The sequence below is a fragment of the Pleurodeles waltl genome, chromosome 2_2 (genome assembly GCF_031143425.1).
Source record: "Pleurodeles waltl isolate 20211129_DDA chromosome 2_2, aPleWal1.hap1.20221129, whole genome shotgun sequence".
In the NCBI taxonomy this organism is placed as follows: domain Eukaryota; kingdom Metazoa; phylum Chordata; class Amphibia; order Caudata; family Salamandridae; genus Pleurodeles; species Pleurodeles waltl.
This window is the reverse complement of record NC_090439.1, coordinates 542,137,078-542,209,166: the sequence shown is the minus strand read 5'-3', so window position 1 is coordinate 542,209,166 and position 72,089 is coordinate 542,137,078.

Genomic DNA, 72,089 nt, shown 5'->3' with positions numbered 1-72,089 from the left:
CTGAACCAGACAGGTGGAGCCCTCCTCTACTCATCAGGAAAAGTTTCAGATCACTGAGGCATGCTGTGTGCTCCACAACATCGTCCTGCAGAGGAATATCTCTTACATCCCAGAGGAGGAGGAGCCTGCAGTGCCACCAGGTGAGACTCATGAAATGCCAAGTGAGGATGAGAGTAGTGAAGAGGAGGGGGATGACTTGTAGGAAGATCTCATCAATAGCTACTTTTCATGAGTGTAAGTATGTTGTGAAGTGATGACTGTGACTGTACGAAGAACTGTAGTGGGAAGAATGTGTGGAGTTGAGTGTTTTGGCAACATCTTTGAAGCAGATACTCTGCAATATTCAGCCAAAGTGTGCTTGAAGAGTTAGCCTTTGACATATCTCCACCTTGCTGTAGCTACTTTGTGTCAGTTTCATTGCAATGTAATTTCCTTTCCAGAAGCTTGCTGTGTGATTTGTGTAATAAGTATGTTTTCAAGCCTATACTCATTGTTTTGTCTTTGTACAGCTACCTTCACCGTGACATCCTCATGTGGCCATTTCAGAGTTGTGACAATGGCAGGTATCTGATACAGTTCTGAAATACGAAGTGGAAATGAATTGCTCCAGGTAATGTAGGTCATAGATTAGGGGTAGATGTGAACTGTGCCAAGGAAGCTTGAACAGTGTTTGGATGGAAGGTCAGAATTGCACATTGTACTTGTTTATTGTGCTGTGTTAGGCCAATTGTATCATGTGTGTTATCATGTGGGCATGAAATGAGTTGTCATCAATTGCAAGCAAGACATTCAACCTTCACATAGGTTATTCAGTATTCCTGTATGACCTGTTTGTTACTGTTGATGTGTTTCATCCACAGGCCACAGTTCCTGTGCCACAACACTGACATATATTTGTGTTGTACCACCAGATGCATGGTCATTGGATTATGATGGGCCTTTGATCAGGATCCTTTGTACTGCCCTCTATCTGTACCTTGGTTTATGTTATGCTGCATTTCTTTGGTGTGTATGTGATAAGGCTGAAGCTGGTGACACTATCCACTTTTCTGTTTGCCTATCCTACAGGACAATGTCTGACAAGGCCCTGCCTTCTGTGGTATGTGGGTCTGTACCGTGGTACGTGCACTTTGACTCAATATGGGTCAGCCATTCTTGGCTATGATAGTTTAGGCATTTCAACAGCCTATGCGCTGTACACTAGAATAAAATGTTTGCTGTGACCAGACACTTGTAGCAATGTGTTTGTGTATGTTGGTAGCAATTCTTAGCAGGACACGGTAACTGTAACACATCCCTCCTTGCGTTAGTATCTTGTGTCTTCCTCATTTGCCTCTCATGGTTTCACATCTCTACATAACAACTTGTGGAGCAGAAGCAAGCAGACCATGACTTTGTGATAGGTGTATTTACCGAAAATCTATGCATAAAACAAAATTGTGCATTGTGGAAAAGAAAAGTGAAGGGTTCAGTCATGGAGGATGAAATCGTTGGAGAAGATGCAATACCACTGGAAGTCCAAAGTCCAGTGTACTCCTCCCATTGGAAAAGGAAGGTGGTTGAAGAACAGTCAACAGAGTGAATGTGTGGCACACAAAAGAGGTCATTTTGGAAGAGGTCACTTGCTGGCAGTGGTGGTTGTCTTGCAATCCGCACCTCCTGGTGTCTTTGCTGGACTTCAATGCCTGTGGAATGGGGGAATCTGTTGGTACAGAGGCAGGGTTATCTGGTGTGGGTTCTCCCCTGACAGGGCAGATGAAGCACCTGCGCCAAAGGGAGGGATAGTGTGTTGTTGATCCCTGCTCAGGGTGGTGTTAATGTCCCTCAGCACCCCTGGTAGGGAAGCCATGTTATTATTGTGAGCCTCCCACTGTTCACGCATATCCCTATGGATGTCCCTCTGCAGCTGCTTAATTTCCCAGAGTTCTGCAAGGACCTGGTCCATCATGCCTTAGAACTTCTTAAAGACCTCCCCAAGATGTGGATGATGGTGTCCCGGCCAGAAGCATCCCCAGTGGCCTCACACCACTGGCCAATATCATCCCTCCATGTACCCTACCCCCATGGCCCTGTGCCCTTGCCACAGCATGCCCCCTCCCACTGGTTCCAGGGACATCATTGTCAGAGGTTTTGTGCTGTGATTCAGGATCATGAACTGGGGAGCACAAGGTGGTTGCCATTGTCCTAGGGACACAGGTTGGGGGCGAAGGGCTGCTGTGATGTGGAGGCAACTGGGTTGGTAGGTGATGTAGACACCACAGTCAGACTCACTGTTGGGACCTGACCAGGATGTCCAGATGGGCCAGAACCATCATCCATGTCCAGATGTCCAGGAGTATCATTGTCACTGAGGGCTTCATCCATGGGGTAGTGGCAGTCTCTTCTGTGGGCTCTGTGTGGCCAGTGGCAGCTCGACCTGTTGATGTGAAATGTACAATGTTACTGACTGGTTGCATTGTGACATCTGCCTCCAAAGATTTACAGTGACAGTTACCAAGCCCTTGTGCATAGTTGATTTGCAGGTTATCCACATTTATGAAGCATGTCAATTCCATTTAACTCAAACAACTGCTGAGATGTGCAGATCATTAGTCCTTGGTAGGATGGCCTGAGAATGCCATCTTGCCACCAGTGCAGGCCAAACTGTGTCTAGGCAGTATATGTTATTGTTCATTTTGAGGCCTAGTTGATTGTTATGCAGGCAGACCCAGGACTTTGTTGTACATGTAATTGGAGTCATCACGTAGTCAGGGGATTGAGAATGTGTCTGATGCTAAGACCATTCTGGTGATGCATCTTGAGGCCTTTGGAATCATTGTTTTGCACACTTGGTACGGTGTCCTTCCTGTCCCCAATAGTTTCATCTTGGATTAGCAGGTCAAGATGGAGCTAGGTACCCAGGCACATCTCAGAGTGTCACTCGTGATCTGTATCTTGGTCTCATCCCAGGTGAGTAAAATTCAATTGGGAGTTAGCAGGCAAGGGTATTTGGCCAAGCTAACATTGGGCTGGTGTTTGGAGTTACTGAAACAGTGCCTCCTGGGAGTTGAAATCATGTCACTCTCCATACTACACACACTTGACAGAGGGTATCCACACAGGTGAGTGAACTTCAATTGTGATTTCATAAGTCGATGGAATTGGGCAAGTGAACATTGTCTTTGTGTTTGGAGTTAGAGACACAGGGCCAATTGGGTTTTCCATTCCGATCACTCCCTCTACTTCCCCCCACTATACTTATGTTATGCTCCCAGATGAGTAAACCTCACTAGAAAGTTAAAACACAGGGGTATTTTGGCATGGGCACACCAAGCTTGTGTTTGGAGTGGGAGAGGCAGAGCCTCCTGACCTCAGCAGTCATGTCACTCCCTCTACTTCATATACTTGATAACTGTAATCCCCACAGATGAGTACACTTCATTTGTGAGTTCATAAACAAGGGTATTTAGGGAACTGACAGTGGTCTGGTTTTTCAAGTTATTACACACATAGGTTGCAGTGTAAATGCAAAGGATTGTGTTGTGTGAAGGGGTGTGTTTTATTGTGTCCTTTGCAGGTGTGTCCAGTGTGGCAATGTGTGTCAGCTGTGGTGTTTTCGAATGCATCCAATGTGCCATTATGTATTACTTTGGTGACCACAGACTCCTGTGCTTCAGACCATCATTGGCTTACTGCCATGGGTGCCCACCACTTCGACTTTGGCCTTGTCATACCTTCAGTGGTTTGTCTCTGTGCTGTTGGGGCATGAGGTCGGACTTCCCATTTCTGGGCCTCTGCGCTGCTGCTGGTCTGCCTTTTTTGGTTGGCGATCAGCAGTCCTGCCTGTTTAATTCGTAATATGGTGGTCTGAGATACCGCCAACACGGCAAGATTTTTAGGACTGCCAACATGGTGGCCTAGCAGTCCAACCAAACTCGTAATGAGTCCTTTCATGCAATTTTCAGAGTTTTTTCAAAGTGATGCTATGGAAGAAAAACATTGTTCAGCACACACAGGGTTAACAACGACTTATGAAACCAACCTCAAGGAGTTAAGGTAAGTACTGGGCACTGAACAGAACCACTCCAACAGTTCACCCCAGGGAGCACTGGGGCAGGGAGGTACAGAGGTGCAGTAAGGTGTCGGGTACCCAGTGGTTTCCTATGGGAGTTTGACCCCATGACAAATAGAATGCAGGCTCTGGCTGGTGAGCCAGATGGAATAACAAACAGGTAGGTAGTAGATGTCGGGGTTCTTGGGGATGTAGGTGCACCTTTGCTACTCTTCTCCTGTACCCTGCGGTGATCCAGGAGCACTCACAGTCAGGGGGTCCTGTGTGTTGAGACTGCGGGTGTCATCAGAGAGAACGGCAGGGGTGGACGCAGGGTGCACTCGAGCTCTTGAGAGCCGGGCGATGTCGTTGGCACCAATGACACACCTCAGCTGGGGTCAGGGGCCACGGGTGCAGTGGTTGCTGGAAATGTCAGATTTTCTCTCCCTATAAGCCTGTGGGAGGGGGGAGCCTCTGTGCAGAGGTTGCAGGCATCTCAGGGTAATCCAAGATGGGTAAGACCATTCTGGACTTGATCTGTGGACAGATGGGGACCCAAGTTGGCACCGTTGGTTGGCTTCACATCATGACGTCGACATCAGGAGCAGTGGTCACTTCTGGTGTCAGGTTTCTGGGTTCCAACCGCTGCAGAGTCTTTCTTTGGGAAAGTCCAGTGTCCATGGGAGACTTGAGTCTTTACTGAAGGCTGAACAAGTTGGCTTCTTGTGCAGGGTCGTTCGAGGTCAGCAGCCAGGCGGAGTATCTATCACGTTTTGACAAAGTTGACCATTTGCCATACTCTAAATGAGGCCTTTTATCAAAAACAAGAACAGTTTCCAGACAGTTGGGAGTTCTGCCGAGGAAGATAAGGCCTTCTAACTGCAGTAAGCAGAGGTGATTTACACAGGGCTGCTCTTAGCTTTTAGCCGGACTGGGTAAAAACTGTAAATACTGAAGGGCCCATCCTTTAGAGTGTGTGACCCACAATGGGAGGGGGTTGCACTGCATAATTACTCAGTGGCAGCCTGGTACCAGGTCAGCTGCTTCTTCTTTTCCTCTTCTGCGGAAGCAACTCTTCTTTGTGCCAGTGTTCTTAGACTGCCGAAATCTGACTTCTAGGATTCAGGGGTGCACAAAGGTGGCAAGGCCTTTTAAGCTCCCCACTCTAGAATGTCTATCCTGCCTGGGAGAGGAGGTCACATCTCTGCCAAGAGCAGGCTTTTGTCTCAGGCACTCAAGAGCACTGGCTCTCACCTTAGGGGGGCAGAAATGCATCTGGGGTGGCTGAACTGGTCAGGACCAGTCAGTGAACACACTAGTAGTTGGCAGGTTTTCAGGAGGCACTTCTAAGGTGCCCTCTGTGTGCATTTTCTAAACTATCGATCACTGGGGCCATTGAGGGTTTATTAACCTTAGATGTTTGATACCAAACATCCCAGGATTCAGAGAAGCCATCATGTAGCTGGGAAACCCGTAATGACCAGCGCCCAGCACATGCATTTAAAATAGCTTCCCTGTGTACTTTCTTTGTCACAGAATTGACTGAAACATAGTAGGGGCATATCTGCTCCTGGAGATATGCCCTCACATGTGCCTGGAGGACCCTGCCTTGGGGGTGACTTACACCAGCAACATGCAGTGTTAGGGGACGTGGCACACAGGGGTGTGTGACAGGTCATGTTTTCAATTTAGCGCACACCAAAGCATGTAGCCTGCAATGGTAACACTTGTGTGAGTTTGGTGAGGGATCTCTGGGGTGGCACAACTGGTGCTGCATCCATCAGAGATCTTCTTTAGTACCAAAGGCCCTAGGTACCAGGGGTACCATTTACTGGGAACTTGCAGTGGTTGCTAAAGAGTTTGCCAATTGTGTAAAACTACTGTGCAGTTTTTGGGAAAGAGATCTGGCACTAAGGACCTAGTTAGCAGGGACCCAGTGCACTAACAGTCAAAGCCACATCAGGAACCAGGCAAAAAATGGGGACTAACCATGTCAAAAAGGATGCTTTCCTACAACTATCAACCTCAAGTAAGATGCTCCGTTAATAGAACAGTTAATCCATTAAATAATTATTCAATACAAAATGTATTCATTACTGCCCATCAGAACCACCTCTGTGTGACACATCCCCATGCAAGGACATTGTATCGCACTACGCAGCTCCCCAGAACTGCTTTTGCTTGATGCATCTCTTCACCCTGACCTCACATCACCTCTGTTGCACAACATATCGTAGACAGGATTTTGCATTTCTTTGGAACCAAAATTTAAGGTAATCTGGTTTAGGATTCCTAACTGGGTTCCTCTGGCCAGTCCGCACTACACCATGGTCGGCCTGAACTTGTGACTTTGTCCACACAAGCCAGAGCCAAAAATTCAACACAGCAGCACAGATACAAGGCACCACTTTTATTCTCACCATCTCTTTTCACACCCAGCACACACTTTTGTCCAGTCACACCCTTTTGCACTTCCCCTCTTTAGTAAGTCCCTGTCACTTTTTGGGTTCTTTTCAAATTCCAACATGTCACGTTCTAAGAATCCATGAGGATGAGTTAAGAGTCATGGTGGATGAAATCATAAGAGTAGAGCCACAATTGTTTGGAGCACAAGTCCAGCACACTCCTCTCAGTAGGAAAATGGAAATGTGGGACAGGATAGTCGACAGAGTCAATACTGTAGGTACCACCCTGAGCACACAGGTGGAGATAAGGAGGAGGTGGAACGACCTCCGGGACAAGGTCCGTTCCTTGGTATCCAGATACCAGCTGCAGGCCAAGAAGACTGGTGGTGGTCCTCCCAGTGCCTCATTACATCTACTTCCCTGAGAGGAGAAGGTATTGGCCATCCTGCATCCTGAGGGCGTGACAGGAATACCTGAGGAAGTGGAGTCTGGTAGTCACAATACTAAAAATGTCACCTAAATGCAATGGCATGCATGTCCAAAGCTCACCTTTTGCCACTTTCACTGTCACTACTAGACAACCACAGTTGGGGTTGTGCGCTTTTTAGCTTGATTTTCACTGAAATCTTTACAAATGCATATCTCTGGGTATATTGGTTGGATTTCTGTAATTTTAGTCTTGTTTTATGTATTAAAATGTACTCTATTTCTATAAATTGGTGTGCAAGTTTTCTTGTGTATGTTTTCACTTTAGCACTGTTTGAAGCCCGCATAAATAGTTTCCATATTACTTCTAAGTTAAGCCTGACTGTTCTGTGCTAAGCTACTAAAGGGTTGAGCACAATTTAAGTTGGTGCTTGTGATTTCACCCTTAGAAGGATTGTGGTTGCTGCTTGAGAAGCCTAGCAACCACCCCCCCCCAACCAGTAACCTAATTATTTCTTACCCCATTGAACAAGATGCAAGCAAATGAGAGTGGCAATAAAGCCAATCAGTGGTAATTAATGGCGGTATGGGTGCCTATTGAGGGTTCTTGGTAATTCCAAAATAGGTCTTTCTCAACAGTCTGGTATATTAATGAACATACAAATGTTGTTAAGAAAACTTTGTCATTAATAACATTTTGAAGCAGCAATAAGGATGTCTATCTGTTCAAGTTCATTTGAAAGTCAAATGATTTCCATCCAGGTTTCTCCCTTCCAGAATTAATGACTATGGTTTTTTTGCAGTGTGAGAATTGGTGTTTCTGTGTGGATTTTCACACTTTTGCCTAACTTCCTATAGGCAAAGTGCTCGGGTGCAATGCTACCAGCCTATGGAGATCATCTGAATATTATATCCACTCCAATTTCTATATTAAACGAGGATTGTCAAAGTACTCATAATGAGGCCTTTCATGCTTAGAAACCCATTTACTTGACTCTTTCTGAAACAGGAAGAAATACTCACAATAAAGCACTACAATTGCACATTAAGTTGGGAACTCTTGGTCTTATTTAGAGTTTGACAGACAGGATACTCTACCACAAATGTGGTGGGTATAGAACACCCATATATAACAAGGGCATTATAACCTATGGCCCTTGTAAAATACCAGGCAGAGTATCTCTCACGTTTTGACAAAGTTGACCATTTGCCATACTCTAAATGAGACCTTTTATTTAAAAACAAGTACAGTTTCCAGACAGTTGGGAGTTCTACAGAGGAAGATAAGGCCTTCTAACTGCAGTAGGCGGAGGTGATTTACACAGGGCTGCTCTTAGCTTTTAGCCACACTGGGGAAAAACTGTAAATACTAAAGGGCCCATCCTTTAGAGGGTGTGACTTACAATGGGAAGGGGTTGCACTGCATAATTACTAAGTGTATGCAGTACACTTTAGCCCCTTACGGTATCACAAACATTTTTCCACTACTGCACAGTGCTCATTTCAATCTTTCTTTGTGATTTGTTACTTTCTTAATGTGTGAAGCTGGCACAGTTCAAGAAACAATATGGGCAGCTTACTGGAGTAGTCAGTATGTCACAGGCCCTAGTGCAAGGAAGTCAATGGGCCATGGCTGCTGTTTAAATTGTGAAATACGTCAATAATCAGGTTTGAGAGGGACCCTCAGATCTTTTGGCTCCGCTGTTACCACACCCGCTGCACCAGTGAAGCTACAGCTCTGGGGAAGCCATGAAGCACTTGAAGTCACAACATCTCACTCCTCTCAAATTAATTTGGAGTTTTGTAAGCTATATTTGGCAAACCTTCTTAATTCAGTTCTGTATTCATGTTTCATTTATTTGATCAGCTGGAGACCAGTACATAACTAGCTCACTTGTTGGGATGGGAAACTGTAATGTCCTGTGTTTCTCGCATATGTTGTTTATCAACAGTGTCTGCTGAAATCAAGGGCTTTGTCCTGGTCCAGTATGACCTGATACCAAAGGTTGGCATTTTGCATCTTTTGGCACTATTTTTACTAAAATCCTTAAAATCTAACATCTACGGTTCAACTGATTGGATTTTTGAATTATTGTTCTGTGTCATTTTATTTACTAAACATTATTCTATTTTGTTAAATAGTTTTGGGATGTTTCTTGCTTTTTAATTCACTTCATCACTGTCCGTGTGCCTCATAAATAATTTTTACATTGCCTCTATGTTAAACCTAACTGCTTTGTGCCAAACTACTAAAGGGTTAAGCACATGTTATTTTATTGACTTTTGTGGTTCACCTTGACAAGGATTATGGTTGGTCCCTGAGTTGGGCATCCATCCACCTTAATCAATAACCCAGTTTCTTACATTTGTGTTCAAAAGTGGGATCCTGTACTTTTTTTCGTGCAGTGCCACTCAGTGATTTGTGCAAAACCAAAATTCCCATATAAATGATCAGACATCAGATTCAACTTTTTGGGGGGGATTCTCCTCGTTTCCCTATTTACATTTTCTCTGCAAATTTAATTCCAACCTCACTAGTGCACCTCTCAAATGTGTTTGCAAGCATTGAGATGGATATCAGCAACCTTGAGAGATACTGTGGGGCAGAGCTGAAAAGAGTTTGCATGGACAGGGGGCTACTACTATTAAGGAGCTCAAAGAGACAGGAGCTCCAGAAGCCCTCAGGACATAGGAAGAGGCCCACTAGCTGCTATCTATGGCACAGGAACAAGAAGAGGATGATAATGTCGCAAAGGAGGAGGAAGTATTATAGACGGAGGAAGAAACCTCCTGACCATAGCCTCAGAGGAGGGCCCAAAGAGTGGAGTCCCCCACTGAATCTATAGCAGGTAAGAGCAGGTCTGTCTGCAATCTGCTCCCTGGAGAACTGGAGGACAGAAGGGCAAAGAGGGAATTCAGACTGCAAGTGGCAATACTGAAGCTGGCTGCAGATTCAAAGAAAACACTTGCAAAGGAAACAAAGGCTGAACCTTGAAGGTAAAACAGCTTTTCTTGGTTCATGAAGTGAGCCTGAAGAAGCTGAGGCTGAAAGCCAAACAAATCTCTGGGTCCAGAGGAAACAATGCAGTGTCCAGTGAATTCAGAGTCATGGGGTTACTTTACACTCTGCTCGAGCACACATATTTTAGCTTAGCTGAGGCCTGCAGCCTGTGTCCTTTTACCTACATATGTGTGGCGATTTTATTTATTCCACTTTATTTCATATTTAGGTAGCCTGCTTTCACCTGGGATGTTTTTATTTTCTAATCAGCTGTAACATTGTACTTCTGTGAAAGCTTTGTTTTTATTATTCTGTGTACGACATTTCACCATGTGTCCCGGCCCAAGGTTGACAAGTCTGAGTACATGGTGATCCAGATAGCAATTTTCGCCACAAGAGTTCTAAACAGTCCGACACTTAGGCACTTGCCCACGTCAGGCCTTTTCAGGGAACGAAAATATGTTGTAGGCCTGTGTAGGCCAATAGAGGGAGGTCATTCCAGTCAGGATTTTGTTCACGCTGCATGCCATTTCATTGCTGACCTCATCCCTGTCTCTACAACAAAACCCCGGAGATGGTGGGCAGACATCTATCCTCCAGGTAATGGGGGGTGGGTGCTCCTCTCATGGACTAACTACGGACTGATTTGACTATCACTGCTTTGCTCTCACCTAGGAGTAAGGGTTAGGTGTAATTCATCTATGTATGTTATTCCTTTATGTTGAGAACGTTTATTTATTTTTTCGTTGGTCACCACCATTCAAATACTGTTATGCCTCATTACCCTAATAATTGCAGCTCATATATTTTATCGTAGATTGCAGTCTTTTCAATAAATGTATTGAAAACCATCCTGCATCTCTTTCTTTGCCTATGTGTGTGTATGAGACCTTTTGCTAAAAAGAGAAAGGGGTGAGACTTGTCAACCACAATTACCCCTGAGAAGTCATCGAGTGTCATGTTTCAGGCTTCCACAAATTACCTTCTCTTTCACGTTTGGGTGAGGTGCTGCTAGCTAGATGAAAGTGTTGGGCCAACAGCTACCAAGACTGCGTAGGATTAACGCAGTCACCCACAAACTGTGGTGGTGCTGCCCCTATTCCAGCAGTCTCGTTCTAACAATGGGTGTCTTATGACAACAGCAGGTACACATCCCCAAGGATCTGATGCTTACCTTTGTTGTGGGGATGAAATAGACAAGTGGTTTGTGGTATATTAAGTAGTTTTAGTAATACCCAGGGTCACTGTGGAGGATTGGGAAGCCAGTCTCTGGAGGAATATACCCAATGGGAGGAGGGATTCACTGCTGGCCCTAGGGAAGAGTGACAGCCCTTGTCATAACATGTAGTTTCACCCTGAGAAGTATAAGTTGAAGTTCAGGGAAAAAACAGAAGTTACTCTACCTGTTTTGGATGGATTTTGTGAATTATGTTTGTGAGACACTGGATGGTTGGGAAAAGAGCAGTGATGTTCGTCATTACAATAAGTTGTAAAATCTGATTGCAAGAGAGCATATGTACAGTAGCTGTTTTTGGGAAGCTGTGCTTATACCTGGTCGATTCCAAGCTTATTGACCCCAGGAAACTTGCAAAGGAGGTCGACTATTTGTTCAACACTGGAGCCCACAACAAGGTATCTGGGTGGAATCACCTAAAGGGTGGACAAGGTCTCCATCAGAAGAAAAAAAGGGAGACTGCACCGCCACTAGCACCACAACAGTCAGCAGCAGCAGCCCCAGTGGGCAGCCGCCTGAGGCTGCAGGAGAAGGGCTGGAGCCTCCATCCACCACTGGCAGCACCAGCACCTGCATCAAGGCCAGCCCCGCAGCCAGCACCGCCGCAGGCCCCGCCGCAAGCACCCCCACCTGCACCGCTGACAGTAGGACCACTACCAGCAGTAGCAGCCCCAGTGGGCAGCTGTAGGAAGTTGGCTCTGTATATACTATTTCAAAGTAAGAAATAGTGTGTACAGAGTCAAGGGTTCCCCTTAGAGGTAAGATAGTGGCAAAAAGAGATAATTCTAATGCTCTATTTTGTGGTAGTGTGGTCGAGCAGTAGGCTTATCAGAGGGTAGTGTTAAGCATTTGTTGTACACACACAGGCAATAAATGAGGAACACACACTCAAAGACAATTCCAGGCCAATAGGTTTTTGTATAGAAAAATATATTTTCTTAGTTTATTTTAAGAACCACAGGGTCAAGGTTTACAAACAATCCTTTAAATGGAAGGTATTTCACTCAGGTATCTTAGGAACTTTAAATTATCACAATAGCATGTACAGTTTTGGCAAAAATGGCAATAAACTATTTTAAAAGTGGACACTGCAAAAATCAACAGTTCCTGGGGGAGGTAAGTAAATGTTAAGTTCACAGGTAAGTAAAACACTTACAGGGTTCAAAGTTGGGTCCAAAGTAGCCCACCGTTGGGGGTTCAATGCAACCCCAAAGTTACCATACCAGCAGCTCAGGGCCGGTCAGGTGCAGAAGTCAAAGTGGTGTCCAAAACACATAGGCTTCAATGGAAATAGGGGTGCCCCGGTTCCAGTCTGCCAGCAGGTAAGTACCCGCGACTTCGGAGGGCAGACCAGGGGGGTTTTGTAGGGCACCGGGGGGGACACAAGCAGGCACAGAAAGTACACCCTCAGCGGCACAGGGACGGCCGGGTGCAGAGTGCAAACAGGCATCGGGTTTTCAATAGAAATCAATGGGGAGACCCGGGGGTCTCTTCAACGTGGCAGGTGGGCACAGGGGTAGCCACCAGCTGGGGCTAGGCAGAGGGTTGCCTGGGGGTCGCTCCTGCACTGGAGTTCGGTTCCTTCAGGGCCTGGGGGCTGTGGGTGCAGTGTGGTTTCCAGGCATCGGGTTCCTTGAAGCAGGCAGTCGCAGTCAGGGGGAGCCTCTGGATTTCCTCTGCAGGCATCGCTGTCGGGGCTCAGGGGGGTCAAGTCTGGCTACTCACGGGCTTGCAGTCGCCGGGGAGTCCTCCCAGTAGTGTTGGTTTTCCGCAGGTCGAGCCGAGGGCGTCCGGTGCAGACTGGAAAGTCTCACGCTTCCGGCGGGAAACGTGTGGTCTTTAAAAGTTGCTTCTTTGTTGCAAAGTTGCAGTTTTGTTGAACAGGGCCGCTGTTCTCGGGAGCTTCTTGGTCCTTTTAGATGCAGGGGAGTCCTCTGAGGCTTCAGAGGTCGCTGGTCCCTGTTGGATGCGTCGCTGTTGCAGTTTTTCTTGAAGTGGGGAGACAAGCCGGTAGGGCTGGGGCCAAAGCAGTCGTCGTGTCCGTCTTCTCTGCAGGGCTTCAGGTCAGCAGTCCTTCTTCATCTTCAGGTTGCAGGAATCTATCTTCCTCGATTCTGGGAGCCTCTATATACTCAATTTAGGGGTGTGTTTAGATCTGGAGGGAAGTAGCCAATGGCTACTGGACCTGAGGGTGGCTACACCGTCTTTGTGCCTCCTCCCTGTGGGGAGGGGGGCACATCCCTAATCCTGTTGGGGGAATCCTCCATCTGCAAGATGGAGGATTTCTAAAAGTAAGAATCACCTCAGCTCAGGACACCTTAGGGGCTGTCCTGACTGGGGAGTGACTCTTCCTTCTTTTTCTCATTATCTCCTCCAGCCTTGCCGCCAAAAGTGGGGGCAGTGGCCGGAGGGGCGGGCATCTCCACTAGCTGGGATGCCCTGTGGCACTGTAACAAAGGGGGTGAGCCTTTGAGGCTCACCGCCAGGTGTTACAGTTCCTGCAGGGGTAGGTTAGAGGCACCTCCCCACAGTACAGGCTTTGTTCCTGGCCACAGAGTGACAAAGGTACTCTCCCCATGTGGCCAGCAACATGTCTGGTGTGTGGCAGGCTGGCAAAAACTAGTCAGCCCACACTGGAAGTCGGGTATGTTTTCAGGGGGCATCTCTAAGATGCCCTCTGGGTGTATTTTTACAATAAAGTGCACACTGGCATCAGTGTGTATTTATTGTGCTGAGAAGTTTGATACCAAACTTCCCAGGTTTCAGTGTAGCCATTATGGTGCTGTGGAGTTCGTGTATGACAGACTCCCAGACCATATACTCTTATGGCTACCCTGCACTTACAGGGGCATATTTATACTCCGTTTGCGCCGAATTTGCGTCGTTTTTTTCGACGCAAATTCGACGCAAAACTAACTCCATATTTATACTTTGGCGTTAGACGCGTCTAGCGCCAAAGTTCATGGAGTTAGCGTCATTTTATTGCGTGAACACCTTCCTTGCGTTAATGATATGCAAGGTAGGCGTTCCCGTCTTAAAAAATGACTCCGATGCATATGCGTCGTATTTATACTCCCGGGCAAAAATGACGCCCAGGAGTGGGCGGGTCTAAAAAAACCTGCATTAGCGCCGTATTTTAGCGCCTGGGTCAGGGCAGGCGTTAAGGGACCTGTGGGCTCAGAATGAGCCCAGAGGTGCCCTCCCCTGCCCCCAGGGACACTCCCTGCCACCCTTGCCCACCCCAGGAGGACACCCAAGGATGGAGGGACCCACCCCAGGGACATTAAGGTAAGTCTAGGTAAGTATTTTTTTTATATTTTTTTTGTGGCATGAGGGGCCTGATTTGTGCCCCCCTACATGCCACTATGCCCAATGACCATGCCCAGGGGACAGAAGTCCCCTGGGCATGGCCATTGGGCAAGGGGGCATGACTCCTGTCTTTGCTAAGACAGGAGTCATTTCAATGGGGGTTGGGCGTCGTAAAAAAATGGCGCAAATCGGGTTGAGGCGATTTTTTTGCCTCAGCCTGACTTGCACCATTTGTGGACGCCTATACGCCATTTTCCCCCTACGCCGGTGCTGCCTGGTGTACGTCGTTTTTTTTAACGCACACCAGACAGCGCCGGCGGCTAACGCCGGCTAACGTCATTGAATAAATACGGCGCCCGCATGGTGCTTCAGAATGGCGTTAGCCGGCGCTAATTTTTTGGGCGCAAAACTGCGTTAGCGCAGTTTTGCGTCAAAAAGTATAAATATGGCCCACAATGTCTAAGGTTTTGCTTAGACACTGTAGGGGCATAGTGCACATGCACCTATGCCCTCACCTGTGGTATAGTGCACCCTGCCTTAGGGCTGTAAGGCCTGCTAGAGGGGTGACTTATCTATGCCATAGGCAGTGTGAGGTTGGCATGGCACTCTGAGGGAAGTGCCATGTCGACTTCGTTATTTTCTCCCCACCAGCACACACAAGCTGGCAAGCAGTGTGCTTGTGATGAGTGAGGGGTCCCCAGAGTGGCACAAGACATGCTGCAGCCCTTAGAGACCTTCCCTGGCATCAGGGCCCTTGGTTCCAGGGGTAGCAGTTACAAGGGACTTACCTGGGTGCCAGGGTTGTGCCAATTGTGGAGACAAAAGTACAGTTTAGGGAAAGAACACTGGTGCTGGGGCCTGGTTAGCAGGGTTCCAGCACACTTTCAAATCGTAACCATGCCAAGGAGGCATTTCCTTACAGCAGCCATCTGACGCTGCAGGAGAAGGGCTGGAGCCTCCCACCACGACTGGCAGCACCCCCACCAGCACCGGCACTACCACCAGTTTGCAGCCTTAGCCGCCGCAGGATGGATTCTAGCCCTGCCTCCAAGGACCATCATGCCCCCTGTTCCATGCATATCTCGTGCCTCAGACACCCAGGTGAAGGAATGTGAACTGCCACACCCCAAGTGTTTCTTCACTGGGCACAATGCCCCCTCCAGAACCAGTGGAGAAAGGCATCCACTCACCCAATCCTTGGCAGGATGAAGCACACTGGGCACAAAGCCCACTCCAGAACCAGTGGAGAAAGGCATCCACTCACCCAATCCCTGCCAGAATGAAGCACATGGGCGCAAGGCCCCCTCCAGACCACTGGAGAAGGCATCCACTAGAGAGACTGTGGCTTTGCACTCCCCAGGACCAAGCAGTGGGCAAACCACCCACTTGAGAGACTTGAAAGACTGTGGCTTTGCACTCCCCAGGACCAAGCAGTGGGCAAACTACCCACTTGAGAGACTTGAGAGACTGTGGCTTTGCACTCCCCAGGTCCAAGCAGTGGGCAAACCACCCACTTGAGACACTTGAGAGACTGTGGCTTTGCACTCCCCAGGACCAAGCAGTGGGTAAACCACCCACTTGAGAGACTTGAGAGACTGTGGTTTTGCACGCCCCAGGTCCAAGCAGTGGGAAAATCACCCACTTGAGAGACTTGAGAAACTGTGGCTTTGCACTCCCAAGGACCAAGCAGTGGGCAAACCACCCACTAGAGAGACTGTGGCTTTGCACTCCCCAGGACCAAGCAGTGGGCAAACCACCCACTAGAGTGACTTGAGAGACTGTGGCTTTGCACTCCCAGGACATCGCTGTGGGCATGGAGCCCCCTCGAGGAGCAGTGGCGTTATTCAATCTTCCGGCTAAGGTGCCCCCCTTCCATGTCCCCCTGAGGTGCCTGTGTGTTTACGTCCTGATGCCCTTGCAGTGTTCTCTCCGTATTGAGGCAGGAGTCAAGTGTGGGCTTGGCCCATGATTTTTGGCCCAGTGGCCCACGGACATTTTGCATGGACAATGTACAGCCTTTTGTGCATATTGTATACTTTTGTAAATACTTTTTCTCAAATTGTTACGTATGTCTGCCTATTTCTAAAATATCACTGATTTAACTCAATTCCTTTCATCCTTGCGTACTTCCAGGGGGTTACAGGGTGTAAATGTAATGTTGATGCATGTGTTTGTGTGTATAGTGTTGGGGGTGACGGTGGGGATGTTGCGTGTTGCGTGTGTGTGTCACTCTCTTTTTCCTCCCCCCCATGTGCTAGGTGCAGCACTCACTGTGGTCATCGCCGCCGCCTTTCATATTCCTGGTAGATGAGGAGGTAGACCAGCATGGGCAGGACCTGTAGCTCGGGCTCCATGGCATCCTGGTTCTTCGTTGAGTGTCGAGAGGTGAGTGGTTTCCCTTCCAAGTCCTGTTTCCGCCGTGCTTTTGATGGCGTTGGTACCGCCCCAGAAAAGCTGGCAGATAGGTGGGTTGTGATATGGTGGGCGGTACATTATCTTCCGCCTGGCTGTTGGCGGTGACCGCTGCGGTGTTTGTTGCTACCGCTGTGGGGGTCGGAGTGTTAAAGTGACTGTCTGTGTTGGCGGTTTCTGCCGTGGCGGTGATCCCATTTTTCTTACCACCGGCCTGTTGGCGGTATTACTGCCGCTTTAACACCGACCGCCAGGGTTGTAATGAGGGCCTTAGTGACTGAAATGAGCCATTTGTAGTCCACACAGGATCAGAGTTATGGTGTGGTGCCTGGTGGGGCAGCCTCAGATACCAGAACCACTGAACTGGACCAAGGGCTGTTAAAGTACTCACTCAACCCTAGCCTCAGCATTGTGGATACTTCATCTTTAATACTGGATCTCAGTTTGTCAGACAGCCTGTGTGGGGTTAGTATCATGGGTGAACAAAGTGGTGACCCCTGGGGTCAGTAGGACAAATTAGGTGAACTTCTTCCATGGATGGTGCGGTCCCTCTGTATTTCAGGGGTCAGAGTAGGGGGGAGTACAACTTGTTGCACTCACAGATCCTGCTCCTTGTAAAATAGGAAACCGGGGAGAAGTTCTCTCCTCTTCTCCCTATCATCCATCACCAAGGATATTGGTTACTTCAGACCACCTCTCAAAGTGGGGTTTGTGGTGGTTTACACGCAGGACCCTTAAAGGCTTCTTTGATATCTTAAAGCCAACCCAGAAGGTGACCTCACCCTTCTGCTCCAAGACCTCATAGAGCACTGATCAATGGTCCTTTAAGGACAAGCACATGCTTGTTGAACCTTTCAACTAACCTATTTGTCTGGGGGTGGTATGATATGGAGAATGTCCAGGATACCACACACCCATCCCGCATGGACTTAATGTAGGCAGACATTAAGCTTTCACCTTGGTCTGACAAAACTCCTTAGGGAAGTCTACTACAGTAAATATTCACATCAGTGGCCTGGCTTCTGTGGGTACAGTCAACATCCCCAGAGGAATGGAGTCCTGTTACCATGTGGCATGATCATCCAAGACTAGGATGAACCTGTTGCTCTGGGCAGTCTTAGGGTCAAAGGCCCAACAATATCAATATATACCCTACCAAGGGGTGTTCCAACAACAAGGAGTGGAGGCAGGAGGGGCTTCCCTCTTGCCCCTAACTTTCCTCTGGCCGGTAGAGGAGGACCTGCAGAATGCATCTGAGGTCATTCTCATCCAGTGCTAATAAAAGTGGTTAGCCAAACCCTGCAAAAGTTATGGCTTCCCCCAGATGTTCTGACAGGGGTAATTCATGAGCCAGACCCAGTAGAAATGCCCTGCAGCACAGGAGAACCACCAACGCATTGATTGCTCCAAGATCAGGCACCTCAGCTCAATATAGAGGAAATCATCCCCCCAGTAGATAGGTGATCATCAGAGGTGTCACCAGTTGCCTGGATGTCGACCTGTCACCACAAGCCTCATGAGTATGCCACTCTCTGTGTGCTTTACTTTACCTGTGATTGCTCCCCTTCAGTTTGCCAGTCAACTGGTCAACTAGGGTAGGTCCCCCCAGGGCAGCAATGTCTTCCACTGTACGTTCGAGGGCTTCGCCCTGAGGCTCAGCTGCCTCTCTATCTGTTGGAATCTTAAGGGCAGGTCTCCCACACCCCTGACCATTCCCTTTTTGGCAGGTACCTGGGACATTTTTCCAGGCTTCAGGTCTTCTTAACCTCCCTCTCAGGCTGCCATGTGTCTTGCTGTCGCGCACATCCACCCAGGCAACCCTAACATATCCAAGTGGGACTGGATATCCACCTGTTTCTAGATAGTGTGCTCCAGGTCATTCAGATGTAAACAATCCAAAGGCATGGCTGAATTCACATCTCTCCTTAAGGAACCAGCAACCTCTCCACCCCCATTGAAAGGGAACCCAAACCATGGGGTAGTGACTCTCATGGTTGTCAGATATCACAACCTGGTGGAATATGTTGGGGATTACCTACTTTGAGGACATCAACCAGATGACACCTAACAGTACCTCCCATTGGCTCCTGGAACCCATAGAGCCCAATGATAACCAATGCGAAGTTGCGCGGTGGTCATCGACCGCCTACTGCGACGGCGCACAATGCCAGCAGAATTACCTCATTTCCACTTGTACCTCCTCACAGGTCAGGCAGTCACCATTTCAGGGGGGCACAGGTCATGGCATCTAACTGCGTCACAGCAGACATTGTCACAGAAACTGATTGATGGATTCACATACTGGTTCTCTAAAGGAAGAAATTCATCATTAGTGCAATAGATGTGTGAATATGACCCTCTGCTCACCGTTTTCTTCCATAGGCTTCAACCGCTGAGGCTGAATATGAGATGGCGGCATCCTCTGGTGTACAGACCCCTGGTGGATTTTGCGACAATGGAGGACAAACACATTATCATACCCTACAGACTTCATTGTGCCACAATCCAAGAACTGTGTGCCCAAATGGAGCCAGACCTGATGTCTGCTATCCGCCAGTCCACAGGTCTCCCCCCCTCTAGTGCAGGTCCTGTCAGTGCTCCATTTCCTGGCAAGTGGTTCCTTCCAAACAACAGTGGCCATGGCATCAGGGATGTCTCAGCCAATTTTCTCCAACGTGTTGACCAGAGTGTTGTCTGCCCTGCTGAAACACATGCGCAGCTACATTGTATTCCCCCAGATGGAGGATTTGGCCACAGTGAAAGCTGACTTTTATGCCCTGAGACATATCCCCAACATCATTGGTGCAATTGATGGTACACATGTGGCATTTTAACCCCCCCCCCCCCGGAGAAATGAACAAGTGTTCAGGAATAGAAAAAGCTATCACTCTATGAATGTGCAAATGGTGTGTTTGGCGGACCAGTACATCTCCCATGTGAATGCCAAATACCCTGGATCTGTGCATGACGCCTTTATCTTGAGGAATAGCAGCATTCCATATGTGATGGGCCAACTCCAGAGGCACTGGGTGTGGCTAATAGGTGAGCCAAAGGTCCCTACACAGTATAAGTTGGTGTCTGGGTATTGGGTTGTCCCTAAGGGTTAGTATGTGTCTAACAGTTGTCCCTCGATATTTGCAGGTGACTCTGGTTACCCCAACCTCTCATGGCTACTGACCCCAGTGAGGAAGGCCAGGACAAAGGCAGAGGAATGTTACAATGAGGCACATGGGCATACAAGGAGGATTATTGAAAGAACCTTCGGCCTCCTGAAAGCCAGATTCCGGTGCCTCCATCTGTCTGGTGGATCCCTGTACTACTCACCCAAGAAGGTGTGCCAGATCATCATTGCATGTTGCATATTGCACAACCTGGCCTTGAGACGCCAGGTGCCTTTTCTGCAGGAGGATGAGCCTGAAGATGGGCGTGTGACAGCAGTGGAACCTGTGGACAGTGAGGAAGAGGAGGCAGAGGAAGAAGATGTTGACAACAGAAGTAACATAATACAGCAGTACTTCCAGTGACACACAGGTAAGACACAGTAATGTAACTGAACTTATCAGTTATCTGTTGGACATTGTACATGGCAGCCTGATTTCCCTATGTCTATGGCCACTTACTGTACCCTTTGGCATCTCTATTTTCAGATCTCTGTGACCCACTCTGGCTCCAGCTATGTGTACTGCTGCCCACCAAAGGCCATTTCAAAGTATATTTGACTGTACATTTGACTTGCAATGCTTTGATTATGTTGAACTAATACATATTTGAATCATTTGACAGACTCTAGATTTGTATTTCTTCCAATGGTGTTTTTTAACGTGCTCATAAGTAGAGGGGGTGTGCAATGGGCTGGGCTGATGGTGGAGGAAACTCCAGGGTAGAGTCCAGTCTCTTGGTATCACAGATGCATTGTCCAATGGGGCATAGGAAGAGGAGCAATAAAAGATCAAGGTGGACAGGGTGACAGAGTGGGACAGAAGGGTGACAATCAGTAGAGTCTTATTTCCTGGAGGGTTCTTGGCAATGTTCTCTGGCTTCTGCCTGGATTGCTGGGACCCTTTACGGGGTGGTTCTCCTTCTGCAGGGGATGGGGTGCTGGTGGCCTGTTGTTTCTGTGGCGGGGCCTCCTGTCCACTAGCGCCGGCGGAGGTGGAAGGCTGTTAATCGGTTTGGCTAGTGTCAGGGACCCGTTGGTGTGCCACTGCCTCCCTCATGGTGTTGGCCATGTCACCCAGCACCCCTGCAATGGTGACTAGGATGGTATAGATGAGTTTGAGGTCCTCCCTGATCCCCAGGTACTGTCCCTCCTCCAGCCACTGGGTCTCCTGCAACTTGGCCAGTATCTGGCCCATCGTCTCCTGGTAATGGTGGTATGCTCCCAGGATGTTGGTGAGAGCCTCGTGGAGAGTGGGTTCCCTGGGCCTGTCCTCCCCCTGTCACACAGCAGTCCTCCCAGCTTCCCTGATGTCCTGTGCCTCTGTCCCCTGAACGGTGTGCCCACTGCCACTGCACCCAGGTCCCCGATCGTCCTGTGTTTGTGGGGTTGCCTGGGGTCCCTGTAGTGGTGGACACACTACTGATTGACGTGTCCTGGGGACAGTGGCATGGGCCTGCTGGGTGGGTGCTGTGCTGGTGTTTCCTGAGGAGGGAGGCTCTGTGGTGGATTGGGACTGTGGCAGTGGAACCGACTGTCCAGAGGCCCCTGATGGGCCAGGTTGGACATCCTGATCCAGGCATGCAGAGCTGCTGTCATCAGTGGGGGCCTCTTCTGGGGGGGGGGCTGGATGTAGCTGGCACCTCCTCTCCGGTGACGTTGAGTAGGGGTCCTGTGGGGATGCAAATGCAGTGTTAGTGTATCTGCGTGTGCCATCTTGTGCATGGGTGTGTTTCCCTGTATGGTTGTGATTTCCGTGTCAGCTTTGCCTTGTGTTTGTGGTGATTTTGTGGGCTGGGTGAGTCTCTCTACTGGGTATGCTGTGGTGATGGGTGTCCATGCAGGTCTGTGATGGGGGTCCATGCATTGGTGTTACATGCAGGGCTTGGTATTGGGATGGGTGGGTTATGATAGTGGGATATGTGTGAGGTGGTGGAGTGATGGGGTGAGCGTAGGGGTAGGAGTTTGTGATGGCATGCAGATAGGGTGCGGGATATAGTAGTAAAGGTTTGACTTACCAGAGTCCAGTCCTCCTGCTACCCCTGCCAGGCCCTCAGGATGCATGATCACCAAGACTTGCTCCTCCCAGGTTGTTAGTTGTGGGGGAGGAGGTGGTGGTCTAACACCAGTCCTCTGTATGGCTACCTGGTGTTTTGCAACCACGGAACACACCTTCCCCCGTAGGTCATTCCACCTCTTCCTGATGTCATCCCTAGTTCTTGGATGCTGTCCCATGGTGTTGACCCTGTCCACGATCCTCTGCCATAGCTCCATCTTCTTTGCAATGGACGTCTGCTGCACCTGTGATCCGAATAGCTGTGGCTCTACCTGGATGATTTCCTCCACCATGACCCTTAGCTCCTCCTCTGAAAACCTGGGGTGTCTTTGGGGTGCCATGGATGTGGTGTGAGTGGTATGTGTGAGGATGTGTGGGGTGTTGTGGGGTGCGTGGATGATGTATGGGTGATGATGTATTGTGCCTCTGATTGAGTGGGTGCTCATGGCTTGTATCTCTCTGCTTGCTATCTTTCTTTCACTGTAAGGGGTTTGCGGGTAATGTGGGTGTGTGTTTTATAGTGGTGTGGGTGTGGTGTGTGTATGTGTGTCAGGTGTGTGTAGTTTGAATTGTCCAATGTGGTGTAGTTTTGTAAGTATGTGTGTATTTTTATCATTGACCTTTGGTCTGGCGGACTTGTGTGGGTGTCTGTATAGTGGCAGATTTCATAGTGTGGGTCATAATACCCGTAGCAGAATACCACCGCAGTTACGGCATGTTGGCGGCCATCAGCACGGCGGTAGGCGGCATTTACCGCCACGGTTGTAATGAGGGCCTAAGAATGCCATTCACACCATCCCCTAAGCTGATGAGGTCATTGACAAGTTAGAAGTTGTCACGTTCCTGCACATGTTTGATTAATGTCAGGGTATTGCCTGATTGCCTTAGCTGATGAGGCTTAGGAGAGGTCTGTATTGTCCATCCCAGAGGGACACTTTTAGTTTTGAGTGATGCTCTTTGGGTTAAAGAATGCCTCTGCCATTTTCCAGAAGTTGATCAACCAGGTCTTAGCTGGATTGTAAGACTTTAGTGCCACCTATCTGGATGACATATGAGCCTTCAGTTCTAATTGTGATGACCACCTTCACTACCTCTGGGCAGTGCCATAAGCTCTGCAAATGGGAGTCCTGACTACCAAGTTCAGTAGGTGCCAATCAGGGCCGAGTTATTTGGTGTACCTGGGCCATCACATTGTTGGGGGCAAGGTACAGCCCTTCCAGGTCAAGATACAGACAATCCAGGCTTGAGAAACCCTTAAGACCCATACAAAGGTGAAAGCTTTCCTAGGCCTCAATGGTTACTACTAGAGATTTGCCAAGTGACATAGCACCTTGTTGCCCTCTTGACTAGGCTGACTTCCAAATAGTAGTCTAAGAAGGTGATGTTGATGAAGGTGTACTTTGAAGGGGTCCATCTGCATAGAACTGATGCTTAATGCAGCTGACTTCTCCAAGCAGTTAATTGTCCAAACATGCATAACAGCATGGCATTGGGGCTGTGCTCTCACAGTTGGACGATGAGGCCTTTGACCAACATTTAGCCATCATTAGTAGAAGACTGCTTCCCAGGGAACAGAGGTGGAGTGTTATCAAAAAGGAAGCCTCTGCAGTGGTGTGGGGCCTCATACTTGTTTGTGACTCATGTCTGGCATCAGGCAGACCCCTCAACCCTTCAGATGGCTAATGCAGTTTAGGAGTGAGAATCCCAAGCTCTTGAGGTGGTTCATTTCCCAAGAGGGAATGGACTTTATGGTGGAATATCACCAGGGGGCACCAATACTGATGGTCTTTCCAGGTTTTTCCTCCTTAGCAATGAGAACCCACATGAGGGTTCATTTTTCTCCCTGCTTTCAGCAGTGGGAACACGTTAGACCTGACATCCTTGGCGTGGTATTCCCAAGACCTTTTCTTTCACTCCCTATTTTTGCACAACTCGTTTTACTTGGCATAAGGGCTCTGTGCACTTTACACCTGCTAACAAGCACTAAAGTGCTTATGCTCTTTCTTTCAAACATGGTATAATTGGACTAAATCTAACTGGCACATTTAATTCACTTGTAAGTCCCTAGTAAATCGTACTGTATCTACCCAGTGCCGGTAAATTAATGTTAGTTCTGAACAGCAACACTCACTTTTAAAACATGTCTCACTACAGCCTGTAGTGCAGTTTTAGACTGCCATTTCAAAATGGCAAAACAAACCTTTTGCCAGGTTTAACCCTTCCTTTTTAGTACTTGCAAGTGACCTCCTAAAGTAGGACGGAAAGGCTCATATGACAGGATCCATGTCATTTAAATAGTAGTACATGTGTGTTTAAGACTGACATGTCCTGGCAGTGAAGAACCCCTAAAATAGTTTTCACTGTTGCAAGGCCTATCTCTCCCATAGACTTTCACTCAGCTACCTTATTCCATACAAGTGTGAACTTCAGGGAGCAAATGTAGACATGTTGTTTATGTTGAAATGAATTATATGATTGAAAAACCTCTTAAAGGACAGTGTAGGATTTTAAGTTGCAATTATGAAAATGTCGCTTTTAGAAAGTTGGCATTTTCTTGTCCCAATCCAATAATGGATAGCTCTGCTGTTGGGAGTTTATGTGTTACTTCTAAATAGTGAGGCAAAGGTGGCTTAGGTAAGGATATGCTGGGCTATTCTGACAGGATGGCTGAGGAGGGGCTGTGCCCAGCCCCATATATACATCAAAGGACTTTGGCTAATGCACACACAAAGGAACCCAACACAATGCCTGCCCTGCCTTTTGTCACTTCAGACAGTTTGAAGCATGGACAAGAGGAAGGAGAGGAACTGTCAAATGGTTGGATCCCAGGCTACTCAGAGTCACTCTAAGGGACAGTTGACTGATCGCCTGTTTGAGCTACAGGGACACAACAAAATTCTAGAAGCCAGCCCTGCAGGCTGGTGACCAGCACCAGCTGGACCTGCTTGAGCCCTAGTGCTAGCCTTCACTGAAGTGAATCCTCCAGGTCCTGGATCTTGGCTGGCATCTGTTGTAGGAAATGTAAAAAATAAATGCACTGTAGTAAATATGAAATGTGAAAATATTGCACAGCATGGAGCCCAAGCAGAAACCACACAGCTGTTTGTAGTTAGAAACCAGTTTAGGTCTAACCCCCACACTGACACAAGCAAGGTGAAAGGTTCATTTAAAGATATGATGGAATAAGAAACATGAAAGGGTTTTCAGTTAAAGGCCAACACATGTCTGACAGACCCGCAAGCATTTACAACATCTGCACATGAGTTCCCCAGCGCACTCTGCGTGCCTTCAAACAAGACTGCGACCTGATAGGAAAAATCAGTTCATAATTGAGTTAGCCCTGAGCACACATGTGCAAGATTAAACAATGGGTGCAGGGAAGAGACCACATTCTGGACTCACGGAGGTCTGACACAGAATGCCGCCAGCACACAATTCACATAAATTACATTTACCATGAAGCCTGCACACATTCATGGGTCAAAGAATACTCTGTCATAAAGCATTGTTGAATGTATAGTAAAGAATGTGCAATGTATTAACTCAGGAATTCAGAGTTATGGATTTACATGTCTTCAAATGTTTTTTTTACATTTTAAATCTATAACTTGCAAGTTAACTATTATTTACTATGTGCAATAAAGCTCATTGTGTTCAATTGTATAAAAAGGCCTGTCTGTGAACAGGCATTTGAGAAAAACCATAGAAGAAGGTTGTGCAGGTCTGAGGTGCAGTCCACAGTGTTTTTGTCCCTGTTGTGAGAGCTAGTAAATACTGTCTTTGGATTGTCAAGAAGAGTCTGTGTGCTTTTTTCAGTCTTGGAAGATTTTCATTCCACTGCAATAATTGGCGAGCCAGCCAGGAGGTTCCTTTGTCCACCACCTGACAGCTGGCACTAGATGTCTGCCTACCCCCCACTGCAGAGAAACCAGTGCAGGAAACATTCCGGGAACAACCGTCTCATTAAGGTTAGGACAAAGCAGATTATGATCCTTGTTTGTGAATAAGCAAATTCTTTTTGACAATTAAATGCAGATGTAGAAATAAGGTAGTATACAATTGTATGTTGTATTTTTATGTAACTGAAAGATAAGAGACCGAAGAGGTACAGCATGCAAATTTTAAATTTTTGTTATTAGAGTATTGTGTACATGTGTTGCACAATCAACATGACGCCTACACAACTAGTTAACCTGTGATTCCCAACAACGGGTTGGAAGTGGCCTGTGGGGGAGCTTTGAAATCGGAAGATGCAGAGATGTCCTCCATTTGACTCCGAGCGACAGCTGAAAAGCTGGTGTAGCTAAACTTTAACTCCAGTTAAGAGCTGAGCACTCAAAGTTCCCATCCTGTGCCTAATGTCTGGCAGTCTTTCTGTGGTTTCTAAAATGCATGGTCTGAAGTGAATCTCTTCTCGGGCATGGAGGGCAGAGGCCAGGTGTTGCTAGTTGCATTTACCATGCAGTAGTTTAGAGATGTGACTATGGCCCTAGAGTAGAATTTTGATTTGTGTGGTGTGACTGAAGGTGAGCATGTGAATTTGAATGAAGTGTGGCCACAGTGTGATGTTGTTGTGCAGTACTGTAAAATGTGAAAGCTATTGTTATGAGTAAATATTGCATGTAACGAAATGCTTATATTGTGATATGCCCCATAAAATTGGTAAAACAGAATTCAAAGTTGAATGTATATTGTGAAATGATAAATAGAAGGAGTAGACAACATTATTTCCACTTTAAGATCTGTGTAAGTCTACTTTAAAATTATTTCATCTGGTAACGGAAAAGATAGAAAACAAATTAGTATGAAATAACGACTAGTCATGGAATCCCCCTTAGAGCATATGCAGACGGTGTTCCCCATTGACAAAAGAAATTATGAAAGTATAGTCTAGAGTGGTTTAAAAGCATACATATCCTTGGCCAAAAGAAGGAAAGTTCAGTATTAAGATAATTGAGAATGTTATCACATACCTCCGAAGTAAATACGCAGGAGCCAAATTAAAGAATAAAGAAAGCTACCATAGCTTTATGGAAAGTATTTTGTGAAAACTCAAAACACTCCTCACAAGGAGGCACTGCTAAGACTGTGTCTGTTCCCCCACCCCCATATGACCCCATAGCCCATATTTATACTTTTTGATGCAAAACTGCGCCGATGTAGTTTTGCGTCAAAAATATCACCGCTGTCTAACGCCATTTCTTTGTGCTGTGCGGGCGTCAAATTTATACTTTGACGCACCGCGGCGCAAACCACAGGTGTGAGTCATTTTTTTTTACTCAAACCAATGCGTCACGTCAAAAAGGAATTCGACGTTAACGCGGTGAAAATGACTGTGAGCCAGTTTACGACGTAGCAAACCAGATACGTGCTGTTTTTTGATGCAATTGCATCAAAAAGCGGCGCAAACACTGCAAAATGTGCTAAGGAGAGCCAAAATGGATCCCAGATGCTTGCACAGACCCTAGGAAGATGACAACAGACCAGGAACCAGCCAGGAGGACCCACACAAGGCGCAGGACAGGAAGAAGAAGAAAAGGAAGTGTTGCTTCAGTGCAGAGGAGCAGGAAATTCTGGTGAAAAAGTTGACGTAACACTAGCACCAACTGTTTGCCACCTCAACAGGAAGGCAGCACTGCAGACTTGAGGTGGGAGTCCAGCACTGCAGGAGGCCCTGGACCACATGGAGGAGATGGTGGCAGCCATCATCCCTGAGGAGATCGTCACAGGAATTCAAGGCCAGGACAGCGCAGACTACCAGGCGACAACACACATGCAGGGTAAGTCGCATGGGGAATTAAAATGCACAAATGTTAACTGTAAGCGGCGGGGTGGACATACCTACAACACAATGCATGTAAGTCATGATATTCAGGGAGTGGCATGGGTAAAGGGGCACGGCACGGGGGCATGGGCTGTACAGAGGAAACCTGGAGCACAATACTACACTACACCAATAACCTTTGCATGGGGGTATGCTGCCATGCCAAGGATGTTGCAAAGGTAAAGGCAGGCCAGGAGGGCAGGGTACAATGTTAAACTGGCAGCCTGTCACACGTCAGCCAGTATTCTCCCTACAGTAACTAGGGCCCAATTAACAACCTCTGGCCATATCTGCAAGTGGAACATTGACAACAGTTGCCACTACCACCTCTGCTGTGTGTGCAGGTCAAGTAGCTAATGGCAGTAACGTCCCCATGGATCAAACACACCCAAATTAGAGGGTTCATGATGACAACGTTATCAATCCCCTGAAATCAATACAAATGTCCCAATCTTGTCAAATGTGATTGTCCATAGTTGTTACAAACATCAGCCATTGTCATAAACATTAGGAGGTACACAGCACTAATGTCATACCCATGCTGCATATGTAAGGGTCCACCCTATGCCTGGGTAACAATAACTCCAATGACACCATGCAACATCCCAAATGTCATACTGCTCAGACAACAGCATTGAGGGGGAGGACACATGTAACTGGTTACAGAAATACACCCCCACAGTCAGAGGAGGAAATGGAACACTGCTAGGACAATCAGTGCAATCCAATGTACCACACATTCCCCAATGCTGACATCCATATCGTGCCTTAACAATGCTATACATAGTATATGCTAGATCTCAACAACATATAGGTGGATGTGAAAGATCAGAGACTGGGACAGTTCCAGATTGTTAAGTGTGGTGCTAGTGCCATCAGATCACCCACAGCCAGTGCAAGGCCTCACCATGAGAATGGAAGTAGACAGAGGGTTGAGTAGGACAAGAAGGTGGCAATTCACAATTTGGCCTGAACCAACACCTAGAGGACGTGATGCTGACAAGTCCACAAAATAACCACAATACATGTGTCATGCAGGTGGGGCATAGGTCTTGGAGAATGCTAATATGAAATACAGGGACAATTAACACGAACCAAGATTACAATGTGAAAATAATCGGAAGGCAGGCATGTCACATTACAAATCCCACAACACAGACACACTAATTGTACCATATCTCATTGCAGAGGATGATGGCTCTCCTGTGGATATGTCAGTCCAGGACTACCCTGATGACATGGATGACGAGCTGACAAACATTAGCCAGCAGACCCTCCAAGATGTCCTTGGAACCCTCCAGAGCCCACCTTCAGTCACAAGGAGGAGCACAGAACTAGCAGCCATCACAGAGGACCCACCCACCACCCCAATTGTACGACCTGCCAGCTCCAACACAAATGAGGACTCTGATGAAGCTGACACCAGCTTTGAGCGAACTGTAGTTGGAGTACAGCGGGAGCTGGCCAAGGAGGTGCGGGTGGGGATGCAAAATATGGCAGCTAGCCTAGAGGGGGTGTGTTCGTGCATGATGTCAACTGAAGAACAGGCAGCAGCTATGCAAGGGCGAACAACAATCTTGCAGGAACTTGAAAAAAGGTTGAAGGAAATCAGCACAGCTGTAATAGAGTTGACCCAACACCTACAACAACAACCCAGTCAACGCGTGCACGAATGCAATATTGAACCCCTCAGGGCCAACCTGGCTGCCTACCACCGTGATGTGGCTGCTATACTTAAGAAACAGCAGCTCCTCCTTGCTGCAGTACTGCCCTTAAGAGCCCCACAGTTGGCAGCTACCAGGATGTCTGACTCCACGTTTTCAAACACTGAGGTGTGTGTTGCCCCTTCACAACCACCACCACCAAGGGCAGAGGAGACTACACACACATCAGAAGATGAAGACGTGGAACAGATCACCTTCACCCGTAAGAGTACCCGGTAGCACTAGTCCCTGCCACATGGCCACCTATTACCAAGGTCCTGTGCTTTGTAACATGCCCGTCTTGCACCAACTGTACTCAAGCACTGTTCTTCAACCCACTGTTTATCTTGTCACCCTGCCCTGCGATTGTCTCTCACTACCTCATTGGCAAATCCTGTCCCTCTGCACTGTCTGACACCCAATTTTTAGCTAACACACACCATACAGCATGAATGGATGTGTATGAGTTTCCATAGAAATAAGTCACCGGGCTGAACATTGTAACAAATGATAGGTGTGAGTTATGTATATCATACTACATGAGATCATACTACCACTCACCTCATAAGGATTTGCTTGGACATCAGGCTGCAGGCAGACTTAACACAGTGTCCTCAGTACCAAAATTGTTAGCAAAGTATGTGACATTGAAAACATACATCACAAAATAATCACACTTTTGGATCTATAGTGGTGGGTGCAATGGATGGCCGAATTTTAGCTAAGTAGCTTTGGTGTAGCTGCCAATGTAACAGCTCAGTTTGGATATGGTTGCAGCATGGAACACAAAAGATAAGACAAAAGAGACACGGGTTCACTTATGCCAAGGCCCTGATCTACAAGCACTTGACACATACTGTAAAGGGTAACCTAGATATTTATAAAACAGTAAAAACAGAAGCTAAAACCAGGGGAAACACCATACCTAACCTAAACTACTCTAACTACACATTACCCACAACTGTCCCTAACTAACCTAAGCTAAACTTACTTATCACATTTAACGAAACGATCTAAACATCAACCTCCACCCCGCTTATAAGACAGGACACATGGAGGACAACATATACTAACCCAAACACTTACTATCTTATACTAAACAAATATATATGTGTATATATATATATATATATATATGTGTATATATATATATATATATATATATATGTATATATATATATATATATATATATATATATATTATTTTTTTAAACACCAAAACCCCAACATCGTCCAAACACACATAATAAAAAACAGTTGTAAAAAGTATGATACCCCACCCTCTACTACTAACTAAACTAACAGCCTATACTAACCTAACACTAAGCCCCCTAAACCCACTAAATTAAAGAACCAGGAAAGAGGAGGGAGGGGAGGGAATCATGGCTGAGTATAAGCCTACAAGTTGGCTCTCTGCAGGGTCTTTTTGATGGCACACACCCTCCGATTCACTTGTGTCACCTCCTGCTGCAGCCTGGTCATTTTACGCAACACACTGTCCAAGTTCCGTTGCATCTGGTTAAAAGCTGCAGGGTCTATGACTGCAGCAGGGGTGGTCTGTGTGCCAGTGGAGGAAGTATGGGCCCTTGTCGGTGCCATGTCTGTAGGAGGAGGTGCAGGTGGTGCTGTGACAGGTCCTGGAGCTGTGGATGATGATGGTCCAGCAAAGGTCCCTGCTAATGTTGGTGCCACCTGGGTGGTAGTGGTGGTGCTGGTGGTGGTGGCTGTGGTGGACACCGAAGGGCCCCCTTGGACAAATGCCCTCCACACTCCAGAGGCCCTTTAATGGCGATAACGCCTTGCCATGTTGCGGAACCCAGACTCCACATCCAGAATGTGGCGGTAATGCATTGCCCTGCGCTGAAACTCTTGAATCTGGATGGGAGTCATATTGGCAGCTGTTAAGACAAATAGAAAAACAAACATTAGGTACTTCATTGTGTGAAATGGCTCAAGAATTAAATCAGAAAATACATCTAATGTACCTGAAACAGCCCATATCATCATACAGATCACTGATTGTCCCTGAGGCAATACATGCCAAGCCAGCCTCCACATGTCCTATCATCAAACAGCACATCAAAACCCTAAAAAATGGGTAACAACTGGATTGACTTTGGCATCATTGTTCAGCCATTTGTCAGGTAAAAATCATGCTGCAAATCCTCCACCACTGACAGGCCAACAAATTACTATGTTCTTGATGACAATCTAGGGCCACAAGATCTGTGAGTTGTAAATGGAATTGCCAGTATAGAATGCAGTTGCTAATCATGAGTGGGTATCCTAGGTTTGGACAAGTGATTTACAGATTTATATGTCTGTGTACTAAACTTGGATCATCAGTCCTAGGTACACTATTCACAACCCTACGCCTGTGCCTGAGGGGGGTGGGGTGGACAAGCAACAAATAATTTCTAACAACAAGGACACCCAGGAAACTTTGGAAAGCTGTACATGGGTTTGGCCAGCACACCACAGGTAAGGAGGAAGTCCAACTAGGATACACCCAAACCTTGGACAATCCCATCAACACTTATCTTTGGAAATGCAGACCATTGTCAACATCATTTCCTACCAGTGACCCATGACTTACAACAAACAGATAGATGCAAGCACACCTCTAGCCATGAGCTGCATGCACACCTAGGCCTTTGTACTCAAGTTCCTCATACTCGTAGCACAACATGTGAAGCTGCATGCTGCTAGGAAGTTAAACATTCAGTCAAACATGTTCATTAGTGAATAGGGAAGCAGAAGTCTGTGGGTAAGACTTTGGCATCCCTATTCTGGGAGAATCAGGGTCTGACTTGCTGACTAAATCACTAATATGGTCCACTGCTACATTTTCTGATTTCAATTTGTATCCACATAACTCATCCCTATTCACATTGCCGTGCCTACAGGACTGACCTACAATCCCAAATTATGACAATACGCTAATGATTGGCCAATTCAAAGATGGGGAAAAAATGATATTCCACTCAAGGAACAAAACCGATCATTGACCAGCGCATCACACCTTGCTATGTGTCCAACACACAGGAGTCAATCACACATCATCATCAAACACAACAAAGAACAGAAATATCAACACTTACTGGAGATGTCTGTGTCCGCAAATCGAGCCACCTCTCCGATAGTGTAGGGTGCAGGTCCACCTGTAAGGCATGGAAGGGAGAAATGTACTCAAAGTCTGTGCACTGTACAACATTTCCAAATACAAATACCATGTGTAATATTAACTCAGAAAGTCAAGCCTCCCAAACATGATGATACTGCATCCTACATACCACTGCAAACAGGTACAGACCCGGGGACTCCAATGAGTGAGACACACATATCTGCACACATGCAGTGGCCCTGACTATCATGTGGTGGTAAACATGCTCCTTCATTAGTTAGCAGACAAATTCATGTTGTGTATTCCTCTCATCATGTGTATCCATGAGAGACATGCAAAGCCACTTTCCGTGAGGACTGCAATACCAGTCACCCACACATTGTGACTAAGACCAATTTAAGACACATAGGTACAATGTACAGAGGGCCAGGGACAGTTGTTAGCCCTCAATTTGTATCATTTTCTTCATTTGATGTGCCACAGCTACGGTGAGTTGCACCATAGAGATATGAACCCGTGTGCATACCATTTGCCATCCATCCCTAATTTAAATGTGGCACTACAAACTCATAATACCAGTCTAAGATGTTACCTGAGGTAAGCTATAACTTGTTACGTATGTGCCAGAATCCAGTTCAGACATGTATCCGAAAACAATTGAGGGACACATTATTTATTGAAAAAAACTGGATTTCAAACATATGTTTCCTGATACACTCACAGACCATACATGAAACATATGTTAGAGCCACATTGGCATCATTAATTGACATGAAGCCAGCACTAATTTACAGGCTCCTGTTGTGTTTTGAAAGTTAGTCTAGCTGTTGCGTCAACAAATGACGGTAATGTGTAGGAAATATTGTATACCTCACAGGCAACTGTGGCCCATATTTATACAAATTTTGCACCGCATTTGTGCTGCTTTTTGACACAAAGACGGCGCAAACTTACAAAGTACAATTGTATTTTGTGAGTTTGCACCGCTCTTGCTTCAAAACAGGTCGCATTTGCGGTGCTAACTAAGTAGAAGATCATTCTACATGTTCAAAAACATTGCCTGCAGCATATGAACAAATCAGCTACTGTCACTACAGAGCATTTAAACATGCACAGTACTATGATTTGTACTCACCAACAGGGCCACCAATCACAATCCCCAGGTGGTCCAGCAGGTCTTGCTCCCTGGCAACAAGGTCAGCCCAACGGTGCTTCAGCTAGTGGTCATTGCACAGTATGTTGTAGATTCTCTGGAGATGGTACAACACCTTTGCCCACCGGAGCCTCCTTGCCTCTGTGTGATAGCCTTGTATCACACAACTACCTGCCTCTATCATTAAGGGTAGGAAGTGGCACACCAGCCAAATAAACCCACCCAGCTCCTCCTCTCCCATCCTGCCCAGACGAGGCCTACCCAACATGCTTGCACAAAAAGAAAGGGAATAAAGGGGTACAGAGGAGAATAGAGGGAAAGTAGGACAGGGAAATGCAAAATAACTAAGAACACAGCCCAACTATACCCTAATTACCACTACCCACACAGACTCCCAACACAACAAAGACAAATGACCAAAGAAACACTAAGACAGGATACCACAGACAGTTATGAAACACAAAAAGACAATTTAAAGACCACACTGGAGACAAAATCACAAAATGCACAGAGAGACAAGTCAAAACACAGCCACACAGTCAGGAAATATCACAGACTGCAAAGTGAAAGTACACCCACTGTACCAATTCTGTAAACAGGATATCCTATTACATCACTTCCTGCCTCAAATGCGGTGCGTTTTTATTGTTATGCGTCAAAATATTATGGCGCTTACAGGCTGTGCGTAATTTTTTTTTGTACGCACATGCTTAGAAATAACCCTGCATCCATAATTTGAAATATGTTTTATACTTAACCAATTTCAGGAGGTACATTGTGGGAATTACCGCTCAGGGCCAATGGATGTTTCCTGGCAAAGTGTGTCATATTTTGACACATATACGTCATTTTTTGACGCATGTGCGTCTTTTTTTTACACGTATGCCTCAAAATTTCTGTCTTTAACTGGGTTTGGGTCATTTCTCATTTGTAATAGTACATGACAGTTGTGACAATACAGAGTTCGGCTAATTGCACCCACATTGGGCATTACGGTGTATGGGCACATGTGACAGATCATACAACTGCGGACCATGATCCTCTAGTTGTTGTGCTGGATTTGCACTCTTCACTGACCGAATAGATGGCCAAACGTGTGGGATACAATTAGGTATTACCCAGTTTGGGCATGTTTTGCATCCAGAGAGAATAGTAAGGCTACACAACTCAATACTGTAACTCAATGCCTATTGGTCAATGTGTGTGATTTGGCTACTACTATTGTTGTTGTCCCACTATGTGACCATCACAAGATGCATTTGAGCAAATATGCTTGTATGCATGTGGATTCAATGGGCATATTTATACTCTGTTTGCGCAGAATGTGCGTCAAAAATTTTGACGCACATTCGTCGCAAACCGTGCACCATATTTAAACTTTGCCGCCCACGGACGTCAAAGTTCCTCCGTGTGCGTCATTTTTTGGATGCGGGAAACTGCCTTGCGTTAATGATATGCATGGTAGGCGTTCCCACCCAAAAAATGACTTTAAGGCCTGTGCACCTTACTTATACTCCAGCGTCATTTTGACGCACAGGAGGGGCAGGCCTGAAAAACGTTGCACAGCCTGATGTGCGCCGCTTTTTAACGCCTGGGTCAGGGCAGGCATTAAGGGACCTGTGGGCTCACTTCCATGGTCTGACCATGGAAGGAGTCCAGAGGTGCCCTTCCTTACCCCCAGGGACACCCCCTGCCACCCTCGCCCAACCCTGGAGGACATCCATGGATGGGGGGGACCCATCCCAGATAAGTAAAGGTAAGTTGAGGTAAGTATTATTATTTTTTTTTTTTAAGTGGCATAGGGGGGCCGAATTTGGCCCCCCCTACATGCCACTGTGCCCATTGACCATGCCCAGGTGACAGAAGTCAGACGTTTGCTAAGACAGGAGTCATTTCAATGGGGGTTGTGTGTCAAAAAATGGCACAAGTCCGGTTTGAGGCATGATTTTTGCACCATTTTTGCCTCAAACCTGACTTGCACCATTTTTTGACACACAACCTCCATTTTCCCTTACACCAGCGCTGACTGATTTGAGTCATTTTGTTTTACTCAGACCAGTCCGCAGCGCCGGCTAACGTCATTCCTTAAATAAGGTGCCCGCATGGCGCATAGGAATGGCGTTAGCCGGCGGGCAAATTTTTGACACAAACCAGCGCCGCCGCTGGTTTTCGCCAAAAAGTATAAATATGGGCCAATGTGTCCAACCATCAGATGCTTGTCAGTGTGGAAATGAGAGAGGACATGTGTTAGTCATACACATAGCAACAACTGCTGGGTGCACTTCCTAGGTTTTTTGGAACATAAGCACCACCATTGACAAAGCATGCACAGGATAGATAGCAGACAGTTGTTCATGGCAATGTTCCAAAACTTAGCCATCACATGTCTTGGAATGGTGAATACTACTTCCTAGGCACTTGTTTGTTGACCCACCATGAGTCAGGCATGGGATAATGCTATGTGGTTACCGTGTTTGTGACACCGAGTCCCAAATATAATACACAATTGTAATGTTACGCCACAGTTGGAGTCATATAACTGAGCCATGTCTCTCCTGTGGCAGTGGAGGACCAGCAGACCAAGCAGCACGTGTTCACATATTTGCAGTGGTAAAATGCACAGAGGTGTCTGGTTCATGTGTGTGGGCCAATGTTTAGCCTGTATCATTATCGGTGTCTATGTTATCACAGTTACGTGCAGGTCTAGTCATGAGTCTGTGGAGCCATTTCCTTTATCTACAAAGTATCCTTTGCAGATCAATAGAAGGAAAGCCAATGAGGAATTGAGAACACACATGGGGATGGTCCAGCTCTATCACTGCAGACCTGTTATGAGACTGTCAACAGGGCAACCTTGGTGTGCTGACAATGTTAATGGATCAGGATTCTTATACCGGCAGGTGTCCTCACAACATTTGTACACAGATTGGCCTCTAAAATTCCCACTGCATCTGCGAACATCAGTGCCTCTGTGCTGATTAATCTCACAGCTATTCACCACACAAGGCCCATCAAGATGTTGGGAGCAATGTGAATCAGCGTGTGGACTGTCAGGGTCCTAACATGTGTAGACATTTCATGCACATTATCTGACGTTCTTTGTTGTGCTGGAGGCACCATACCCAATCCATGCATTCAGCCATGGTACACTGTCACTATTTGTCACTCATGCATACATGAAACCCAGACAAGGGATGGGCCATCATTCGGCTATTTGGAGACAAGTTCCCCCCCATGGTACGATAAATAAACTGATTATGCTATACAATGTATTTGAGTATGCATTGTAGACCCACCTGAAACAGTACCCCAGGAGGAATTTGAGGGTTGGGAAAGCCACTATGATACAAATGTAGCCACAAGGAACCTTTAGGGTAACGCAAAGACAGGAGCCAGTCAGGCTAACAGGATGCAGGGTCAATCAGGATCCCAACATTTGACAAGGTAAATACACAGTGGTCAGACTGAGACTGGTCAAAGGTGGAACAACACTGTGGAAACTGACAACTGTGTTTCTCCTGTGTGTTGGAACGTAACACATTGACCCAAGGGCTGTGTTACACAGCTGATTTTTACGGCAATGCATAACAGTGTTATAGATAAAATGGCAGCTTCTATGCTGTTCCAGGCAGCTGCAAGGGCAGTGCATATTCAAATGCCTGGTCTCCATGGAGGTGCTCACAGGTGTGTGCAGCCTTAGTCTCTCTCTGCCATGTGCAGGGGATGTCATGTGAGCCATGCTAGTCATACCTGAGGCACTTGTGCTATCTATTTGCTGCTTATATGGAAATCTTGTCACACATAGTCCTTGCAAAGATGGATGATGTAAGACGTACTGCTGTCAAGGGTCTGGTCATACCTTCTTGTCACCAATGCAATAGCACATCCACTGCCTCATGTATGAGGCATTTTTTTCCCTTATTGACTGATGGTGTCTTAGGTTTTTTCCTAGTGCTGCGATGAACCATGTTGCCAACATGTATGTGTGAAATAGGTGTGGTCCTTTGCTATTGCCCTTCAAATGTGAAATGTACAGGATATATGTCATTTACAGTGTGTGTGAATGTGGCTGTACATTCACACGCATCAAAATAGATTTGGAATTTTCTGGGTCCTAATCTGTATTTCAGCAATGCTCCATGAGGCTACACTCTGATTCTGATAGTTAGAGATAATGTAATGCAAAAATTATTATCCAGACCATGATATAGTGAATAGTATAGGTGTTTATTGACATATGGTAAGACAGTGGTGATGGATGAGTAGAGTTAAAATAAATTTTGGACAATAAGTTGTCTCCGACGCAATCCTGCAGCTGTGTTGGGATGGTCCCCCTCATGTTGATGGACAGCATCCTCCTCTTCAGGCATTTTTGGGTCCGGTTCATATAGGGGAATGTTCCTTCTTACACATATGTTGTGCAGGATGGCACAGGTCAAAATTATTTTGCACACTATTTCTGGTGAGTATAGGAGGCTGCCTCCGGTGATGTTGAGGCACCTGAATCTTGACTTCAGGATGCCAAAGGTCCACTCGACTATGGTGCGTGTCCTCCTATGTGTCTCATTATAGGCACGCTCTGCTGCAGTGCTTGGGTTTGCAAATGGGGTCATGATCCATGGCTGGATCCCATACCCCTGATCAGCTGAAATAAAATGAGTGAGAACACTTTGATGTACCTTGCAACATGATTATCACTTTGCATGGCAGTTGTTCTCTTGTGTTGTCTGTGACTCTTCTGTGTTTGTTTTATTGTGTGGAATCCTAGGCTTCTAGGATGTACCATCAGGTTTGGGTTGTTTCCTTATCTGAACAGGTGTTTGGTTGTTGACCGGATGTCAGCAGTATTTTTGTAGAGTTGTAGTACAGTGTGAACTCCCTTGCATTGTGTCATGTGAAATAGGTGTCCCTATGTCTTAACTGGGGGTGACATGATACTTCCATACACAGAATCAGTTCCACAGAAGGGGTAACACGGTTGCATCTACTGTATATACCCTGGACATCCCATCCAATTTCACATATGCAATAGAATTATTTAACCATCAGTGAGACCCTTTGATTTGGCTAGGTGACAATGTGCAACACATCTCCGTATGTTTTCAGCACTGACGTGTTAACAATTGACTATGCACTAATTTCACATGTGTGACAAATTCACTGCAGACCTATTTCTCTGCCCTTGCCAAGTCGACTCAGGTTGTAATGTGTACCTATACTACTGAACATGTTCTAGTTTAGATGGCTAACTTGGTTGTGAGGTTGTCATTTTGAGTTTCAGAAGGTCCGTATGCCTGTACATCTGTTGTGTGTGTGTTAATTTGTCGCAATGCGTATGTGTAGGAATGTGCACTTTCAATATTGTCCCATGAAGATGTGTTCTTCGCACAGTTCACTTGCTTATTAGTACTGGGCAATGTGAAAACAGGAGTGATGTGAGATATTGGTACATCCTCAATGATTGCATGTGACCTTCATTGTAGTCATCATCATGCTATGTGTGTCCTGGTGTTTGACCTGCAGCAAAAAACATTACACACCCCTTACACAGTACGTATGGTTTGGAAGGGTGTTTGATTGAGTGTTTTTGATGTGATATTGAAAGATTAATCTTCCAAAATGTACTGACAGTTGGGGCCATGTCTTTGTCATTGTGTTGTTTTAAGTTGTCCCCTTGTATCTGTGGAGTGGCATCTGTTGTTATTTGGAACTGTCATTTGTCCCTAGGTGTGTATCCCATTGGGTGTGGATATCAAACATGCCTAGCGGTGTCACTACCTCATTGTCTTCCTGTCCACGTGCCGATGTGGTGGTATATGTGTTGTGTGTCCTAGTGGGTTGCTGTGCAGTGTGCATATAACTGGGTTTCTGTACTTACCAACAAGTAGTCCATTACCATATCGTCCATCCTGGAAGTGTTGATTGATGGTGCAGTGAAGGAAGATGAATGAATCATGTACACTCCCAGGATACCTTGCCACGATGTTGGTGATCAAACCCCTGTGATCGACAATGGCCTGCACATTGATGGAGTGTGTGTGCTTCCTGTTGCGGTATAGATGTTCGGTTGCAGCAGGTGGCACAATGCATACATGTGTGCAGTCAATGGCACCAAGGATGTGTGGGAAGCCGTTAATTTGGTAAAACCCCTGTTTTGTCTCCTGCTGCTTCTGCTGTGTGTTGGGGAAGCTGATGTGGCAGGGTGTGAGGGAGATGATAGCATCCAGTACCTTGGGTAGGAAGGCGGAGAATGATGGCTGTGAGATCCCGGCAACCAGGGCACCAGTGGTTTGAAAGGAGCCACTTGCCAACATGTGGAGTACAGCTAGCAGCTTGGTTTCTGGTTGAATGGTGCGGGGTGTCTGCAAGCTGGGTGCCAACTGTGGCTCAATGTTGCGCAGCAGCTGCTGAATGGCTTGCCAGTTGAGCCTGGACCTCTGAATGATGTCTTGTTGGCGGAGTCCCAGAAGGGTTGTCCTGGTACGTAATAGCCTCTCCTGCCTTCTGCGTTGCCTTTGGGGTCCCTGTAGGTGTTGTGGAAGCTGCTGTTGTTGGTCCTATGCTCTGCGTCTGCGTGCATGCTGGACGAAAAGCACCTCCATGTCTTCCTTTTGGAGCTCTGCTGTTGCTTCTGTGTTTTCATTAAGTACAGGTGTGTTTGCCCCATTTTAACACCTGCCCTGACCCAGACGTTATTTTTTTACGCGAATCGGGCTGTGCCTCATTTTCCGCCTCCTGGCCGTGCGTCATTTTTGCGAGATAGCATAAATAAGGCGCACAGGAATTTAAGTTATTTTTTGGACAGGAACGCCTACCTTGCATGTCATTAACGCAAGGCGGTTTCCCGCATCCAGAAAATGACACACACAGCAGAATTTTGGAGTCAAAGTTTAAATCTGGTGCACTGTTTGTGCCGATTGTGCATCAAAAGTTTTGATGCACATTCAGTGCAACAGAGTATAAATATGCCCCTATGTGTACTGCACCCTCAGGGCCCAGCATCTACCCACTAGTGCCACTGCAAGAAGCTGCAGCAGGGATTGAGAACCTTAAGATTGGGACCTCCTCATACTCCCCAACAGCTATCCCCAAGGTAACCCCACATATACCAACGCCATGGAGTGCGAGTACTCTTAGACATCAAACTAGGACCTCCCCCCCAATTTTCAGGTCCATTAGTGGAGCAGTTTTTACTGTATCTGGATCCTGCCCCTCCCCAGCAGTTAAGAGTGAAAAATAGAGCTCAGGGGATAGTGATGACGAATCACATATTTCATCAGCAACATTGCTGATGCTTCAGACAAGGGATACTACATGGAGAGTAATTAGAGGACAAGTATTCACCCCACAGCAAAGGGACATAGAGAATGCAGAGTGGAGTAACCATGTGAATAGGACTGTAGGTATCACACAACAGCCAATATCTCAAGGAAGGGAACAGGAACATAGGCGGAATGAAGGTAGTCCGACCCCTTGGCAGAAGAAGAAGGGGGGACAGTGGTCTCACCAGAAAAAGGAGCAGGACTGGCTATAAGGCAGTGAGAGTAGGAGAGAGACAATTAAAGTAAGGGGGTAAGGGGATGATGATGACTGTACAGGACAAACTCAGATACGTTTTTGGAAGTTAGCGGACAGGATAGAATCCATACACCAGTGAGTGGAGAGCATGGGTCAATTTTTTCAAACCTGAGAAGTAAGTCACCCTACTTAAGTTATGTGAGAGAGACCACTCATTGACTTAGACTGCACAAGGGGCGTGTGGATGCTGTTTAAACCAACTGATACAAGGGAAAGAGAGTGAAACATGCTCTCTAGAAGTAGGAAGCCACAGAACTTGAGCAGTTACAACTTCAAAGCACCAATGGCCAGCCAGACCCCAGAATAGGATCCGGCGAGGTTCGGGATGGATGACACTCCACAATAGACCTGAACAGCAAATGAGTAATGTTAGTAACGGGGTCTTTGGTTGGCAGTCAGGTTAACCCCTGTCCAAGCAAGGACCCTCACTTTAGTCAGGGCAAAGGAAAAACACATCTGGTTAACCCCCACTCACCCCATTGGTGGCTTAGCATAAGCAGGCAGGCTTAACTCAGAAGCAATGTGTAAAGTATTTGTACCAACAAACACAGTAATACAGTGAAAACATTACAAAATGGACACCACACCAGTTTCGAAAAATAGGCAATATTTATCTAAATTAAACAAGACCAAAACAAGAAAAATCCAACATACACAAGTTAAAATATGAATTTTCAAAAGAATAAGGCCCATATTTATACTTTTTGACGCAAAACTGCGCCGGCGCAGTTTTGCGTCAAAAATATTACCGCCGGCTAACACCATTTTGGTGCACCGTGCGGGCATCATATTTATACTTTGACGCACGGCAGCGCAAACCACAGGTGGGAGTCATTATTTTTGACGCACACCGCAGCGTCAAGTCGTAAAGCAAAACGACGTTAACGCGGAGGAAATGACTGTGGGTCGATTTACGACCCGCAAACCGGATGTGCGCCGTTTTTTGACGCAATAGCATAAAAAAAATACGCAAACACTGCCATTTCAGCAGAGGAGAGCCAAAATGGATCCCAGATGCCACTACAGACCCCAGGAAGATGACAGCAGACCAGGAACCAGCCAGGAGGACCCACACAAGAACCAGGACAGTTTTAAGAAGAAAAGAAAGTGTCGCTTTAGTCCAGAGGAGCAGGAAATTCTGGTTAAAGAGGTGAAGGAACACCAGCACCAACTGTTTCTCACCTCAAAGTTGCCAATCAGTAGAAGAGAGGCAATATGACAACAAATTGTCGACAAGATTAACAGTGTGGCTGAAGTACGCAGAACAGTCATTGAGTGCAAGAAAAGCTGGCATGACTGCAAGCGCAGGACCAAGGAAAAGATGGCCAGGAACAGGAAGGCAGCACTGCAGACTGGAGGGGGGAGTCCAGAACACCAGGAGGCCCTGGACCACATGGAGGATATGGTCGCAGCCGTCATCCCCGAGGAGATCGTCACAGGGATTCAAGGACAGGACAGCGCAGACTACCAGGAGACAACGCACATGCAGGGTAAGTCGCATGGGGAATTATAATGCACTAATGTCATCTACAACCAGGGGGGGGATACCGACCCCAAAATGCATGGAAGTCATCTTATACATGGAGTGGCATGGGTAAAGGGGCACGGCAGGGGGGCATGGCCCGTTCTGAGAAGACCTGGGGCACACCATTACACAACACCAACAACAGTCCCATGGGGGCATGCTGTCATGCCAACGATGGAGCAAAGGGAAAGCCACGCCAGGAGGGAAGGCCACAACGTCAAACTGACATCCTGGCACACGTCAGCCACCATACCCCTCCATTAACTAGGGCCCTCTTAACAACCTCTAGCCATACCGACAACTGGAATGTAACTGCGACAACAGTTGCCACTACCACCTCCGCTCTGTGTGCAGCTCAAGTAGCCAATGGCAGTAACCTCCCCATGGATCATACACACCTAAATTAGGGGGTGAGGATGACAACTTCAACAATCCCCAGAAACAAGACAAAGGCCCCAGTACTCTCAAAGGTCAATGCCCATAGTTGTCGCAAACATCAGCCAATGTAAACAACAATAGGAGCTACACAGCACTAAGGACACACCCATGCTGCATATGTCAGGGTCCATCCTGTGCCTGGGTAATAATGCAACATCCCAAATGTCATACTGCTCACACAGCAACAGCATTGAGGGGGGGACACATGTAACTGGTCACTGAAATACACCTGCACAGTCAGAGGAGGAAATAGGACACTGATACGATTATCAGGGCAATCTAATGTACACACATTCCCCAACATCAGCAGTACACATTACCAATTTCAACATCCATTTCAGATGATAACATTGCCATGCATAGGATAAGCCACATGTCAAATACATTTAAGTGGATGTGAAAGATCAGAGATTAGGGCAGGTCCAGATTGTTAAGTGTGCGGCCAGGGCCATCAGAACACCCACAGCCAGTGAAAGGTCTCACCATGAGAATGGATGTAGACGGAGGCTTGAGTAGGAAAATAAGGTGGCAATTCTCTATTTGGCCTAAACCAACACCTAGAGGCGATGATGCTGACAAGTCTAATAATTCAATAACATACATGTGCCATGCAGGTGGGCCATAGGCCTGGAAGAATGCCCATCTGAAGGACTGGAGCAATTAATATAAACAAGATCACAAAGTGAATTTATCAAAAGGCAGGCATGTCACATCAAAATTGCCACAACACAGACACACTAATTGTACCCTGTTTCATTGCAGAGGAAGATATATCTCCTGTGGATATGCCTGTCCCAGATTTCCCTGATGAAATGGATGACGACCCGATAAACATTCCCCAGGAGACTATCCAAAAGGTCCTTGAAACCCTCCAGACCCCACCTTCAGTCACAAGGAGGAGCACAGAACAAGCAGCCATCGCAGAGGATCCACCCACCACCCCAATTGTAAGACCTGCCAGCTCCAATACAGCTGAGGAATCAAACGACACTGGCACCAGCTTTGAGAGAACTGTAGTTGGAGTACAGCGGGAGCTGGCCAAGGAGGTGCGGGTGGGGATGCAAAATATGGCAGCCAACCTTGAGGGGATGCGTTCGTGCATGATGTCATCTGCAGATCAGACAGCAGCTATGCAAGCCCTAACATCTAACTTGCAGGAACTGCAGAAAACCCAGAAAGAAATCAGCACAGCTGTAATACAGTTGACCCAACACCTACAACAGCAATCCTGTCAACGCGTGTACAAATGCAACATTGAACCCCTCAGGGCCGACCTGGCTGCCTACCATCGTGATGTGGCTGCTATTCTCAAGAACCAGCAGATACTCCTTGCTGCAGTACTGCCCTTAAGACCTTCACAGGGAGCAGCGACCAGGATGTCTGACTCCACGTCTTCTAACACTGAGGTGTGTGTTGCCCCTTCACAACCAACAACAAGGACAGAGGAGGCAACACACACATCAGAAGAAGAAGACATGGAACAGATCACATTCACAAAGAAAATGACCCGGAAGCACTAGTCCCTGCCACATGGCCAACATTTACCAAGGTCCTGCGCTTTGTAACTTGCCAGCCTTGCAACAACTGTACTCAAGCACTGTTCTGCAAACCACTGTATATCTTGTCACCCAGCCCAGTGATTGTCTCTCTCCTACTCATTGGCAAATGCTGTCCCTCTGCACTGTCTGAAACAGCAACCCCAGCATGTCAAAAGCATTTTGGTAAACCCTTGTGTTGGATCACAATGTAAGATGTCACTATAATGGACTCACAATCATGGAGAATGTACAGAGAGCACTACACCACTTTTCAATAAATAGCACTTACACAACAAATCTGTCTCTGGGTAATGTGACATATCAACTGTGCAGTAGATAACTGAAATGTGCCTACTGTCAAATTACGTAGCTTGTCAATACAACTGTCCTGATAATATATAGTCAGAGAAATCTGCACAGTGCCCATAATTGCATCATACTCTGCCCATCCTGAGGAACAAATCTGATGAAGTGAGAAACCATACGCCATCATGCTGTGTTGGACAGAAGAATGCTTCCTCAGGGGATAACTAAGTCATCAAATAGTGGCCGCAAAATGTTATCAACATGCAAAAGTAACACAAATTACATGGCACACTAATCTAAGCAAACACTACAAAAACTGCATAAATGAAGGTGTCTGAGTTTACATACAAATAGGTAATCCAGCTGAACTGTCTCACAAATGATGTATGAGAGTCATGAAGACAAGAATACAAGATTGCCAATGAGAACTCATCTTATAAGGGTGTCCATGATCATCACACTGCAGTCAGATCTAAAACTGTTTCTCCAATACCAAGTCTGGAAGCACTGTTTGTGACTTTCAAAACACACTTATCAACAGAAACACACTGTCATCCATATTAACTGTGATTGGTGGTTGCAACGAAGGGTCGACACTTTGCAAGGTAGCTCTGGGCTAGCTGCCAATCGTACAGCTCAGTTGTGATTTGTCTGTAGCTTAGGACACAAATGTAATAGTACAACATTTATGTACACTGAATCCAAACCCACGATCAAGTACCATTCAACACATACTATTAAGGGTTAACCAAATATTTATTAAATGCTAATCACAGAAGAGGAAACTGAGGGAAAAATCTTACCTACCCTAATCTACCCTGACTACTCATTACCCACAACTGTCCCTAACTAACCTAAGCTACACTTACTTATCGCATGCAATGAAACATTCTAAACATCTACCCCCCAACCCCCTTATAAAGACGGGACACATGGAGGACAACACATACTAACCTAAACACATACTATACTATCCTAAACAAATATATATTTGTTGTTTTTTTTTCATTTTTTTTATTTTTTATTTTTTTTATTTAAACACACAAGAACCCCAACAAACCCAATACACACCCACCCACACACTTAATAAGTAAAAATACAAAGAATCTGGACCCCCCACCCACTAACACTAACTAAACTAACAGCCTATACTAACCTAACACTAAGCCCCCTAAGCCCACTAACTATAAGAACAAGGAAAGAGGAGGGAGGGGAAGGAATCATGTCCATCAAAAAATGTCTAGAGGTTGGCCCTCCGGAGGGTCCTCTTAATAGACTTAACACGCCGGTTAATGTGGGGCACATCCCTGCTCAGGTGGCTCAACTTGCGCAGCACACAGTCCATCTTACGTTCCATGTTGTGGAAGGCTGCAGGGTCAACAGATGGAGCTGTGGCAGTCTGGGTACCGGTGGAGGAGGTCTGTGTGTGTGTGGTGCCAGGCCTAGTGGGCTGTCCTGCACCGGTAGCAATGCTGGAGCCTGGAAGTCCAGCAGATGTAGGACCAACAGTCCCAGCTGTGGGTGGGGCCACCTGGTTTGGATTGGTGGTTGTGCTGGTGGTGGCTGTGGTAGGCAAAGTAGGGCCACCCTGTGGGAAGGCTCTCCATGCCCCAGAGGCCCGTTCATGGCGATATCGCCGGGCCGTCCTCCTGAACCACGACTCCACCAGCAGGATGTGCTGGTATCTCATGGCCTGGCGCTGGAATTCCCAGACATGGTCTGGAGTCATGTTTGCAGTTGTGAAGACAAATGCAGATATTCTACATTAGTAACTGCATTGTGTGGAATGGCACAAGAAGTTAATCAGACAATACATCTACTGTACTTGTAACAGCTCATATCACAATACAGATCATTGAATGTCCCTGATAAAGTACATGGCAGGCCAGCCTACAAAGGTCACATCCCACATAGCACATCCATAACCTACAAGATGGGTAACAACTGGCTTTGAATTGCAATCTGAGTTCTGCCAGTTATCAGCTAAGAATCATGCTGCATATCCTCCGCTAAGACCTGGGCTACAAATGTCAGTGTACGGAAAGCAAAACTAAAGCCACATGGTCTGCAAGTTGTAACTGGACTTGCCAGTATAGTACTAAGTGCCAAACCTGAGTGTGTATACTAGGTTGCAACCAAACCATCACCTATTCACATGTATGTGTAACATACTGGTAGCATCAGTACTAGGTACCCCATTCACAAACCCATGCCCGTGTTTGAGGGTGGGGGGGGTGGATAAACAACTATAAATTTCCAACAACATGTACACCGAGGAGTGTATAGAAAACTCCACATGTGTTTGGCTCTACACACACACCACAGGTAAGGTCTATCAACAACTAGGAGTCAGCAAACCCTAGAGCAATCATAGGGCCACACATGTCAGGAAATGCAGAACTTGGTACACAACATATACTTCCAGTAAGGCCTGAATTACATCAGACACATAGTTGCAAGAACACCCATGATCATGAATTGCATGCACACCTAGGCCATTGCACTCAAGTTCCACATACTTGTAGCACTACATGTGGATGTACATGCTGCTAGGAGGTTCTACCTACTGTTTAATAATTACGTTGGTAAATAGGGAAGCAGATGTCTATTGGAAACCAATTTGCTGTACCAATCTTGGAGAATGTGGGTCTGACAGGCTGACTAAATCGGAGCTTACTTCCAGTGCAACTCTTGTTGATACAAGTGTCATCCACATGCCTAACCCCTGTACTCACAGTGGGGCCTACAGGAATGGCCTACAATCCCTACATAATACCATTGGATACGCATTGGCCAACTCAAAACATGTGAGAAACCGAATTCCCACTCATGGACAAGAGAAAAGCTTGCCCAAAGCATCACACCTTGCTCTGCGTTCAACTCACACGAGTCCATAACCAGCAAACACAACACATAACAGACATATCAACACTTACTGGAGTGGTCGGGGTCCTCAAATATCACCACCTCTCCACAGTGTAGGGTGCCAGTCCACCTGTAAGGTATGGAAGGAAGAAACGTGCTCAAAATCTGTGCACAGCGCAACAATTTCATAAACATATACAATGTGTAGGCTGAATAAGGAAATGGCAGCCATTCATGCATGATGGTACTGCATTTGATTTATCACGGCCAACTTGTACATAGCATGGGTCTCCTGTGACAGTTACACACATATCTGCACACATTGATTGGCCCTAACTATCATGTGGTTGCAAACATGCCCCGTAATTGGTGAGCAGAAAAAAATATGGAGTGTAATCGTCTCATCATGTGCATCCAAGAGAGACATCCAAAGCCTGGTTACTTGAGGACTGCATTACCAGTCAAACATGCCTTGTGGCCATGACACATTAATGACACATAGGTACAATGTACAGAGGGAGGGGCAGGGACTTTTGTAAGCCCCCCTGTTGTTACATTTGATTCAATTGATGTGGCCCAGCTATGGTGATTTGCACCAACCATGGAGATGTGAAGTCATGTGCATACACTCGGACTGCCATCCATATTTGGAATGTGGCACAACTAACTCCAACAAACATTCTAAGATGTTAGCTGAGGGCACCTTCCACCTTTTCACAATGTTTTCAAATCCAGATCTGACATGTATCCAAAAAGATCAAGGAACACAATAATCCCAAACATTCATAGTACTTCCGTGAACGCTTTCCTTCCACACTCACCAGACTCACATGAGACATATGTCTGAGCCACTTTGATATTATCAATTGACGTGAAGGCAGCACTCATTTTCAGCATCATGTAGTGATTTTAAAGTCAGTCTAGCTATTGCCTCAACAAAGTTAGCCAATATGTTGATACATCTTTACTTCTCTGTCAATAGTACCATACATAGACATGATTGGCTCCTATTTTGTTTGGTTTTCTGACAAAAAGGCCGCACCAATTTACTTCATGGAAAAGTATCCTGTAAGTTTGCTGAGCACGTGCTACCTGACAGCTAGCAATTGTGATCCTTGCCATAGTGCATCAATTATCCATTTATGTTTCCCCAGCATTACACACAGTCAGCAAGTTAGCTGGCAGACATTGTACAAATCCTCATATGTCACTACAGAGCATTTAATTGTGCATATTTACATGATTAGTACTCACCAACAGTGCCACCAATCATGATTCCCAGGTGGTCCAAGAGATCCTGCTCCCTGGTGATGAGGTCAGCCCACCGGTGCTTCAGCTGGTGGTCACTCCTCTGGCTGGCATACACACGCTGCAGGTGATACAGCATCTTTCCCCACCGAATTCTGCGTGCCTCTGTTGGATACCCCTGTATCACCCTGCCCCCTGCCTGGATCATGAGTGGCAAGAAATGGCACACAAGCCAGATGAACCCCCCCAACTCCTCTTCACCCATCCTGCCAAGACGTGGCCTACCAGACATACTTGAATAGTGAAAGGGAATAGGGGTAAAAGAAATAGAAAGGGGAAAAGGGGGAAAGTAGGGGTACAAATACAGATGAAAATTAAACCTAACCACTAAAAGAGCCCAACTATCCCCAAACTAACACTACCCACAACAGACTCCCACAAACAACAAAAACACATGATAAATGGACAAATATAGACAAATCACAGTAGTACAGTATACACCAACAATATTTATTTCACAAATGGACTTTACAGATAGCACACAGGACAAAAAAACACAAAATTTCAGGACACCGCTCTCTACACTGTCACACAGTCTAGAAAGATCATAGACTGCAAAGTGAAAGTGAAAGTACACCCACTGTACATGATCTGTAAACAGGATATCCTATTACATCACTTCCTGTATGAAAAGTCCCGCCTTTTTTGCGTTATGCATCATTTTTTGTGTACCAAAACTGTATTTGCGTCATTTTTTTTTAACCACAGGAGTGAAAATTAGCTCGCATCCACATAATTGTACATGGCCTGTACAAATATCTGGATGCGGGATAATTTTCACTCCTTTGCGTAAAACAAAATTACGCAAATACAGTTTTGGTAGACAAAAAATGACGCATAACGCTAGGAGCGTCAACATTTCAGTGCATTAACTGGTTTTGGGCAAATGTTCTTGTTTTTTTTGTTATGTTACATTTGGGACACATCAGAGATAGGCTGATTGAAGACACTATGGTGTTGATGGTGTATGTTCACATGTGTGACATAATACTGCAGCGAACCATGATCCGCTACTCCCTTCACAGTATTTTTACGGTTGGCTGACGCAATAGTTGGTCATAAGTGTGGCCTACATGTATGTGTTGCACAAATTGTGCATGTTTGGCATAAGGAGAGGATAGCAATGTGACGCACATATGTACAATACCTAAATGCCTTTGGCTCAAAGTGTGTGCTTTGGCAACTAATGTATTTGTTGACCAAGTGTGTGTGTATCACATGAAGCATATTTGTACATATGCTTGTATGAATGTGACGTCCATGTGTCCAATCCTTAGATGCAAGTCATTGTGGAAATAAGAGAGGTCATGTGTTAGTCATACATGTAGCAACATCCGTAAAGTGGACTTCCAAGATTTAGGGTCACGTAGACACCACATGTAACATAGCATGCACCAGATAGATGGCAGACGCTTGTTCATGTCAATGGTCCACATTTTCTACTTCCTATGTCCTAGAGTATTGGTAACAGCTTCCTAGGCACTAGTTGGTGAATCCCACAGTGAGTCATACACATGCATTGAGGAAGTGGGTACCATGTTGTTTCCACAGACAGACAAGGGTGAATCTCAAATGTATGATGACACCACAGTTGAGGCCATAGATGTGAGCCCCAACTATCAAGTGGCTGTGGTGGACCAGCATACAAGACAACACGTGTTCACATATTTCCAGTGATCAATTGCACATAGGTGTCTTGTTCATGTGTGTGATCCAATGATGATCCTGTATATTGTTTGGGGTGTAATTTGTCACAGTTCGGTCCAGGACTCATCATGAGTCAGAGGCAGCTATTCCTGTATCTACTGAGTATCCTTGGTTGATCAATGTGAGTAAAGTGGATGTGGACATGTGAACCTACATGGGGATGGTCTCACCCTGTCACTAAAGATGTGTAATGAGACAGTCAACAGGGCAACCTTGGTGTGCTGAGTGAGATAATGTCTCAGGTGTCATGTTCCGGCAGGTGTCATTACAACATTTATACACAGGTTAGCCTCTGCAATTCCCACTGCATCTGAGAAACGTCATAGCCTCTGTGCTGATTATTTTCGCAGCTATTCACCACACACGGCCCATCACTATGTTGAGAGCACTGTGATTCTGTGAGTGAACTGTCATGGTCCTGACATGTGTGTATTTTTCATGGACATTATCAGAGGTTGCTGGTTGTGCTGAAAGCCCCGTACCCAATCCCTGCCTACGGCCCTGGGACACTGTCACACTTTGTCATTCATGCATAAATGCGACCCAGACAAGGGATGGGCCATGAATTTTGCTTTTCCTAGAGGATTTTACTCAAATGGTACAGTTAAAAGGCAGATGATGCTATACAATGTATTTGTGTATGCATTGAAGAAGCCCATGCCCAATACCCCTGATGAATGAGAGGTTTGCTAACGCAAGTGTGGTACATATGTAGACACAGGGATACTTTAGTGTGACCCACAGACAGATGCCAGTCAGGCTGACAGAATGCAGGGTGATTCAGGATCCAACAATTTGACAAGTTACATAATCAGTGGTCTGACTCAGACTGTTTGGAGGACAAACTAGAGAGTTGACATGTCAAACTGTGTATGTCCTGTGTTTTTGAAGGTGACAAATTAACCCAAGGGCTGTGTTACACAGCTTAAATAGTATCAATGCTTAACGGTGTAATTGACTAAATGGCAACTCCTATGCTGTTCCAGGCATCAGCAGGGGCAGTGCTTTTTTAAGTGGGTGGTGTGAATGGAGGTGATCACAGGTGTGGGCTGCATCTGTTTCTCACCAGTCCTGTAGGTGAGACTTGCATTCTAAGGGCCAACAGACATTTTCACACGGGAAGCAATCTACAGGTGCTAACAGGGCTTTGAAACTAGAAGACAGTGTATACATTAACCTGACGTCCATGCAGTCAGATGTTCTATGACAATGGCATACCATAGGAAAGGGTGTAGCACACTGGATTGCTAATGTTGGTCTGTGTGTGTAGAGGAGGGAATATCAGGGTACACATCTTAGTATTCCAGGGACCTCTTCTGACAGGTGGGTTGTGACCAGGTGCATGGGTGTGTCAGGAGTTAGGAAATGGGCTGACATGTACATGGAATGCAATGTGTGCAATGCTGCTCATATGTGTGGCACTTGCGCTGTCTATGTTCTGATTCTATGGAACTCTGGTCACAGATAGTCCCTGCAAATATTGGATGCAATTGAACTTTCTGCTGTCAAGGGTCTGGTCAGACATTCCTGTTACTGATGCAAAATCACATTGACTGCCTCATGTATGAGGCTTGTTTTTCCCTTATTGAGTGATGGTGTCTTAGTTGTGTGCCATATGCTGTGTTGGACCTTGATTGCAACATGTATGTGTGAAATAGTTGTGGTCCTCTGCTATTGGCCTTCAAAGGAGAAATGTACATGATATATGTCATTAACAGTGTGTTTGTATGTGACTATTGTATGTTAGGCATCACATTAGCTCTGGGATGTTCAGTGTCCTAATCAGTATCTCAGCAATGCTCCATGAGGCAACACTCTTATTCTATTTAGTAGAGATGTAGGTGTGCAAAAATGAATAGCCAGACCATGAGATGGTGATTATTATAGGTGTTTATTTAAATTAGTTAACTAAAGTGGTGAAGGTGATTATATTCAAAAGAAATTGTTGACGATCTGTTGCCACCTGCGTATACCAGCGGCTGTGTTCTGTAGTTCCCCCTCATGTTGCAGGCCACCATCCTCCTCTTCCTCCTCTTCAGGCATGTGTGGCTCTGGTTCCAGGAGGGGAATGTTCCTTTTGATGCAAATGTTGTGCAATATTGCAGATGTTAGGATGATCCTACAGACCATCTCCGGCGAATATAGGAGGCTACCACGAGTGGTGTCGAGGCACCGGAACCTTGACTTGAGGATGCCGAAGTTCCTCTCGACAATGCTGAGTGTCCTCCTATGTGCGTCGTTGTAGTCACACTCTGCAGCAGTACTCGGGTTGCCAAATGGTGTCATAATCCATGGCTGGATGCCATACCCTGATCAGCTGCATGAGAAAATGATTGGGATCATGTTGATGTAGCTGGCCCTATTGAAATGACCTTTCGTGTCAGTAGTTGTCTTGTGTTGTCTGTGACTCTTTTGTGTTATAATGTAGCATCCTAGACTTGTAAGATGTACCATCTGCATTGTGCTGTTTCCTTGGCTGAACAAGTGTTTGTCTGCTAACCGGTTGTCAGCAGTATGTTTTGGGATTTGCAGTACAGTGTGCCTTCCCTGGCATTGTGACTTGTGATACAGGTGTCCGTGTGTCTTCACTGGGGGTGAGATGATAGTTCCATACACAGGTTAAAATTGACAGTGTTGTTCACACATTCATATCAATGTACCCTGGACATCCCATACCTTTAGACCTATGCAATGGATTAATGTAAAGGTCATTGGGACACTTACATTTTGCAAGGTGACATTTGGGCAACCCACTCCACACGTTGTGATCTTTGACGTCTTAACATTAGGCTGTACAGTAATTTCCAATGTGTGACAGGTTCAATGGTGACCTAAGAAACATGGCTAGCGATGTCACGACCTCAGTGTGTTCCTGTTCACATGTTGCTGTTGTGGTGTATGTGTTGTGTGTCCTAGAGGGTTGCTGTGCAGTGTGTATATAAGTAGGTTTTTGTACTTACCAACAAGTAGTCTATTGCCATACCGTCCATCCAGGAAGTGTTCATTGATGGTGCAGTGACGGAAGATGAATGAGTCATGTACACTCCCAGGATATTTAGCCACGATGTTGGTGATCAATTCCTGGTGATCGACTATGGCCTGCACGTTGATGGAATGTGTGTGCTTCCTGTTGCGGTAGAGGTGTTCAGTTGCAGCAGGTGGCACAAGGCGTACATGTGTGCAGTTGATTGCACCAAGGACGTGTGGGAAGCCACTGATGAGGTAGAACCCCTGTTTTGTTTCCTGCTGCTTCTGCAGTGTGTTAGGGAAGCAGATGTGGCGGGGTGTAAGTCCAATGATGGCATCCAGTACTTTGGGCAAAAAGGTGGCGAATGATGGTTGTGATATTCCGGCAACCAGGGCACCAGTTGTTTGAAAAGAGCCACTTGCCAGCATATGAAGTACAGCAAGCAGCTTGGTTTCTGTTGGGATGGTGCGGGGTGTCAGCAAAGTGGGGGCCAACTGCGGTTCAATGTTGGGCAGCCGCTGCTGAATGGCCTGCCAGTTCAACCGGTACCTCTGGATGATGTTGTGTGCCCTGAGGCCCTGAAGGGTGGTTCTGGGGTAGAATATCCTCTCCTGCCTTCTGCGCTGCCTTTGGGGTCCCTGCTGGTGTTGTTGTAGCTGCTGTTGTTGCTGCTGGGCTCTGCGTCTGAGTGCATGCTGGATTAGAATCACCTCCATGTCTCCCTGTTGCTGCTCTGCTGCTCTGCTGTTTGTTCTGTGTGTTCTGATTAAATACAGGTGTGTTTGCCCCATTTTAACGCCTGCCCTGACCCAGGCGTTAAATGTTGACGCAAATCGGGCTGTGCGTCATTTTCCGGCTCCGCCTCCCGGCCGTGCGTCATTTTTGCCTAAAAGCATAAATACGACGCACGGCCGTTTAAGTCATTTTTTGGACGGGAACGCCTACCTTGCATATCATTAACGCAAGGCGGGTTGACGCATCCAAAAAATGACGCACACAGCGGAATTTTGTCGTCCGCGGGCTCGGGCGTCAAAGTTTAAATACGGGGCAACGTTTGCGCTGAATGTGCGTCAAACTTTTTGCCGCACATTCGGTGCAGACGGAGTATAAATATGCCCCTAAGAGTCTTACTCCGTGGAAAACAATAGAAACAATGATTTTGCACAAAATACCTGATTTGCACCGGGCGAGCGTGCGTCAGAAAAGTCAACGATGCGCCTTGCAAGGGAGGCCGTGCATTGTTTCTTTTCCAGTCAGGTCAGCGGTGCGCTGTTTTTCTCCCTTTCAAGAGAGCGATGCGTCGATTTGCGGATGGAGCACCTTGAATACACAGAGAGTCAGGACGACTTTGAGGCACAGGGGCGATGCATGGAAAATCTGGTTGCACGGTGTTAGAAAACCACTCTGCGTGGGGTTTGTGTCATTATCACCAGCCACAAGTGGGTGTTGCGTGTTGTTTCTCCACCCACGATGTGCCGCTCTCCCAGTCGCGATACAGGTGATTGTTGAATCCAGAAGTGATCTACTTTTCAGGGGTTTTGGGTCCGATACTTATACCCCTTTCTGCCTTTGAAGTTGGTAAACTTCACAGGGAAGTCTCTGTTGTTTGCAAGATCCTGCCGTGCTCAAGCCAGGCCCTAGAGACACAGCAGGGGGTTGGAGACTGCATTGTTAGAGGGTAGGCACAGCCCTTTCAGGTGTAAGTTACCACTCCTCTCTCCACTCTAGCACAGATGGCCCACCAGGATATGCAGGCTACACCCCAGCTCCCTTTGTCTCACTGTCTAGAGGGGATTCACAAACAGCCCAACTGCCAATCTGACCCAGACAGGGAATCCATAAACATGCAGAGTTAAAATGGTTAGAGCAAGAAAATGCCCACTTTCTAAAAGTGGCATTTTTAAACTGACAATTAAAAAAAAAACGTTGCCAAAAGATATACCTTTTAACTTGTGAGTTCAGAGACACCAAACCCCATATTTCTACCTGCTCTCAAAGGGAACCTGCACTTAAAAGATATTTAAAGGCAGCCCCCATGTTAACCTATGGGAGGGATAGGCCTTGCAACAGCGAAAACCAAATTTAGCAGTATGTCACTATTAGGACATGTAAAACACATCTGTACATGTCCCACCTTTAACATACACTGCACCCTGCCCATGGGGCCACCTAGGGCCTACCTTAGGGGTGCCTTACATGTATAAAAAGGGAAGGTTCAGGCCTGGCAAATGGGTACACTTGCCAAGTAGAATTGGCAGGTTAAAACTGCACACACACACACACTGCAGTGGCAGGTCTGAGTCATTTTACAGGGCTACTTATGCGGGTGGCACAACCAGTGCTGCAGGCCCACTAGTAGCATTCGATTTACAGGCCCAGGGCACCGCTAGTGCACTTCACTAGGGACTTACTAGTAAATCAAATATGCCAATCATGGAAATCCAATTACACATACATTTTACACAGAAACACTTGCACTTTAGCACTGGTCAGCAGTGGTACAGTGCCCAGAGTACCAAAAACAGCAAAACAGAGTCCAGCACACAGTCAGAACATGTGAAGCAGAGGCAAAAAGACAGGGATGACTGCTCCAAGGATGCCAAGTCTAACAAGTACACAAGCAAATCTTTGCAGCGCAAGCCTCACTCCCAGAGAGACTGTGGCTGAAGTAGAGGATAACTGGCATTTCACCATACCATTTGTAGATAACTTAGTGGACAGGAGTGAGCGTTTAGCTCCACAAATGAGTCCATGGCCAAAAGAAGGGTCTTTTGACCCACACAACATGACAAACACTGAAGACTGCATCCTGTATGGTGGGGGTGGTCCAGATTGAGACTACCCTTACTTGGAGAAATGTCTATGTATTGGGCAGAAGTACACCAGCCAGCACCATCCCCAATGTGCTGCCACCCTGTTTAAACCAGATGCCCCTCATATGTAAAAGACCTGAGACATCACATGTTGTTCCTTGGCCACAAATGGACAAGGAAAACCTCAGAAAACAGTTGCCACTGCTTACAGAGGGAGCAGGAAACTGAATCAGTGCGTTTGAGAAATAAATTGCAGGTATCTTCCTGGCAGCAGGGGATGTAAAAAGCCTGCTTATTTCCCTTGTAGGGGATGAAACAGACACAATATTTTAATTTCAAAAGGCTGTAGTTAGAAATGCGACCCTGCTGATACTAGGGGGCATATCTATAAGCCCTTAATGCCACGTTGCACCACATTAGCATCTTTTTTTAAGTTAATGCGGCACAACGAGGCCAAACTCGTCGCGCCACCTTTACAAAGTGGCGCAATGCATGCATTGCACCACTTAGTAAACCCTTTGCACTCCATTACGCCTGTGCCAGGCATAATGTATGCAAAGGTGGCGTTACCCCGTTAGGGGGCAGAAGAAATGTCGCAAGGAAATCTAAGAGATTTCCTTGTGTTATTTATTATGACACTTTTAACACCTGCTCACAGCAGGTGCTTAAAAAAGGGGGCTTCCATTATTTATAATGGGCCCCTAAGTACTCTGCAGTAGTGGTGCCAATATTTTGGCACTACTCCTGCAGAGTACATCAATAGCATCAATAAAAATGACTCAGTAAAGGAAGCAGGTCTATCACAAGTACCAGATACCCTGTAGACTGAGGGTTCCCATGTTGACGGCCTCATCCTCATTGCTGCACTATTCTGGTTTACATAGAAGGAAGGTGCAATCTTACCCAGAGTAAAGCAGTATACCCTGTCCAATGAGGCAGATGAGGGCATTGACCCCACTATATAGGCACTGATAGAACAGTGAGAAATTTGCCTTGGGGTGTCTTCTTTCAACACTCCTATTTACCAGGTTAAGAAAGCTAAGGGCAAAACTTGGTACATGGTTCAAGACCTGCGCTCCTTGAAAAACATAGTGCTACCAGAATTTCCAATTTCCTGACCCATCCATCTTCTTGACGAATATCCCCAAAGATGCAAAATATTTCTCAGTCATTGATCTCAAGAATGCCTTCTTGAGCATCCCAGTCCATCTAGATAGCCACTATGGGTCAGATGTATCATTTTATTAAATTGTGAGTACCTAACTGCGATTTTATTAAAGTGTGATTACCTAACTGCGATTCCCAGCCTCCGCACTTTTTGATTGCTGCACTTTCTCAGCTGGCGGTGGGGGCCTCATGACAGCTGGTGGTGGTGGAGGTGCAGAGAGTGCTTCGTCTCCTCCAGTACATGGGCGTGGATCCCTTACCCTTCTTGGCCCTCTCTGCCTGGTGGTGCAGGCTCCTTCCCCCTCTTTCCTGGTGCTGCTGGCTCCTTCTCCTTCCCCTTCTTTCCTGGTGGTGCTGGCCCCTTCCCCTTCTTTCCTGGTGGTGCTGGCTCCTTACCGTTCCTCGATGGAGGTGTGGTATCCTTACCACCATGAGTAGTTGGTGCTACCACTGTCCCTGTGGACTGTTTGGCTGAGATGCTGGGCTGTGTCCTTGGTACTCTGCCCATACGGGCAGGACAGGGGGAATCGAGTAAGGAAGAGGTCAAATTAGGAAAGGAAAAGCTTTTTAGGGACGGTGGGGCGGGAGGAGGGAGGAGTAATGGGAGTGGAGGATGAGAGTGTGGTTGTTGGAGGTGTATGTCTACTGGACTTGGGTGCAAGTGCATGGGCAGTATGCTGATGTGAGGTGGATGGCTGTTGGGTTTGTGAGTGCTTGCGTTTGTGTCTTTTAGGAGGGGGGGACAAACAGGGTGGGAGAGGACAGAGGAGACGCTTGCATGGCTGTTGTGGAGGTGTCTGCCAGTGAGGTGTGTGTTCTGCTTTGCTTGGTGATGTTGGTAGTGGATGTTGATGTAGTGCATGCAGGTGTGATTGAGGACGTGACTGGGAGGAAGGTGGTGGAGGAGGGGGAGACAGTGGAGGCACTGGATGTTGTAGAGTCTGCAACTGTATGGTGTTTGCGTGAGTGCTTGTGTGATGAAGTGTGGTTCTTGTGTTTGCCTGTGCCACTCTTGGGTGTTGTCTTTTGTGCATGCTCATCTGTATGTGTGCCTGGGATGGGTTGGGGTTGAGGAGAATGGGACTGGGAAGTGGTAGCTGGAGGGGAGACGGTAGAAACAGGGACAATGGCTGCATTCAGAGAGGAGGCCAGAGCCTGAATCAATCTCTGTTGGGCCGCCATTCCACCATGAATACTCTCCAGGAATGCATTGCATTGCTGCATATGGGATGCCAGCCCCTGGATGGCATTCACAATGGTTGACTGCCCTACAGAGATGGATCTCAGGAGGTCAATAGCCTCCTCACTCAGGGCAGCAGGGCTGACTGGGGCAGGACCTGAGGTGCATGGGGCAAAGGTGATGCCCACCCTCCTGGGTGAGCGGGCACGGGCAACTCACTGAAGGGCTACTGGGAGGGCAGTGCTGGTACGGTGGTGGTGGCTGTACCTGTAGCTGGGGTGGTCACAGAGGTGTCTGCCACCACCAGGGAGCTCCCATCGGAGGAGGTATCAGAGTTAGTGTTGTCTCCTCCAGTCTCTGCCGTGGTGCTCCCCTCGCCCTCCGTCCCACTGGTTCCCTCAGCGTCAGTGGACTCTGCCTTCAGGGTCCTGTGGGATGCAGCTCCCTCTGTTGCCGGTGCCCCAGCTCCTCCGCTAGATTATGCTAATATACACAAGGACAGGATGACAAAACAAGAAAGGGGGGGGAGACAAAGGATACATTTGGTCAATGACTGCACCAGCACCACCATTGGCATGCACATCACAGTCACACACAGGGGAGAGGCTTAAGCACAATACATTGCACTACAGTGATATGGCTAGTCACTAAGGCAAGATGAGGACCACACACTGCCATCTGCAGCACACCTGCGACCCACGATGCCCTGCCTGAAATGGACTTCTAACAAGCTAGGATACCTGTATTTGCCATGCAACCATTCCCCTTCAGTTGACCCACACTGCAATGTCTGGCCTGGCCTTCAGGCACCCACTAACAGACATCCACCAGCCGGACACCACCCCACCAGCCAAAATATATATTAAAATGCACTTACTCACCCCCTTGTGGCTGCTGGGATTCCCTCAAGCACCCATCCAGCTCAGGGTAGGCCACTGCCAGAATACGGGCCATCAGGGGGGTCAGGGTCCGACGGGCACCCCTTCCACTTTGGGAGGCCATCCCCAGCTGGGCCTCTGCGGTCTTCCATGCCCAGCGTCTCAGGGCCTCCCACTGTTTCTGACAGTGGGTGCTCTGCCTGCCACAGGCCCCCAGGGTCCGCACGTCTTTAGCGATGGCACGCTATAATCTCTTCTTTTGATGGGCGCTGACCTGCAGAGGTAATACAGACTGGAGAACTCCATTTAACAAACAGTCCAGCCTGTCACACCCATGGCCCACCATACCCGATTCCATCACCATTGTCACACACATAGGCCAGCTCACAACATGTACACCGCCAACAGACAATCCCTCCACGCCCCACCCACCCTTACATGATGCCTTTACACACATCTCCATGTACCCATGCCACATGCATCGTGGCCAAAGTCTACTCACCTGTTGGTCTGGAGGCACATACAGCTGTCCGTACTAGGGAAGGACCCCATCCACTAGTCGCTCCAACTCCTCCGAAGTGAAGGCTGGGGCCCTTTCCCCAGTCATATGGGCCATGGTAGGTTGCAGACACAGGTCACAGCAGCACACTCAGTGTAGGTCTTCTCATGTTGATATTCAGGAAACAAGTGTGGAATCAGATATAAAATGGCGGTCACGTCTGCGGGGTGTACACTGTCACCGCCGCCGTACATCCCCATTGGCCACTGTACTCCATAGGGACCAATAGTACCCAATAAGGAATTGCACGGCCGTGCAAGACCGCCAACCACCACGACGCCCAACGTCGGCGGTATTACCTCACTTCCACCTGTCCCTCCATACAGGACAGGCGGTCACCATTTCAGGTGGGGGGACAGGCCTCTCGACAATTACTGTGTCACAGGTTAAATAGGCACATACTTCGACATTTACACTGTCTCAATACATAAGTGCACCATGTTGACTGATGTTGTGGTTTAGTTGTTCAAATTGTGACAGTCTACTCACGCTTGTGTCCTCTAGATACCTACAGCTGTGGATAATTAAGAGGTGGAGACAAACCCCTGTGAACAGACCCCTAGTGGACTAAGCTACACTGGAGGACAGGCACATTACAGTCACCTATAGACTGGACAGGGCCACAATCACAGAGCTGTGTGCCCAGTTGGAGCCTGACCTGAGCTCATCTATCCGTCATCCGACTGGGATCCCCCCTCTTGTGCAACTGCTATCAGTGCTCCATTTCCTGGCGAGAGGTTCTTTCCAAGTGAGAGTGGGCTTGGCAGCAGGAATATCGCAGCCAATGTTCTCAATTGTGCTGGCAAGAGTGTTGTCTGCCCTGGTAAAACATATGTGCAGCTATATAGCTTTCCCTGAGGTGGAAGATTTGGCCACTGTAAAGGCCAGATTCTATGCAATGGGACATATCCCCAATATTATTGGGGCAATTGACGGGACACATATTGCATTTGTCCCCCCCCCCTGCCAGAATGAACAGGTGTACAGGAATCGTAAAAGTTTCCACTCCGTGAATGTGCAGCTGTTGTGCCTGGCGGACAAGTACATCTCCCACGTCAATGCTAAGTATCCTGGGTCGGTGCATGATGCCTTTGTCCTGAGGAATAGCAGCATCCCAAATGTGATGGCCCAACTACAGAGGTACAGGGTGTGGCTAATAGGTGAGCCTTGGTCCCCATCCAGTGTATGTTAGTGAATGCCTCTGGTGTTAACCTCATGGGATAGTGTGTGGCTAACTGTTGCCCCCCCAATACCTGCAGGTGACTCTGGCTACCCAAACCTATCATGTGTGCTGACCCCTGTGAGGAATACCAGGACAAGGGCTGAAGAACGTTATAATGAGGCACATGGGTGAACCAGAAGTATCATCGAGAGAACCTTCGGCCTCCTGAAGGACAGGTTCAGGTGACTCGATCTCTGTGCTACTCACCCAAGAAGGTCTGCCAGATAGTAGTGGCATGCTGCATGTTGCACAACGTGGCCCTCAGACGCCATGTACCTTTTCTGCAGTAGGAACAGACTGGAGATGCCCCTGTGGCTGCAGTAGCCCCTGATGACAGTGAGGCTGAAGATGAGGATAAGTACAACAGAACCACAGTTATCTGTCAGCACTTCCAATGACACACAGGTAAGTCAGTGCAACTTCACATTACTATGACTATTGGTGTATTCTGTGTGGCATGAAGGCATTACCCACTTTTTACCTCTATTTACTGTCACCTATGGATTATCATTTTATAGATGTAGGTGCAATGACAACTGTGTACTGATGTGCTGACTACAGCCAGCCACAGGTAATTATTTCTATGCTCTCACACTTGACAGTTCATTTTCAACAGATGCAACTGTTTCCATTAATACACTGTTTCAACACATGACATACAAGTATTTGGGTTGTGTTTAAGGGTGTTTATTGTAGCGCTCAGAAATTGAGGGGAAAGTGCAATGAAATGGGGTGTGATGGAGGAAAGTCCATGGTATTGTTCCAGTCTGTTTGTAGCACAGGTGCAAAGTCCAATTGGCCATAGGAAGGGGAGCAAAAGCAGTTTAAGGTGGACAAGGTGACAGAGTGGGACACAAGGGGGACAATCAGGAGAGTCTTATTTCCTGGCGGTGGTCTTGGCAATTGTCTTTGGCTTCTGTCTGGGTCACAGGGAACGTTTGCGGGGTGGTTCACCTCCTGCAGGGGGAGGGGTGCAGGTGGCCGGTGGGTCCTGTGGCGGGACCTCCTGGCCTCTAGCGGCAGTGGAAGTGGAGGGCTGTTCAGTTGACTGGCTAGTGGTAGGGGCCCGCTGGTGTGCTGTTGGCCATGTCTGCCAGCACCCCTGCTATGGAGATCAGGGTGGTGTTGATGGCCTGCAAGTCCTCCCTGATCCCCTGATACTGTCCATCCTGCAGCCGTCTATTCTCCTGCACATTGTCAAGGATCTGGCCCATTGTATCCTGGGAATGTTGGTAGGCTCCCAGGATCTCGGAGAGTGCCTTCTGGAGAGTCGGTTCCCTGGTCCTGTCCTCGTCTTGGCGCAAAGCAGTCCTCTCAGTGTCCCTGTTGGCCTGTGCCTCTGTCCCCTGAACTGTGTGCCCACTGCCACTGACCCCAGGTCACCGATCGTCTTGGGTATGGGGTGTGGCCTGGGGTCCCTGTACAGGTGAGCACACTGCTGATTGACATGTCCTGGGTACAGAGGTGTGGGTAAGCTGGGTTGGTGCTGTGGTGTTGGATCCCGATGGGGGAGGCTCTGTGGTGGTCTGTGAGTGGGCATGGGTGTCCAGTGGTCCCTGATGGGCTAGGTAGGTCATCCAGATCCTGAAGTCGAGATTTACTGTCATCACTGGGGGCATCCTCTGCTGGCGAACTGGATAGTCGTGGCTCCTCCTCTTCACTGACATTGGCTGGGGCACCTGTGGGGATGTAAGTGACTTATTATGCTTCATGTGTGAGACATATTGTTCATCTCTGGCTTCCCCTCTATGGTTGGTGTTGCTCTGCCACCTTTTGCTTGTGTATGGTGATGTATTGTGGGAATGTTAGTTTCCCTATGCTGTGCATGCTTTAGTGATGGGTGTCCATGCAGGGCTGGGAGGAGTGTCCATGCATTTGTATAGCATGCAGGGCCTGGCATTGTAGTTAGTCAAATGTGTACGTGCAGTGTGTGGGATGGAGTGGAGTGAGGTTGAGGGGGTGTGATGTCATGCAGGTATGGGGGTGATAAGTGTTAAATGTTGACTTACCAGTGTCCAGTCCTCCGGCTATTCCAGCGAGTCCCTCAGGATGCATTATTGCCAGTACCTGCTCCTCCCATGCTGTGATCTGTGGGGGTCCACCGCCAGTCCTCTGTATGGCGAGCTGGTGCCTTGCTGCTATGGAACATACCTACCTCCGTAGGTCGTTCCACCTCTTCCTGATGTTGTCCCTTATTCTTGGGTGCTGTCCCACAGCGTTGACCCTGTCCACGATTCTCTGCCATAGCTCCATCTTCCTTGCAATGGATATCTACTAAACCTATGCTCCAAAGAGCTGTGGCTCTACCCCGACAATTTACTCCACCATGACCCTTAACTCCTCCTCAGTGAAATGGGGTGCCTTTGTGGTGTCAAGGGTGTTGTGTGGCATGTGGGAGTGTGTTGAGTAATGTGGTGGGGTGTGTGATGTGGAGTGCGTGAAGGATGTATGGGTGTGAGTGGTGTGTGTGTCTAGTTGTCTCTATGCTGTTCGTGTCAATCTCCTGGCAGTAATTGTTGTTGGTAAAGGGTTGTGGGTAATGTGGGTGTGTGTTTTATAGTGGTGTGGGTGTGGTGTGTGTATTACTGTCAGGTGTGTTTTTTTTGTATTGGCCAATGTAGTGTTGTTTTGTATCTGGGTGTTCATTCTGAGTGCGGCGGTATGTACAGCCAATGGTTTACCACCTTTGAATGTCCGCCGTGGTGATTCAGGGTCATAGTGTGATGGGCGTTGTTTTGTTGGCGTAATGATATGGGTTTTGGGACCGGCAGTTTAGCACTGACCTTTGGTCTGGCTGATTTGTGTGTGTGGCCGTATTCTGTCGGATTGGTGTGTGTGTGTGTGTCATAATATGGTGAATGGACATTCGCCACTGTGGTGGTATGTTTATGGCCGTCAGCGTGGCGGTAGGCGGTATTTACTGCCAATGTCATAATGAGGGCCATGGTCCTAACAAATGCAGGTTAGCTACAGAGGACAGGTAGCATTGTCTATTTTGTTGATGGTTCCTCCACAATTGACCAAGAGACAAGAACTATACACACAGGGGCAGTAGTAGTCAAAGCTCAGCAGCACGGTTCATTTGACACACTATAGGTTATAGAACAATTGACATTACCTGCACATTATTCTGCCCAGGCAGCGCAACTGACAGCATTAATAGTGGCCCTCAAGTCAGGAGCAGGAGAGGTAACTACCATATACTCAGATTTAGCATATGCAACAAGAATGGTGCACTCAAGTATCATGATATGGAGCAGGGGAGGATTTCTTAAATCGTATCGTAGTCCCTTGATCCATTGAAAACTCTTAGAAACTCTTATAGAGGCAGTTGCGCTACCACAGGCAGTGGCGGTGGTGAAATGTGCAGTGCACACAAATAGACAAGATTTTGTGCCATGGGGTTAAGCACTAGCAGATCAGGCAGCTAAGAATTCAGCTAGATAAGCAACCCTAAGGGTACCATCAGACCCACAACCTGTCCCTGTACTGCTGGCTCAGACTGCTTCACCAAGAGAGTCGGAATCTAAGACTACCACAGACAAAGACACACCTCATTCCACTTTGAAGGCAAGGTTACACCTGAGAGAATTGCAGACATCTGCTTCTTTGCATGAAAAACTGTTATGGGAAGATTGAGGATGCACCCAGTCAAGGGATGACCTAGTAAATAGACAATTATTTATGGGATAACCTGTGATGCTACAAGCCCTGCTTTCAATCGCCCTGGATCAGATTCATTGGCCAGCTCACACCTCCACGGATTGTTTGGCAACACAAATACAAGACTGATTTGTTCCCAATTTGCATGACATAATTACTATGGTGGTCATTACAACCCTGGCGGTCAGTGTTAAAGCGGCGGTAAAACCCGCCAACAGGCCGGTGGTAAAAAAAATGGAATCACGACCGTGGCAGAAACCGCCAACATAGACAGCCACTTAAACACTCCGACCGCCACTGCGGTACAAACAAACACTGCGGCGGTAACCGCCAACAGACAGGCGGAGGACAATGTACTGCCCACACTATTACACCGCGAACAAAAACACGGCGGAAACAGGACTTCGAAGGGAAAACGCTCACCTCTACACACCCCATGAGGAACCAGGACGCCATGGAACCGGAACTTCAGATACTCCCAGCCTTTATGTTCCTGCTCCTCTACCAGAAGCACGAACGCAAGCGGCGAAGACCACGGTGAGTACTGCACCTACGACACAGGGAAGGGGGGAGGGAAAAAACAGTGACACAAACACGCAACATGCAACATCCCCACCCCACCCTCACCCACTACAACACACACACTAATACATATTGATACATTACAGTTACGCCCCCCAAACCCCCCTGGAAGAATGCAAGGACAAAAGGAAATGAGTGGAATAATTGTGATATATTCAATTACATAAACCAAAAATATTTACAAATATATACATTTATACTATATATAATTATATACACCAAGAACACAAGTCCAAGGGATTCCACCATCATAGTCCGTGGATCACTTGGCACAAAAGGCATGGGCGAGGCCCACACTCAATACCCGAACAAGACGGAGAGAACACTGCAGGGGCATCAGATAGAAATAAAACAGGCACCTCAGGGGGAAGGAAAGGGGGGGGTACCTCAGCCGGTTGAGTGACCAATGCCAGATCCACGAGGGGGCTCCATGCCCACTGTTCAATCGTGGGGAGTGCAAAGCCACAGTCTCTCAAGTCTCTAGAGTGGGTGGTTTGCCCACTGATCAATCCTAGGGAGTGCAAAGCCACAGTCTCTCAAGTCTCTACAGTGGGTGGTTTGCCCACTGCTGCATCATGGGGAGTGTAAAGCCACAGTCTCTCAAGTCTCTACAGTGGGTGGTTTGCCCACTGTTCAATCCTGGGGAGTGCAAAGCCACAGTCTCTCAAGTCTCTACAGTGGCTGATTTGCCCACTGTTCAATCCTGGGGAGTGCAAAGCCACAGTCTCTCAAGTCTCTAGAGTGGCTCGTTTGACCACTGTTCAATCCTGGGGAGTGCAAAGCCACAGTCTCTCAAGTCTCTACAGTGGTGGTTTGCCCACTGATCAATCCTGGGGAGTGCAAAGCCACAGTCTCTCAAGTGGATTTAACTCTCCACTGGTTCTGGAGGGGGCTTTGTGCCCAGAGTGCTTCATCCTGCCAAGGACTGAGGTAGTGAATGTAACTCTCCACTGGTTCTTGAGGGGGCTTGGTGCCCAGAGCGCTTCATCCTGTATAGGACTGAGGTAGTGGATGCCTTTCTCCACTGGTTCTGGAGGGGGCTTTGTGCCCAGAGTGCTTCATCCTGCCAAGGACTGAGGTAGTGGATGTAACTCTCCACTGGTTCTGGAGGGGGCTTTGTGCCCAGAGTGCTTCATCCTGCCAAGAAATGAGGTAGTGGATGTAACTCTCCACTGGTTCTGGAGGGGGCTTGGTGCCCAGAGTGCTTCATCCTGCATAGGACTGAGGTAGAGGATGCCTTTCTCCACTGGTTCTGGAGGGGGCTTTGTGCCCAGAGTGCTTCATCCTGCCAAGGACTGAGGTAGTGGATGTAACTCTCCACTGGTTCTGGAAGGGGCTTGGTGCCCAGAGTGCTTCATCCTGCCCGTGGCGGCCTCAGTAGCGTCGGAATCATTGGCGCTCACTGGCCTGCGGTGCTGCTGGTGGTGGTGTCCTGGGCAGCGGTTCTGCTGGTGGCGGTGTTGTCCTGGCCTGCGGTGCTGCTGGCGGCGGTGTCCTGGGCAGCGGTTCAGCTGGTGGCGGTCTTGTCCTGGCCCGCGGTGCTGCTGGCGGCGGTGTCCTGGGTAGCGGTTCAGCTGGTGGCAGTCTTTTCCTGGCCTGCGGTGCTGCTGGCAGTCCTGTCTTGGACAGCGGTTCAGCTGGTGGCGGTCTTCTCCTGGGCAGCGGGGCTGCTGGCGGTCCTGTCTTGGACAGCGGGGCTGCTGCTGGCGGTCCTATCTTGGGCAGCGGGGCTGCTGCTGGCGGTCTTGTCTTGGGCAACGGGCTGCTGCTGGCGGTCCTGTCTTGGGCAGCGGGGCTGCTGCTGGCGGTCTTGTCTTGGACAGCAGGGCTGCTGGCGGTCCTGTCTTGGGCATCGGGGCTGCTGCTGGCGGTCCTGTCTTGGGCAGGTCGTTCCACCTCTTCCTGATGTTGTCCCTTATTCTTGGGTGCTGTCCCACAGCGTTGACCCTGTCCACGATTCTCTGCCATAGCTCCATCTTCCTTGCGATGGATATCTACTATACCTATGCTCCAAAGAGCTGTGGCTCTACCCCGACAATTTACTCCACCATGACCCTTAACTCCTCCTCAGTGAAATGGGGTGCCTTTGTGGTGTCAAGGGTGTTCTGTGGCATGTGGGAGTGTGTTGAGTAATGTGGTGGGGTGTGTGATGTAGAGTGCGTGAAGGATGTATGGGTGTGAGTGGTATGTGTGTCTAGTTGTCTCTATGCTGTTCGTGTCAATCTGCTGGCAGTAATTGTTGTTGGTAAAGGGTTGTGGGTAATGTGGGTGTGTGTTTTATAGTGGTGTGGGTGTGGTGTGTGTATTACTGTCAGGTGTGTTTTTTTTTGTATTGGCCAATGTAGTGTTGTTTTGTATATGGGTGTCCATTCTGAGGGCGGCGGTATGTACAGCCAATGGTTTACCACGTTTGAATGTCCGCCGTGGTGATTCATGGGTCATAGTGTGATGGGTGTTGTTTTGTTGGCGTAATGATATGGGTTTTGGGACCAGCAGTTTAGCACTGACCTTTGGTCTGGCGGATTTGTGTGTGTGACTGTATTCTGTCGGATTGGTGTGTGTGTGTGTGTGTCATAATATGGTGAATGGACATTCGCCACCGTGGTGGTATGTTTATGGCCGTCAGCGTGGCGGTAGGCTGTATTTACTGCCAATGTCATAATGAGGGCCATGGTCCTAACAAATGCAGGTTAGCTACAGAGGACAGGTAGCATTGTCTATTTTGTTGATGGTTCCTCCACAATTGACCAAGAGACAAGAACTATACACACAGGGGCAGTAGTAGTCAAAGCTCAGCAGCATGGTTCATTTGACACACTATAGGTTATAGAACAATTGACATTACCTGCACATTATTCTGCCCAGGCAGCGCAACTGACAGCATTAATAGTGGCCCTCAAGTCAGGAGCAGGAGAGGTAACTACCATATACTCAGATTTAGCATATGCAACAAGAATGGTGCACTCAAGTATCATGATATGGAGCAGGGGAGGGTTTCTTAAATCGTATCGTAGTCCCTTGATGCATTGAAAACTCTTAGAAACTCTTATAGAGGCAGTTGCGCTACCACAGGCAGTGGCGGTGGTGAAATGTGCAGTGCACACAAATAGACAAGATTTTGTGCCATGGGGTTAAGCACTAGCAGATCAGGCAGCTAAGAATTCAGCTAGATATGCTACCCTAAGGGTACCATCAGACCCACAACCTGTCCCTGGTCTGCTGGCTCAGACTGCTTCACCAAGAGAGTTGGAATCTAAGACTACCACAGACAAAGACACACTTCATTCCACTGAGAAGGCAAGGTTATACCTGAGAGAATTGCAGACATCTGCTTCTTTGCATGAAAAACTGTTATGGGAAGATTGAGGATGCACCCAGTCAAGGGATGACCTAGTAAATAGACAATTATTTATGGGATAACCTGTGATGCCACAAGCCCTGCTTTCAATCGCCCTGGATCAGATTCATTGGCCAGCTCACACCTCCAGGGATTGTTTGGCAACACAAATACAAGACTGATTTGTTCCCAATTTGCATGACATAATTACTATGGTGGTCATTACAACCCTGGCGGTCAGTGTTAAAGCGACGGTAAAACCCGCCAACAGGCCGTCGGTAAAAAAAATAGAATCACGACCGTGGCGGAAACCGCCAACATAGACAGCCACTTAAACACTCCGATCGCCACTGCGGTACAAACAAACACCGCGGCGGTAACCGCCAACAGACAGTCGGAGGGCAATGTACTGCCCACACTATTACAACCCACCAATCCGCCACCTTTTCAGGGGCGGATTCACCGCAAACAAAAACACAGCGGAAACAGGACTTCGAAGGGAAAACGCTCACATCTACACACCCCATGAGGAACCAGGACGCCATGGAACCGGAACTTCAGATACTCCCAGCCTTTATCTTCCTGCTCCTCTACCAGAAGCACGAACGCAAGCGGCGAAGACCACGGTGAGTACTGAACCTACGACACAGGGGAGGGGGGAGGGAAAAAACAGTGACACACACACGCAACATGCAACATCCCCACCCCCACCCTCACCCACTACAACACACACACTAATACATATTGATACATTACAGTTACGCCCCCCAAGCCCCCCTGGAAGAATGCAAGGACAAAAGGAAATGAGTGGAATAATTGTGATATATTCAATTACATAAACCAAAAATATTTACAAATATATACATTTATACTATATGCAATTATATACACCAAGAACACAAGTCCAAGGGATTCCACCATCATAGTCCGTGGATCACTGGGCCCAAAAGGCATGGGCGAGGCCCACACTCAATACCCGAACAAGACGAAGAGAACACTGCAGGGGCATCAGATAGAAATAAAACAGGCACCTCAGGGGGAAGGAAAGGGGGGGGCACCTCAGCCAGTTAAGTGACCAACGCCAGATCCATGAGGGGGCTCCATGCCCACTGTTCAATCCTGGGGAGTGCAAAGCCACAGTCTCTCAAGTCTCTACAGTGGGTGGTTTGCCCACTGATCAATCCTAGGGAGTGCAAAGCCACAGTCTCTCAAGTCTCTACAGTGGGTGGTTTGCCCACTGCTGCATCATGGGGAGTGTAAAGCCACAGTCTCTCAAGTCTCTACAGTGGGTGGTTTGCCCACTGTTCAATCCTGGGGAGTGCAAAGCCACAGTCTCTCAAGTCTCTACAGTGGCTGGTTTGCCCACTGTTCAATCCTGGGGAGTGCAAAGCCACAGTCTCTCAAGTCCCTACAGTGGGTGGTTTGCCCACTGATCAATCATGGGGAGTGCAAAGCCACAGTCTCTCAAGTGGATGTAACTCTCCACTGGTTCTGGAGGGGGCTTTGTGCCCAGAGTGCTTCATCCTGCCAAGGACTGAGGTAGTGGATGTAACTCTCCACTGGTTCTGGAGGGGGCTTGGTGCCCAGAGCGCTTCATCCTGTATAGGACTGAGGTAGTGGATGCCTTTCTCCACTGGTTCTGGAGGGGGCTTTGTGCCCAGAGTGCTTCATCCTGCCAAGGACTGAGGTAGTGGATGTAACTCTCCACTGGTTCTGGAGGGGGCTTGGTGCCCAGAGTGCTTCATCCTGCATAGGACTGAGGTAGAGGATGCCTTTCTCCACTGGTTCTGGAGGGGGCTTTGTGCCCAGAGTGCTTCATCCTGCCAAGGACTGAGGTAGTGGATGTAACTCTCCACTGGTTCTGGAGGGGGCTTGGTGCCCAGAGTGCTTCATCCTGCCCGTGGCGGCCTCAGTAGCGTTGGAATCATTGGCGCTCACTGGCCTGCGGTGCTGCTGGTGGTGGTGTCCTGGGCAGCGGTTCTGCTGGTGGCGGTCTTGTCCTGGCCTGCGGTGCTGCAGGCGGCGGTGTCCTGGGCAGCGGTTCAGCTGGTGGCGGTCTTGTCCTGGCCTGCGGTGCTGCTGGCGGCTGTGTCCTGGGTAGCGATTCAGCTGGTGGCGGTCTTTTCCTGGCCTGCGGTGCTGCTGGCAGTCCTGTCTTGGGCAGCGGTTCAGCTGGTGGCGGTCTTCTCCTGGGCAGCGGGGCTGCTGGCGGTCCTGTCTTGGGCGTGGGGGCTGCTGCTGGCGGTCTTCTCCTGGGCAGCGGGGCTGCTGGCGGTCCTGTCTTGGGCAGCGGGGCTGCTGCTGGCGGTCCTATCTTGGGCAGCGGGGCTGCTGCTGGCGGTCTTGTCTTGGGCATCGGGGCTGCTGGCGGTCTTGTCTTGGGCAACGGGGCTGCTGCTGGGGGTCCTGTCTTGGGCAGCGGGGCTGCTGCTGGCGGTCCTGTCTTGGGCAGCGGGCTGCTGCTGGCGGTCCTGTCTTGGGCAGCGGGCTGCTGCTGGCGGTCTTGTCTTGGGCAGCGGGGCTGCTGGCGGTCCTGTCTTGGGCAGCGGGGCTGCTGCTGGCGGTCTTGTCTTGGGCAGCGGGGCTGCTGCTGGCGGTCTTGTCTTGAGCAGCGGGGCTGC